Below are 72,089 nucleotides of genomic sequence, written 5' to 3' on the forward strand. Positions count from 1 at the left end.
TCTCTGCTTTAACTTTGGTGGAAACGTTTGTGATGATGTGAGAACACAACTCAACAACATGCAGAACAGAGTCCAGTTGTTTTTAGACGTTTTGAAAGGCTCAATGTAACAATCTGTAGTGATTTACATGTTTAAATCACTTAAACAACTTTCATTTGTTTAAAGCTGCTTATTGTGGATTTCTTTGTGAAGGACTCAGATTTGCCGAGCGGTCCAAAGGTTGTGACTTTATAATGTTCGTAAAATTAAGAAATGAAGTCTGAGGAAGTTAAATTAACGACAAAACAAAAGTTCCTCGGAGCCTCTTTACCTCATCACAGCTTTGATGAGCCTCGTTAGGTCTTTCCTCTACAAGGTGATGATCTGTCAGACGTGTGCAGTTTTCTGCCCTCTAGTGGCCACAAAACACCAAATGCAGCTTTAATCATTGTATCAACCCTAATTACCCGTCTGCCCTCTGCTCATCACATCACACACAAATCAGTGCATCTTCAAAATAAACCTCCTCGATCAGTTTCCAGCCCTGAACGAGCTGCAGCGGCTGCTCCTTCTTTAAGTCTGCAGAACTTTATTGGCGTTTTTACAAATGGGGCAATTACCAACACGCCCTGGGCCTCTGAGCTGTTTTTATTGGAGCGCTCACCATGTACGGCACAGGGGTGAGGACCGGGGGAGACGGGGGGAGACGGGGGAGGTGAAGCGAGGAAGCAAGGAAAAGTGAGATAAATGGGGGGAGAGCTTTTAATTTGGCGAGGTTCTGTGAAGCTGCACGTGGGGACTGAACCTTAGCAGAGATTTGCTGCCACGGCAACGGGGTAACAAGGGGGAGGAGGGGGAGGGAGGGCGAGAGAGAGGGGGGGAGAGAGAGAGGGAGAGAGAGAGAGGGGAGAGGGAGGGAGGTACAGTAGCATGTAAATATAAGAGGAGAGAGGGGAGGAGGAGGGGGAGACTCCAGTTTGAAAGGACACACACACACACACACACACACACACACACACACACACACACACACACACACACACACACACACACACACACTCTCTCTCTCTCTCTCTCTCTCTCACACACACACACACACACACACACACACACACACACTCTCTCTCTCTCTCTCTCTCTCTCTCTCTCTCTCTCTCACACACACTGCTTCAGCCAGTCGGAGCGTCACACAGAGAGCGAGGCAGCAGCAGTGTGAGGAGGAACCAGAGTCGCCTGCAGGAGCCGCCTGACAGTCCAGGCTCAGGGTTTACAGGACAGCCGGGCTCTCCGTCTGACAGCCGGGTCGTCTCCTGGTGGGAAAGTCTCACAGTTCATCTCCCCGAGCATCTTCACGGACGCAGAGCTGCTCCTCCGGCTGCCGTCGACGTCACACTTCAGACTTTCCTGAGAGTTTGCGATCGCGGCAGACGTCGGATGACTCAGATCTGAGTTACTCCTGGTGTTTGGAGACAAACTGCAGGATCACAAACAGATTTATTTATTTTTTTAACAATGAAGAAAAAGAAGTTCAGTCATCTGGACTTTGCAGACAAACTACCAGCGATCCTCTGAATGATCTCAGCAGCTGGAGCAGAGTGACAGTCTGCAGTTTGTTCTGGTGTTTCAGATTCAAGCAGCAGGAACACAAACATCTGGATTATCTAATAATCCTGAAGAGACGTGAAGTTATCTGGACACCTGCTGACTCGTCTCCAGGAGCTGCTGCAGAGTCAAAGCCTGGAGTTTTAATCCTCCTCTGAAGGACAAGAAGGTGGATTACAAACAGTTTTATGATTCATCCTGCAAAGAAAAGCAGAAGTTTAGTCGAACCAGACAACTGAACCTGACCTGCATGTGACTGGAGCACCAAGCATCTTCTGCTCTTTGCTTTAATCTTGGATGGTTCTGGTTCTCCGTCTCTGCAGCATCCCACCGGACTCACAGCTCCGTCTGCTGAATCATCTTCACAGGCTGCGAGGAGTTAACGGCAACTCTCACAGCCGCTCTTTACATCTCAGAGACGCTCGGCGGCAGCTAACGGACGCTCGTCAGGAGGATCTGTCTGCAGGAGGATCTGTCTGCAGGAGGATCTGTCTGCAGGAGGACCCGTCTGCAGGAGGATCTGTCTGCAGGAGGACCCGTCTGCAGGAGGATCTGTCTGCAGGAGGACCCGTCTGCAGGAGGATCTGTCTGCAGGAGGACCCGTCTGCAGGAGGATCTGTCTGCAGGAGGATCCGTCTGCAGGAGGACCCGTCTGCAGGAGGATCCGTCTGCAGGAGGACCCGTCTGCAGGACCTGGTTAGTGAAACAGAGCAGCAGCATTATTAATCTGCACCTGTTGCATCTGAGCGACCGTCTGCAGCTCCGGTTTGATTTGACTCTAATCCTGCTGAATGTCTGAGTCATTTCACAGCTGAAGAATAATTTGGGTTGTTTCTGCTCTTTATAAAAAAAGTAACGCAAGGCTGATTTTTGAGTCTCATCACTGATGAGCTGGGAGTGCAGGACGGGTCGGTTTGGAGGTCGCAGCTGGAAAAGAGAGCTTTTAACTCACTGTTGGTTTGTTTTTCACTGAAATATAAAGTCAAAAGAGGCTCAGTTAATGAAAAGGTTAATTGAACATTTTGTAAAGTTTATAAACCTGTAGAAGTCTCTAAATCATTTTACTGTTTCACAGTCAAACAACTATTAACTTAAGTTTAACCGACCTTAAATTTATTGTTTATGAATGACGGTTATTGTGGTAAAATCAGACAAATGACGAGTGACGAACACTCAACCGTCCGCTGCCTGATAGTGTTCAGCTGGACAAGCGCCGGGTCACTGCAGTATTTTTAGGCTTTATTACAAAATACAATATTTATCTCAATATTTTAAATCAGCTCTAAATCACTTTACAACTGCTCAGACTGGGCGACAGAGTCCAGTAGTTGGATATCGACGCAGCGACAGTACTGGAGCCTCAGAAAGGTTAAACATACATATAACATCCAATTGTTGTGACTCCAGCGTCACTAAACTTTTTATTGTTTGTGTCGCAGCTTTTGTTTTAATTTAAATAAGTTCATATTCTTCTTGAAGCGCAACAAGATGACTGACATCTGACCAAACCTCAATCTTTCACTAACTTCACCAACAATCAAAGTGTTTTTGAGCCTGTTTACACCCTCTGTTACCAGGCAGCTTATTCACATCTCACTTCACTTCTCTCCATGACAGACTCCATGTTTCTGCACAAAGACAGAAAGAAGTTCATGCAGAACATTTGCTGAATTTACAAGAAGGAACAAATCAGTCAGAATCAGTCAGAGACAGAGTTTCACACAGTTTATAAAGTTGGTTTTAACTCAACAACTCTTAAAATCACTACATTTGTTAAGGGAGTCTGGTGATGCTGTGGTTGGATCAGGTGAAACAGAAGGTTTCCTCCTCCTACTGATTACCTGCGTGTCCACACCTTCATGGAGTATCTTCCAGTCGAGCTGCTGATCAAACCTGTGAGTTCATATAAACAGCAGCTAGTAGTTGGTTTTCTCTCCTGGGAGCAGTTTGAGAGCAGCTGCTGACACACACACACACACACACACACACACACACACACACACACACACACACAGACACACACACACACACACACACACACACACACACACACACACACACACACACACACACTCTCTCCCATCAACACGAAACAAACGCTGATATTTTAAGGAGCAGACGATCGACCTCCTCCTGCCTCTCTCCCCTTCAGGATATGAAGAGTTGGGTTTTGTGAAACGATCTCTGCTGAGTCTCTTCATGTTTCCAGTGTGGAAGTTGAGTTCTGGCCCGGTTCATGGTTTGGATGCTTCTGATAGAGGAGCCACAACCGCACGGGGAAAATATAACATAGCTAAACTACAGCGGATGTTTTGGACGTCGGAGCTGCTGCAGGACAGAGAACAGACCGGATCGTCTCTCTGACTCCCTGTTTGTTTTCCTCTTGAGATATTTAAACCAAATCAAACAAGCTTGAATCCCCGTTTGAGGAAACCCTGGACTGACCCCGCAAATGGAAGAGATAATTAGCTTTTTCTTCAAGAACATCAGAGGGGAAATGAGGCAAGTTTCAGAGCTGCTCTCTTCTCCTGAACCCTTCGTGAACTTCGGTGGAAAAAGAGAAGTTTTATTAGCGTTTCTGCCGACGAGCTGTCGGAGAGAAAAGCAGTGGAGGATGATCAGATATCAGCTCTGCAGGGGAAGACTTTCAAAGTTGTAAAAATCAATATGGTTTTAAAATGTTGAAGCTTCAGATGAAAGTTTGAGGAGAAAACTTTGATCCGAGTGTTCATATCTGATCGCCTCGGTGCTGAAATGATTGATGATTGATTAGCAGGAGAGTTCTGGATTGTTTCACAGATCTGACGTCAGCTCTTTCTCTCTGTTACAGATCTCTTTGTCAAACATCAAGGACGTCTCTCTTCGCTCTTCAGACATCAGAGCCGTCAGCAGCTCTTCTCCTGACTGCAGCGCAGCGTGAGTCGATATTCTGACATCAAGGAAACTTTTCTGCATCTACTTCTCGCTCGTTAAGGAAGTCGTGCAGCGCCGCAGAGCGCCCGCTCTGATGGATATTTTAGGTTTGGGATGTTTCCATCTTTCTTTTTCCAGCGTGAAGACGTTTTGAGGTTTGTTCTCTGTAAATGATTTCATCTGAGCTCGACGGCGTGACGGCCGCAGACACTGCAGACGCCACGAGGAGGTGACGCGAGGACGCGGCGGGCGAGTGCGTTGAGTTGGATGCCTGCTGGTGTTTCCGTGCATGTGTGTGTGCAGCTGGTTGCTGTCCAGATGCCACACCGCGCCGCAGACACTCACATCACAGAGCGCGGCGGCGACTCGGCTGAGTTATTTCCTGTTGTTCAACATTTGTTGACTCGCTGCGAGTGAAATAAATCAAGCAGTCGGACATGAAAAGACAAAATCTCAGCGTGGACAAACAACATTTACAAATGTTTCTTGTGGAGACGCCGCCGAGCCGAGCTGGAGGTCGGACCGGTCCTCTGGGTCTGGAACGTGTTGCTCTGATTGGATGATTACAGACGACTCTCTTCTTCTGCTCGACTATTTCTGTTGTTTTTTTTAGTTTTTCCCGGGGACACAGCAGGCGCCCAGTCCTTTCACTGAGACCAGGAGAGCCGAGGGAGACACAGAAACACAGAAACGGGCCTCGGATCTGAGAGTTCAGCTGTGATTCCTGATTTCTGGAATATCTGGTCTGACTGCGTCTTTAACACAAATCTACGGTTTCATGTAGAAATCAGAACATTTTAATCACAGACTGAATTAATATGGGATTCTTAGATAACTGCTTTTCTTGAAGCCGAACAAAAGAACCAACCTTTAAATCTGCAGCTTCTGTTCTGAAGCCTCCGTCACCACCATGCTGCCCGGGGGCCTGGTGTCAGGTGGAGGGGGTCGCGGCGGCGGGCTCTGCCTGCTCCGGTGGCTCGGCCTCAGGCTGTGGTCCCGTCGGGGGACCCTGGTGTTCGCTCTGCTCTGGTTCGGCTCCTGGTTGTTCCTGAACGGTCTGGTTCTGGTCCACAGGAGCATCCTGTCCGACTACTGCACCGACGACAAGAGCAAGAGGATCCTGCAGAGACTGGTGAGTCAGATAATCTGATTACATGACTCTGGTTCTGGTCCAGAGTTTCTTTACACTGGCTGCACCGGCACATCATTTAAAAGCTCCCAATGATAGAGTTTAATTAAATTCCATATAAATGATCATGTAACAGGAACAAAGGAGCAGATTAAAGTTTTCCTTCATTTAAATCAAACTAAAGATTGTCACTTCTTTAAATGATCCTGCTGATAATGATTTTATTGGCTCCTTTTTAAAAAGACTGATTGAGTCAGAGCTCCAGACCAACTTTTAAACCGTCTGCACCGGTGAGCCAACGTCTCCGTTCAGGTGCACCAGCACAGTTTAATTACACCCAATAATACATTTTGATTGATTGATTGATTGATTGCTCTGGATGATCCAACAGCTGTTTCTGATCGCCGTCTGTCTCAGTTTGACATCTGTCTTTTAACATCATCTCTCTGAATTGTTGCTGTTTGAAACGGGACGATTGCAGAAAACATTCAGTTCTTTTGTCTTTTTGAAGTTTAAATAATTTCACATCCATTCGACCACATGCAGTTCATCCGTCCGCCTTCAGCCTCTGTTGACTTCACTTCTACACGATGAAAACAAAGACAACAAACTCTTTAAGGGCTTTTATTTGACACTGATCACAACTCAGTGAAGGTTAAGACGGATTTTCTTATCGAGTCTTTGGAAAGATCACTGCTAACCTTTATATTAAATCACTCTCTTCATCAGTTTTTAGATTGATTTGCTGCGTCTGTGCTGTGGATGGTTTGAAAGCTCTTCTTCTCGATGCTCGACTGCATCATCAACTGAACAAGACTTTTCTCTGTAAATCAGAAGTGTTGCGTCTGTGCAGGCCGATCCTCTGAACATGAATTAACTCCAGCGGCTGCCTCAAAGGAAGGAAATCAATCTTAAGACCAGTAATTTAGAAAACTGTCTGCAGGAATGTGAAATAATTGCAGTTTCCAGTCTGTCCTGTATCGACACCAGTGTCTTCAGCTTTCAAGCCTTTTCTTCAGAATATTTATCGTCTGAGGGACAAACGGCGGCTTTCATCGACTGTTTCTGTGAATCCCGCCGCCGTTCATCAGTCAGACGCTCACAGTAAACAGGCAGGCGGGTGGAGATAAACCACCTGAGGTCAGCGGCTCTTAATGGCCTGCTGTCTTATCCACTGCAGCATCTACTGGTGCACTGTGGGTAAACACTGATAACTCCTCTTCTTTCTTTTAGAGCTCAGCTGCTTTCTGCTCTTTAAAAACATCCTCTGAACTGTGACGACTGTCTGTCAGGAGAAAACCAGAAACATTAACCGCTTAGTGTTTCTGTGTCTCCTGGACGCAAACTCACCTGATGTTGCCTACAGGTGAGGCCAACATGTGCAGGAAGGATTTATTTATTCCAGCCAGAGAGAAACAATTGATCATTCACGTGGTTATTAAGAGCCGATATCTTCTGATTGAAGAGATTATGGTTTACACACCTCTCTCGACTCTTGAAAACTCGTTCAGAGCGGATCAGTCTCTCCTGATCGAGCTGGTTATGAGGCATTTTTCAAGTTTTTGCCTCATTTTTTTCATTTTCAGCCGACACTCGAGGACATTTATCAGACTTTATATATGTTTTCTTCTCCCCGTCAAACAGCGGTGGGCACAGTTCAGTGTCGTGATGAAATATGGCAACAAGCAAACGCTGCTGTAACTATTTAATCAACTCACAGAGATTCAGTTTTCCAAAACACAGGCTGTGATGTCACCCTCCCTCCTGATATTAATAAACCTCTCACAGATCCAAAGTGGAAACTGATGAAATCCCAAATAAACACCGAGATCCAAAGTCAACAAATAGAGCCTGTTTGCTGAACTAACGCTGCACTTTCGTTCCATCCATCACATTGTTTGAAATGTTCCCCTCGTTTGGGCTCTAAGAGGTTCAGAAAACGTCTCCGGTAACATGTTGACGGAGATCAACAAGAGGTTTCACGTTTCCAGAAGCTAATTTGGCTCCTCAGACGGCAGTAACGCAGGACAGATGCAGCTCAGCAGAATCACTTCCAAACATCCACCTCGCAAACAAACCTCACATTGTGTTCGCTGACTGACAGGTCACCAGATTACTGCGCCGGCCTGGTTCAGGCTTGTCTCAACTGCTTCAGGTGTTGTAACTTGAACAAAAGTGTCTCAATCCTCCTCTTCCTCTCCTCCTTCCTGTCGGCTCATCCCTCCGTTCTCAAACCTTTCAACCTGCCTTTGAAGCTGCGAGTGTGTGGAGACTGTTTTTCAGGACTGGAGGCTCTTTGGTTCATAAATGTGGAGGAGTCGAGGGAGAGGTTCGGCTTTTTGTTTGCTTTTACATCAAAGCAATAAATCATGTGGAAGAAGGAGGCAGACAAGAGATGAAGTGAGCGAAGAAAACTTTCTTCTCAGATCAAAAACTAAATATTATCAGAGGGAAATAACAGCAGAGTGCAGCACACAGCAGAGCAGGCTTTGAGGCCGTGACATGAAATAAATGAGCAGGTAAACCCGCCTGTGCCTCGGGTTTTATGAGAACTCGTTAAGGATAATTTGCTCATTTGGACTCTGCATGCACATCGCTGACCAGTGTCTCTAATTGGAACAACATGTTGAATGAGATGAGCTCTTTCTTCCTGTATTGGATCACAGCAGAAGCTGCTTCCTTCAGTTCAGCTCAACATTTTCTGACTGCTAACGAGAATTTCACAGAATATACTCGGGTTTTTCAGCACTGACGGATCTGCCAGACTGTCACATCTGAATCAGCGAAGATCAACAGATCGTTGGTTTTATGTCCTGAAAAACTGTCTTTTACATGTTCGAACTCTGCCTTAAAAAGTTTGGGGTATTTTACAACAACAGCTCTTATTTTTTGACAAGTTTCCATAATATTCATTAAAAATAAATATTCCAGAGTTCAACAAAAATACCAGCCTTCAGTGATTCAACAATAAACAACTAAAGATAGAAATTCAGTTTGTTACAAAGATCTGTTTTTCAAATCTAGAATCTATCGTTTCGTATGACGACAGCCTCGACAGCTTCGTGCCCCTCGTACTCAGTGCTAAATACTTCCAACGAGTTTTGCGATGGTAGAAGAAGCAGTTAGCTAGTGTTCCTAACTGTGTGTGCAGTGGTTGTCTGGTGTTAACGGGTTGTGTCTGTGTTTTTCTGGTTGGTTTGTAAAGCAAACCGCTAATGGCAGAGCTGAAACAGAGGGCTGTTAGCTGTAGTTTCCCCAGTAAACACACCAACCTCTGGCTGCTGCAGCTGAAGTGTCTCTGGAAGAGGTCGGTGTGTTTACCGGGGAAACTACAGCTCATAAGCCGCGGTATCAGAGCCGCACGAAAAACAGACAATCTGAACTACGCTATGAGTGAACAGGGTCCAGTGCAGCGAATGCAACCAATCAGAGGTGGAGGAGGGCAACCTCCTATTGCAAGAAAAAACAGTGGGATCCATAATAACTTGCTACCGCTGCCTGTGAATGATCGAAATTCAAAGCTAATTTGGATTTTGGATTTAGAAGCATTCGTATAAATCAGAGGCCTGGACTACAACGTGAGTTCAACATATGCAGGACATGTTTCCATTATCTGGCTTCAAATCACGCCAGTCGTTCACATGAACGTCTGACGTCTTTTGATTTGTTTTGATTGAGAGACCTCGACTGGCAGAAATTACATTTTGTCCTTAAAGCTGAAAATGGCAGGATGGGTTCATCACTCACTGCAGATGTTTCGAGTATGAACTGGATTTTATTATGAGAGAGGAGTGATTATGGTGCCGGTTCTGCTTCTTTAGAGTGGTGCAGTCCAAAAAGCTTTCTAACGAGTCAAGATAGAAAATTTGGTAAAAAGACGAGTGTTAGCAATATTCATACTTGGATTTTAAATATGGATTAGTCTTAATTTAACTATCTTTAAGTAACATTTCTGTTTTGTACAACACCACAGAGACTCTCAGCCTGGACTTTTATTTGTGTGTAGAGGGACGAAGATAAAAATACACTCTTGGGAAACTGGTTGCTGCTCATTCATCTGAGAGACGTTAACGCTGCTGCTCCCCATGAGATGTCAGAATGAAAACAAACCATCTCACTCTGAGCTGCAGCAGAGAATCACCTCACACATGTTGACGGAGGAGTCTCAGATTTGTGTTATCGCCTCGATTGTCTGCTTTAGAAAACTGGTGGCGAGTTCCTGCTGACAGGACATGTTGAGTGGCGTCCTCACCTTCACTTTTATCACACACACCTTCACTTCCTCCACATTCTGCTTCATCGCTGCTGCAGAATAAACAACGACGAGGTTTTCTCTGTTGGGGAACAGACATCAAAGAGCGGCAGTATGTCCTCTGTGATCCGCCTCTGCCCTCATGTCAATATTACATCACAGATATGATGTAAAATTCTCTATCATGTCCATCTGTATTCTGCATATCTCTAACTCATGTTTCATGTTTCTGAGAGACAGATATCGATGATCATAAAGTGTTTTATGAATGTTTTTTGGAGCAGCGGCTAATATTACTGATTGAGTTCAAACGTGAAGAGCAAAACCAAAGAATTACAGTTTTTCACGTTAGCTACGCGGTAAGATTTGATTTAAAAAAAAGAGCTTTGTTGACAATATATTTGAAAATATAAATAATTTATTGTCATTCATTCATGAGAGGCATATACAGATGTCAGAAGGAGTCTAGCTAGTTAGCTCGCCTAGATCGGTTAATGCTGGAGCCGCTCACCGACGGGAGCAGAGCTCAGAGTTACTGTTGAACTTGTGGATTTATCTTCACTCCTGTTTATCAGCCTGACTGCAGCAGTGATCCAGAGGTGACCTCCACTGTCGGGTGGTTCTGTTCTGTACTGTTGACTGCTGACTGGAGCTGGAGGGGAAATGGACTTTACTTCATGAAGGTAACGTTACAGAGAGGAGACAGAGAACCAGAACCAGAACCAGAGTCTCTGCTGAGTGCTGACTTCACTCAGAGCTTCACCTGATGTTCAGTAATCTGACTGATTGAAGTGAATAATACAAGGGCGGTGGTGAACATCAGTGGTGGCAATCAAGTGTCCTTGAGGTGACGGTGAGTTTCATCTGGTCGTCTGTGGCTGTAACTTCAGGAGAGTCAGAGAGAGAGGAAGGAAGTCTGAGAACGAGACCAAACAACTTTGGGGATGGATTTTTCGAACTTCTTTTGCACTTCGAAAGACGGCACACTACTTTAGCTTGAGATCAAGAGACCCAGGAAGTGTCTTCGTATTTCGTGAATGAAACATCAGACGATGCTACGTCTGTCATAGTTTTGGGTTTTAGTTTAGCCATTTCCTGTTCTTTGGTTTTGCTTTTAGTTTCACCTGTGGCTTATCAGTCTTCCCTCTGTAGTGTTTTTAAGTCTTTAAGTTGTTCTTGGCTTTTGTCGCCTGCCTTTTAATCATCTGTGTTTTGGTTCTTTGGACTTCAGTTTTTATTTTATTAAAGCCTGATTTTTGTTTTATTCAGTCTGATATTGGCTGTGGTCGTACAGCATGTACGTTTTGTAACTCACTGCCTGAGTCGTATCAGATAAATCAGAGTATTTCCTGTATCATCGGCTCTGTCACTTCCTTCACAGTCTCTGCTGCAGACCTTCACCCTGCACACATGGTTTCTGTTGAAATCTGCATGTATCTGTTGATCCTCTGACTATTTATGGTCTAATGGCTGATCTGTTGCATGGTCCAACTCCGTCCCTACATGTCTCAGGCATTCCTCTGCCCATTTATGGCCTCACGCTACAATTTTTATGGCCTACCTCTGTTTTTTAATGCAGTCTGGTTTGTTCCTTGAGAGCAGCAGAAACATTCTGCTTGTCAGGAATCTCAGCTGGTACATTTATGCAATGTGGCAACATGTTTTTTTAAAGCATAAGAAACCCAACCTGAGTCTGTAAGTGGCTTTCTTCTTGTTTCTCAGAGAGGAATTTGTCCTTCGAAGCCGAATTGCCAAAATAATTAATTCCCTTTCCAGAAATTAAAGACTCGTGAACAGCCTGAGACTTTTATCAACCTCAGAAGTGTTTATGAGTGAATTACAACCCAACCACCAGAATAAATGTTAGCTCAGTACGTTTCTGCAGAACCACAGATAGGTTTCTTTATGTTGCAACTTTACGTTGGTTTAGGTTGAATTTTCTATTTATTTTGTCACAAAGCTGTGGAAAGTCAGTCCACAGACACGTCATGACCTTCAGAACTGAGGTCGGAGGTTTGTGGAGGTGCTGACACTCAAAACAAACACGCTGACGCTTAACTGCGACGACCTGACGAGGCCGACGGCGTGATGGACACAAACACAGCGTGGAGACGCTGGAGGCTGTCGCAGCGTAACAACCTGTCTGGAGACAGTTTTGGTGTTGAAGTCAAAGTTTAACAGCGTTTCATGTTCTGACTCAGTTTTATGATCTCAGAGCTGCTGCTGAACTCTGGAGGGAGTTCACACGTCTTTACTTTCTTTTCTTTACATTTTTCTTTCTTTTGTTTTTTTTCTTCCTTTTTTTAATTTCATTTAATTCCTTTTTCTCTAAATTCTAAACTTCTCCTTTATTTCTTTTCTTTTTTAGAAATCCACTTCATCAGAAATATCACTGTCACCTGAAGTACGTTAACAGACTCAATCAACAGAAAACATTTGTTGGAAAATAATAACGTAATACAAATAAATTAATGAAAACTCAGTGATTTTAATTGATGTGTATTTATAGCCCTAAAGATGACGCAGAGTGATCACTTCGACCCTCAGTCATCCAGGTCCAGGTGTGTTTCTTCTGCTATAATTGTAGATATTTGGTAGATTCATAGTTTTAAAGCATGAACACGTAGTTTGACTCGGCTTGTGTTCTCACTGTAGTTCAGTCGTGTGTCTGACAGATTTACAGTCGAGTCTGTGCAGATGTTGAAGTAAATCAGCTCAGACTGTGAGATAAACACACAAAGCCGACAGGAGGGAGAGTCTCAGGTAAATCCTGGATCTGTTGATCTACAGGCCACAGAGCGATGAAGGATGAAGGATCCTCCGGAGAACCACATGAATGTTGTGTTTGATGATTGAGTCCGACAGCAGGACAGAATCACTCCATCGATTCAGGTGATGATGGAGAAAAAACGGACTAAGTAACAGTTTCATTTCCTGTGATTTCAACCTCACTGCTGAGCTCTGAAAACAAAGAGGTCTGGACCAGTTATCAGAGAGGAGATGAATCATGAAAGTCATCAATCCAGAGACGAGAATAGAGCAGAAAACTGATGCTGTTACAGAAGAAACGAGTTGGGAAAGAGACACGAGCTGCAGCCACGTGTTTCTTCATTCATCAGCCAAACGAACGCTAAAACATTTGTTATTCAGAAAACAATCAGTCACTTCCTCCTTCCTCCAGACTCGCACACAGTAAATTAATGATACTAAACATTATCAATGAGAACATTCGATTGACTTAATTAAATCTTATTTATTTTAATAGTCTGTTAAAGCTGCAGGGACATAAAACATGAACACGAGCACAAATTAATGGATCATTTCAGTTTTTTATCAGCTTTATTTTTCTCTGAATTCAGACTTCATGTTCATCGTGGTTTCACACCGACATCAGTCAGTGTTTTGATATTTTAACAGCGACTTTACTCCTCCGAAGAAACTCCCAAGAAGAAGTCATCAATAAAGTTGCTTTTGGAGACGATGCGTAACTTTTCCTCTCAGCCTGCCAATAAATACTTTGTGGCCTGGTGACTTGATTTTCATAGCGTACTAAAATGAATGGAAACAAACAGTCTCATGGACGTGTTTCCACCTTTTATATTAACTGTGTACAGAAAGGATCACGTGAAACGTTTGAGTTCTTACTTTAAAGTCAGAATTCTGAGTTCTCACTTTGTCTGGACACCGTGTCAGAACTGAATGTGAGCGTCCGACATGAAGATGTTAAAGACGGGTCAGTCTAAAGCAGCTTCTCTTCCTACATTTGGACTTTTTTAAAGAAAACACGTTTTATACGTCGATATTTAGATGTTTCTCGACTGGAAATGACATTCAATCGATATATCCAACAGGAAGTAGAGATGGTGTTTCTCTCTCTGGCGATCCTCCCTCCAGCCGGCCCACACCTCTCTTAGGTTGTAGTAGTTAAACGAGACGGTACTTCAGACGTTTGTCGTGCAAATCGTGCTTTCAGAGAGAAAAAACAAACAGGATGTTGAGGTCAAAATGTCGAGTCACGACACTCGCTGCCAGTAATCGAGCCGCTTCAGTCGCCATCACGCCGTGATGTTAGTTTTCAACCGTGGCTCTTCTTACTCTTCTCCTGAAAAGGATCAGGGCCACAGTAAAAAACACTTCTCGTCAGATTTCTGACTTTAAACTCACAATTCTGGGTTTTTATTCAGAATTCGGGGAAAATAAAGTCAGAACTAACATTTTAATTTTTTAATTTTTTTACAGTGGTCCTAATCCTTTTCCGTACTCGTATTTAATACACATGATATATTACAAATGGATTAAGCACCATTGTGAGTACACGCTTTATAAACAATATACACACCAGTTAGAATAAAGGACGCACACACACACACACACTACGTCAGAAGACTTATACGGTGTCCAGACTGATTCATCACGGCTACATTTCATAGATTTAATTAGCGCAGCATCGATCACTGTCCTCTCTTGTAATTAGTGCTTCAGTGTTTCTGAGGCTCCATCAGTCCGACGTGATGTGTGATAATTAAAGTGGCAGCTGGTGTAAAGGCTTTCTGTGTGTGTGTGTGTGTGTGTGTGTGTGAACGCAGAGCAGAACAGAAAATGAGTGTTTAACCTTCAGTTAACTTCGCTGCAGCTCAGTCTGAAGGTTTTTAATCAGCTCTGCTCTCAGCTCAGCCTCAGGTGGATCCAACAGCAGTCTGAGTTCATCCTCACGACGACTCCAGCTGTGATCTCATCCTCTCATCATATTAAAATATATTCCTAACCAGTCAGGGCCCTGATACACCAAGCTGACCGTTAGCCGGAAGTCAGCCGTCTTTCGGCCATCACTGAACGTCTGAGACTGAACACCACCTGTAGTGTTTCAGCCGCTCTCGCTGGCTTTAAGTGGCAGCTGTTCAGCCTCGTTACTCACTGATTTCACACCTTTAGTGCCGCTTCTCTTCATTTCTACATCCTCCATCTTCTTCCACAAGCAAAAGACCACAGAGAGACAAAACCAGAGCCAAAGAAAACTCTGCAGAGCCAGTAAAACACACTCTTATTTACTCTCAGCACTCTCATAGACTCGTTTCCAGAGACAAGGCTGTAAAAGCCGCTGTACACTACCTGCTGACCCTCATCGTGTCTGTCAGCCGTCAGACTCTGAGCTCTCCAGCTGCTCAAATTTCTCCCAATAACAGCTGAACACTAAAAAAATGGGCAATCGTCTCCTGACTGCTACTGCTGTCAAACTGCTGCTGTTGCCAAGCAATAACAGAGAGCCAGATTGTTAAAGTTAAAATGTTTTAAATTTAGCAGCTGAGCTGAAAACACTTCAGATTTTCAGCTCAGTTTGAAGAAACGTCAGCAGACACAGATGGACCTACTGAGTCGCAAGGTATAAGAAGTAATTATCATGTAAATAGTCTTACAGAAGAAATGTGAGAAAAATAATTTGGCATTTTTCCCAGAAACACTTTTATTTCATGGTGCTTCTCGCCATTGGACATTGTTTATAGACACGATGCATTTAGCCAAAGTGGTGGTGTGTTTACCGGGACAACTACAGCTCACAGTCCACTGCAACAGCAGTGTCTCTGGCCTTGTAAGGTAGAGTGGACAGGCCGGGTGGTAGAGCAGCAGCAGTGTCTCTGGCCTCGTAAGGTAGAGTGGACAGGCCGGGTGGTAGAGCAGCAGCAGTGTCTCTGGCCTCGTAAGGTAGAGTGGACAGGCCGGGTGGTAGAGCAGCAGCAGGACAACCTGTAAGGAGTCCACTTGTCTCCTCTTCCCAACGAGCCCAGAGACACTGTTACAAAACTGCCATGAATTTTTGGCGTAAACTCACAAACACTCCTCAAATTCACTTCAAAGCATTGCTTCCAGAAACACTGAGGTAATGTTAGCTTACCGTGAAACGTTACCAAGTAGTTAGATGCTGTTTTGCTTAGCGAACATTAGCGAACCTAAGATGTGACTTCATACAACGTGAGGTCTCCGTGAAGATGGTGCGACTTCACGTCGTGATGTTACCGAACTCTGTCTCTGTTTTGGGGTCAGAATAAACAAAATGTCTGCCACACAGTCAGGGTGTCGAGGTACTGGTCCCCCAGCAACAACCAGCGCTTAGCACATACAAGTTTAACAGGAACTGGGAAAGCTGACCGAGGTTCAAACCCAAACTAAGCTTGCTCAACTGTTACTGGAGCACAGAGTGAAGATGGGCGGGACTAATGGACTTAATAATACTTGATTACCTGTACTTTGATCAGTTTCCTCCTGTTCTGCCTGCAGCCGTTATCAGCAGAAAGAGTCTTAATACCTCCACGGTTTGTTCATCTGTATTCAGCCACATCTGCTGCATGGCCAGAAAAAGAAAGGGAGGGAGGACAGAAGGTCAGAGAGGACAGATAAGAAGAGAGACACTTAAAAGAGAGAGCGGCGGTGTTTGAGACGAGAGCTGCATACCAACGAGGAGGCCTGCAGGGTCAGAGCCGCCTCAACGTCAACAAGGCGTCTCTGCTATTCTCTCTGAAGACACCACTGACCCCAAAAGCGTCTCTAATGACGGCGGCTCTGAGCTGAACGACGTGTCACACTCAGATCACGTCGGAAAATATCCACCATAACAAGCGTTTTAATCTTTAGTCCCTCATTAAAGCAGCGCTGTGAAGATTTTCAGAGTAAGAGAAGTTTTGGGGACGCTCATTAATCTCATTGTTCTAAATTTGACCCAGAACATAAAGCAGCTTTATTTGCAGCAGATCCAGACTCTCATCATCTGAAGTTTGTCATGAATATTTAACTATTTTGTGAAAAAAATTCAAAATTAAATATTCTCTATTTTGTCCTGCAAAAGTTGAATATGTTCTACTTTCCACTTATTTCTTGATTTGGAGGAGCTAACATCAGTTAGCCTTTTCTGGATGTAAAAATACAGAATTGTTTCAACTTATACAGGAAATGCTGTGAAACACCTGACTTCCTCTGGCTAATATAACTTTCCCTGTCTTATTATTGTCTTTCATGAAGATAAGTCACATTCTGGAGCACTTAAAGATATCAGAAGTAAGAATCCAGCATTAAAATGTCTGCATCTTTGTTATATATCGGTGAGTTGTGTACTTACATCATTTAAATGTTTCCAACATCATAAACGTGACGATAAATACAGAAAGGAATAGAGACATCTTTACAAACGAGAAATTTAAGGTAACCAGATGTTAGAGAGGGAAAGAGCTCTGTCACTGGAGCTACAATGCTTGTGTTGCATTTGTGTGTGTGTTTCTTTATTTTTGCATCATGAATGTGAGTGAGAACCAGCCTGTGGTCGTAACGACTGAATGTCACCATCAGTGGAAACTTGAGCTTTATGTAAACCACAGAGCAGATAGATGTGTTTCAATGCTCCCGTCAGAATCAGCCTTTTGTTGGAGTCACTGTAGGTGTGTGTGTGTGTACGTGTGTGTGTGTGTGTGGTCTCTGTGTGTGTGTCTATATTTGCATGCTTCCTCACGCTCTCTTTAAGCTGAAAAGCAGCAGTGTCTTTGTGAGGATGAATGTGAGTTTTGACAGGCTTTAGAGCCTGCAGCCAAAACACGACTCAGCACAAAGCATCTTCAGCTCTCTGACTGTATCAAACTATTATACGGCTCGTGAAATATTCACGCTCGCTGTAGGGCCCTAACACAACAAACTGCAGCCGACTGAATGAGCGTGATGATGAGCGGCTCTGTGGGAGGTGTGGGAGTGCCGACTGTTTTCATAAGGAACATCTTCCACTTTGGATAACTTTACTGTTTTCTCAGAGAGAGAGGAAGGAAGTCTGAAAACGAGACCAAACAGAACCAGAAGAAAACTTTAACACATCAGAGAGTTGAGCTGAAGCTCTGAGTGAAGTCAGCACTCAGCAGAGACTCTGGTTCTGGTTCTGGTTCTCTGTCTCCTCTCTGTAACGTTACGTTCATGAAGTAAAGTCCATTTCCAATCCACAAGTTCAACAGTAACTCTGAGCTCTGCTCCCGTCAGTGAACCGCTCCGGATCAGAACCTGATGAGACTCCAGGTGTTTATTCTTCCAGCAGGTCTGGATCTGATCCAGACTCTCTTGGATGCGAATTATCTGTAATTTTTAGCTAACGTCACAAAATGTTCACAGCAGTTAAATGTGAGTAACAAGGCTGATCACTGTGTTATCGTAGTTTGGTAGTTTCTTAAAGGTCCAATTTGTAAGAAAAGTTGATTTTTGAGTCTCATTCCCAGCTGGGAGGGTAGGTCGGGACGGACGTCCACCCCTCACAAATCCACTTTTCTTTCAAATAGGACCTTTAATACCGTCAACATCTCATTGGCATTTTATCTTTTAAGTATCATTGTACTCGAATGTTTCTTTTTGGGGGAATAACATCTGAAACAACACGTAACACTACACACACTTATTCTGAGGATATAAATACACCAACATTTTGTTCCAGTAGCCTTCAGACATGTTTCTTTAATCACTATTATTATGTTTTTTCTTGGTTCAAAGACGAGGTGACGCCTGCAGGGAGGACATGGCAGCTGATGAGTACTTCAGAAAATTGATGTGATTTATTATCTGTGTGTGTTGTACTGCTCGAATCGTTCACATGCAGGCTTGTTGGCAGCAGACAGTTTGGTTTTATTAGATTTACTTGACATTTTTAACAGTGAGGCGCGCTGCCACTGTGAGGACTGTGGAAGTTTGTGCCTTCAGGATCATGATAAGCACGTTCAGCGTCTGAGTGCGTTTCAACATGCTGTCTGACGGCATTTCAGTTCCACCACTGAGACCGAGACTGAGAGAGACTGGACTTCTGATCCTCTCGGTGATGTGTCAGTGCCCAGCGTCACGCTTTAACAGATGGCTGACTCATCTGTCAGAGGAGGCAGCAGCATTAATTTCAACATGTGAAGTCTGATTACAGTACATGCAGCAGTTGGACCCCACAGACGAGACAGCTGAAGGAAGGTTTGCTTTACAAAAACAACAGAAAATAAAGTAACAATCAAACATAATCACCTGAAGAAATTGCGATCGACTGCTGTAAGCATTGATGTTGACAGACATGATTTTTGGATAACTTTTATAACCACTCAAACATTAAAAGCTCTTAGGTTTTTAATATGTGGAACAGCAGCACAGAGTGAATTTAATTGCCAAAAAATGAATTGGACCCTGCAGAGGAGACAGCAGTAACGAGGCAAAATTCAATAGATAGTCGGTGACTTTTTTATAATAAATTAAATATTTGAGTCAGTTTTCAAACATTCTGTTTCTCAGTTATGAGGATTTGCTGCTTTTCTCTGTTGTATGTGATAGCAGACTGAATATCTGCAGCTTCAGACTGTTGGTCAGACAGAAGAAGCACCATGAAGACGCTACCTTCTGCTTTAGGAAATTGTGTTGGACATTTTGCTTTTTTTTTTACCATGAAGCGGCTGAAAAAAGACTTTGATTACGATCCACATGAAATTGTACTCACTCATAGATACAAGCCACCCAAATACACCGGATTTTTTTTTCATCAACATCCATGCACTATTCCCAGAGAAATTAAGAAACATTTGGGGGGAAAATCCACTATTTTGCAATGTTAAGGAGTGAGAAAAAAATCCTGGATCCATCACTTTATCTGGATCGACACCAAAAGTTAGTGGGTCCTATTCTGGGCCAAGAAACCATCCTCCATCCAAGTTGCGTGGAAATATGTTCTGTAGGTTTTGTGTGATCCTGCTGAAAAACAACCAATCAACCAACCAACCAACCGACCGACTGACTGACAAACCAACCGACCAACCAACCAACAAACCATCCGACAAGCCCATAATGAAATCATAACCTTTTCAAAAATAAAACTACTACTACTTTCTGGTAACAGGGTTGCAGGTGCATCACCTCCACACATCAGGCACGTTGTAAAAGACGGTGAGCTGTGATTGGTTGCAGCTCAACAACCTGTCACAGATGTCAGAGAGTCTAAAAGACCTCCAGGAACCTGTGCACCTAAAATGACCTGAAACTGCATGAACAAGCCTCCTCAGCTGCCGTTTCTCTCCTGTCTTTACTTCTCCACCACCTTCATGTTCCAACACAGTTAAATCTGTGTGCGAGCTGCTGTTTATCTGCTGACAGATGAGTGTGGTCGCCCACTAACTGGCAACGTGTGTTTACTGCTTCATTAAGTCAGCAGCAGTAAAGAACAGTCACCTGCTCGTTAGCTCGCTATGGAGGCTAACTGCTGCCAAAACCCTCGGTGCAAGGTTTATGTGTGTGTTTGAGAGGACAAGGTGTGTACTTAAGTGTGTACGAGTGTGTTGTGGGTGTTCATTAGCAGGGAAACAGGGATGCAGGCTGCGCTGTGGCCTGCGACTGTGGACCCACCAGCTGTGAGATCAGCCCACACTTCCAGTGAACTGACCTCAGGGTCAACCGGTCCACCCACGCCGTGTGTGTGTGTGTGTGTGTGTGTGTGTGTGTGTGTGTGTCTATATGCAGATACTCATGGTGCACATGCAGTGGTGAATACGAGCCTTTCAGCCCACACACTATTGAAAGAAATCACACTATTGTTCTCGTAGCTTTCAGCCTGCTCAGCACCACAAGAACACTTATGGAGTGTTGATTTACACTGCAGGCTCATGGGAATACTGTACATTACTGCACTTGACCTCTGACCTCCTGTCACCAGTGATAAATTACCCCCCTCGCTGTTTAAGCTCTGAGGGTGACGGTGATGTTTTACTTTTGTTTGTGGTTGTGTTCTCACATCATCACAAACGTTTCCACCAAAGTTAAAGCAGAGAAATCCTCCAGTGTCCTCGAGGTGACGCTGAGTTTCATCTGGTCGTCTGTGGCTGTAACTTCAGGAGAGAGTCAGAGAGAGAGGAAGGAAGTCTGAGAACGAGACCGAACACAACCAGAAGAAAACTTTGAATCTTTACCTCGTCTGACTCGCAAAGAGAGATGCGAGTCAGACGAGGTAAAGATTCAAAGTGCGGTCGAGCTCGTACGTTCACTTCTGACAGGCTGCATGCTAACGTTTTCAGTTTAGCAGCTACAGTGAAGATTTCACTTTAAAAAAAGGGTTTAAATATCATCTGCTCGGATCAGGTTGTGATCTCTGTGATCACAGCAGACGAGCTGCATGGAGACATCTGATGTTTAAATCATCTCCAGCTGCTTCAGTTGTTCAGCAGAACGCTGCAACTCTGTTTCACTGTGAAGCTCCAGAGATGTTCTGTGGACTACGAGACTTCACCTGACTTTGCATCGGCATGGAGGGAGGAGATGATGAGTGGACTTATTTATGGGTGAACTGTTCCTTTAAGCTTGAGAAACTTCTGCCTCAGCATCGGTTGTTTTTAATTCAAAGAGAATCATCTCTCAGATGCAGTTAAACGCCTCGGCGCTCTCTCAGAGAATGACTTTAATTTGTTCCAATAGTTTCCAGGAAAATGCTTCAGGCTCCTGCTTCCTGAAAAACATTTAAAACGTCGGCGAGTTCAGACAGAAACCTTTCAGTAGATTTCTATACAGACTGCTCCACCACAGCCGTCTCTCTCTCTCTCTGCTGCCACGGTGCTCGCTCGGCCACCAGAGGCCTTTGGGCTCGACACACACAGGAATGTCATTAAGGCGTTTAAATGTTCCTTGTGTGTTCGGGCTTTACCATTATGGAATGTAATGGTGAGAGCAGAGCGACAAAGAGCGCCTTTCACTGCGAATGAGGCGTCTCAGCTTTCTGCTGCCGCTCGCTGAGGAAGGACTTCACATCAGCCACTGAAGTTAAAGTATTAATACATCAAACACATGACATGTTAAAGTACCGCAGTCATATTATACTGAAGTACAAGTGAAGAGGGGTTAGCAGTAAATGTACTTTAAAGTGTTTTAGTTGGACGAGGAAATAAAGAAGGAAGGACAAACATAAAGAGAGGAAAGAAAGGAAGGAAAGAGGTGAATGAAAGGAAGGAAGAATGCAGGAAAGGAGGAAAGACAGTATGAGGAATAAAAGAAAAAGAAAAAAGGAAAGAAGAAAAAACAAAGAAGAAGAAAACGAAGAAGGAAACAAAGAAGAAGAAAAAGAAGAAGAAGAAGGAGAAGAAGAAGAAGAACAACAACAACAACAACAACAACAAACTAAAGGAAGAAAAGGAGAAATAATTTAGAAGAAAAAGACCAAAAGAAAGAAACAAGAACAAGAAATAAAGTCAGGAAGGAACGAGTTGAAGAGAAGGAAAGTTTGAGGATCATTAAAAGACAGGTGGAAAGAAGAAACAAGAGAAACAAAAAGACAAAGGAGAAAATGTTCAGGAGCTGATCGTTTAACTTCAGCTGTAGAAGAGAGAGAAAATGTTTTCTGGATGTGGAGCGGAGGAAAAGTAAAAATGTCTTTATAAGAAAAAAACAGCATTGATATTTCAGAGCGTATTCGTTCCCTCTGCGGCCACGTTGCAGTTTGGCAGACAGAACCAAAGTTCATTAGCAGATCTTAATGTTTCAGTCTGGAGCTCGTTTGCTTCCTGGAGCCATTTGTTTCTGTCGCAAGCTCGAGGAGACTCGGCCAAATAAACACTCTGCTGTTTGCTGGCATGAATCGCGGCGAGATTCAGATGACAGAGACTGACAGACGCTTAATTGAACCCACGCTGCTCATCAGGACTCTTCATCAGATCCACACCGGCAGACTGAGTGTTTACTCTCAGCACTGGAGGCTTCTGTAACAGCCACCGGGTGAACGTGAACGCCTGCTGCGTCACATCAGGAGCTGAAATCCACGTCTGGATGGACGACGGGCCGGCGACCCGTCCCAGAAACCAGGCGGTCCACTGATATTTAGGCCGCATCCAAACCTCCACCCTCTGGACCTGTGGACTTCGGCCGTAGGTGCCGCGATGTGTTCACTGTCATCACGTCAAGTCTGCGAGTGCACGAGACATACTTCTACATGTTTCTGTATCATGATGTGGTCACATTTCATTTCTGGCCTACACGATTCAAGTAACGTTTCAAGATAATTAAGACAACGAAGTCCGCTGAAGTCTGCAGAAAGTCCTCCTGTGGGTTTGGACAGCCCTCAAGACTCCCGGACTTTCCTCGAATGCGCTCGCCAAGTCTGCGAGTCTGCAAAATTTGAGAGATGCAGCCCCATTTAAACTCAACAATCAGAGAGGAATGAATATGAACTGGACTCCTCTGGGATCTAACTCAACGTTCAAGATTTGTTGTACAAGTTCAGCAGGACAAAGACACAAAGACACTGGACGAAGGGCGTAGACATCATGCAGACATCAGATGTCTCCATACAGCTCGTCTGCTGTAATCCAAGTCTCCAGAAGAGCTGAGATCACAAACTGATCTGATGTTATTTACACCCTTTATAAGCTGAAATCTTCACTGTAGCTGCTGAGCTAAAAAACATCACAGGTGAAGGAAAACATCTCGAACATCTGACGAATCACAATCAGACGAGATAATGAACAAAGTTGGAGACAACTGATGTAAAACACAATGCTGCTTGCTTCAGTCGCACTCAGAACAACGTGTTGTTAGCTTTGAGCTAATCTGTTATCGCTGTTATTATTATTTTTATTATTATTATTATTTGAACAGTTCCAAATCCAAGGTTTCTTGCATCTCATAAAAACTACTGAAGTCTGTAAAATTTGAAATATTGATGTCATCTCAGTCAAACAGCCACACAAAGACTGCTACAAATTAAAGTCCATGTGTAGCGTTATTTTAGCGTATACACACACATATAAATGCATGTGTTAATCCTCCGTACACACATTTCCCTCCGACACACACACACACACACACACAGCGCGGTGGGAAAGTTTACCAGCTGCAGAGTTCGAGGAAGGAGGAAGCAGCTGGAGAGGGTGATGTGATGCAAGGCGGAGGAAATCCAGGGAATTAGAGCGGATATGTAAAGGCTGCAGAGCTCACAGCGCCTGAATCAAGACCAGAGTGTGCAGATGTCCCCGTCTACAGGGAGAATCAGTCCAGAGATCCTCGTCCTCCTCTTTAAAAAGGAGGCGGTGCGGTCTGTTCCCGATGGACGAGACGCCTAGAGATGAAAATGTCTCAAGTTGAGACGTTTCAAGCAGGTTTTCAAGGAACCACAATCATCAGTGTGAACCCTGAAAAGATTCTGTTTACAGCTGTGGGTTGAAGACATAAGTGGGCTCTGGGGACAAAGTCCAAACTATTTCTGTGACCCTTTGAGTTGAAGTGCTGCTCGAAAAACTGCTAATCAAAAGGTGTCCTTGTGTGTCCACTGTGTGTGTTTGTGTTTGTGAGGCTGAACCATGGATGAACCCATGTGAACCGCTGTGGCACAAATGAAAAGAAAATCCTGCTGGACTATTTCTGCACTCCGTGTCTGTTCACTGTTGTGGGTACAGAGTCCAGAGTGGCTTCAGAGGGGAAATGTCATCTTTGGAGGAACGACATAAAAATTTTCTCAAGAGCAAATCCTGAGGGGAAAACAGTAACTGTAACTCTGCTAATGACTCTGTCACCCTGCCAGAGAGGGAAGCTGCAGCGCTACATCTGCTGCAAAACACTGAGATTATAATGTTCACTCTGACTTTATATAAGAGAGGCGGCTTTCAGTCAAATCCATGCAGCCAGTCGTGTCACTGCAGCAAATATCTCGGCACATTCAAGCAGCAAAACTAAAAGCAGTAGTTATAAACTTGACAGGACAGAGGAAACAGAATTAACTCTCTAAAAGCTTTTAAAATAAATATTCTGAGACAGCTCTGATGGAGCTCAGGATTTATCAGGAGGACAGCTGCTTTACTCCAAACTATTTTACTTTTTACTGTGTAGAAACTCAACACCTATTTAAGCAGCAAAACTAAAAGCTGTAGTCTTAAGCTTGACAGGACAGAGGAAACTCTCCAGAGGAAACAGGATTCAACTGTTAGCTTCAGAAAATAATCTTTTTGGACAGTTGTGATGTGAATTTCTGTCTGCCACAGTAACTACATGCTAACATGTACCACACAAACAGGGATGATGCAGTTTGATAGCTGTAATACAGAAAACGCTGCTGACGTGCTGCACAGACAGTTTGTAGCTATTACTACTTTTCAACTCTTGTCCCTAGTTGGGCTTTTACATTATTAAAAATATACAGCTTTCAATGGTCAGTATCATAAAACCACCATACACAATAGATGTGGAAATACAATTAAATACACAAACCACAACCAACATACCACTCTGCATCCACACAGGCATCACATACAGCAACACAAACACAATCTATATCAACATACGACGAGCTAAAAGCTAAAAGATAGATTATACCAAAGATTTACGTTTGTGTTGATTAAAAAAACGTGAAAATTAGAAACAGTCTCAATTCTGTTAAAGCATCTAACACACACACACACACACACACACACACACACACACACACTGTGATGAGAGACAGCAGGAACTATTAGGAACTCAAATGGGAGGAGGGGGGAGGATAATTGCAGCGTCTCCTTTGACTCTCAACACTTCTCCTCCCACTCCTGTTGAGTCCATCAACACACACACACACACACACACACACACACACACACACACACACACACAAGATAAGGATAAACACTTCCAGTTTTTATCTAAGGGGAGGAAAAACGATCTAACGAGAGACTAGAAACCAGGCAGAGAGAGCAGAAGGAGGACAGGTGAGAGGGAGGACAGGTGAGCAGGAGGACAGGTGAGCAGGAGGACAGGTGAGCAGGTATGCAGGGGGTTAATGAATCAGACTCCAGCTGCAGTGTCTCAGAGAGCTCGTCTCCACCATCATAATCAATAAAGCGTTTGTTTCGTGACTCGTTGAAAACCAGAACGACTGACGTGTCGCAGGACGGATGTCTGGGGTATAAAATGGCGTCTGGAGCGCAGCTGCTCGTTTGTTTCCCACAGTTCATGTGAAGCAGCTGATCCTCGTGAACAGAGACGATCCAGCTGTGTCACTTTGAGATATGCAGCACTTTGAATTATTAACATCCAGATTAATAGTGCGTCTGCAGATGTTTACGAGTCAGGAGACAGATGAAGGGATAAATGTCCACATTATCTAAACTCTCCTCTTCGACATGTTAACTGTCTGATGTTGAAAAGATGGAGGATCGTCCGTCACCAGTCGGCTGTCGTCAGGTTTTATCTCAAGTTAATAACAGAGTCTCTCTTTCTCAGGCTATCTAACCGCCTCTCTTATCTGCCTCCTCGTCTTCGTCTTTTCTTTCTCAGCGTTCGCTCGCCTGTCTTCCTGTCTGTCACACTTCCTGCCTCTTTGACCAGGACTCGTATTACCTCGTCCACTGACCTGGAAAATAACAGTGGAGATTGATGATTTAAAATCCTGGTGTTTCCCTAATTTATCCAATACGATGGACCTTCTTGGTCCTCAGGCCTTGTGGTTTGATTTAGAGCAGCTAAAGAGATAAAAGATGCATTATATAAACCCACGGTGATGGTCCAGCAGGTGTTTGTGAAGCTGGAGGTGTCTCATGTCTGAGTTTGTTCTCTGAGCTTCTTACTGACTGATGTTTGTGTTGGAATGTGGGCAGAGCGAGGATTAGCCGAGTAATCCCCGACCAGGACAACCGCTAATCCTCAACCTCATCCCTCACACCTCTGGACACGGAGCTATTCAGACGCTGCGCAGCACATTTCAGAGTGTTTCTCAGGTTCATGCTGTCCTCCTTCAGGTTTCACAGATACAGAGAGTGAAACGCAGACGTGTCGAGGAAGACAGCAGTTTAAGCACTTACAAACTTGAGTTTCAGTGTTAGCTTCTCAAACAGACGAACATCAGCTGCCCTCTGATGTTTCTCGTTATTGGATGGATTACCATGAAATGCTGTTCAGACTTTCATAACTCTGATGATCCTTTGTTTAATGACTAAATACCTGCAAAATGAAGGACAACTATTTGTGGTCTCATTAAGATTTAAAGTGTTGGCCTTCCAGTGACCTGACACCTCGGCTCTGTGTGTCCCTCCTGCTCTGCCGTACAGTGTCTGGAGTTCGGCGAGGGCTCGGTGACGGGAGACATGTGTGAGGATCTGTGTGTGCTCGGCCTGGTCGAGTACAAGCGCTGCCTCTACTACGAGAACGGGAAGAAGGTGATCGAGGCGCGCTGGAGAGGAAACCCCGTCATCCTCAAGTCCAAACTGGAGAATTTCTCCTCCTACGAACCACTGGGGATACTGGACTACCAGGTGATTTATCATGAGCTTCATTTCCTGTCTTTAAAGTTACATGAATGATCCAGTGAAGCTCACCTGACATCTACATCAAAGTGAATTTAAAATAATGTACAGTAATTAATCTCTCTGACAGGACACAGCAGAGGAGCTCTCGCCTCTTGATGTGGTTTTCTACGCCACTATGGAAGTAAGTCATGTGTGCTAATAAATAAAATAAAAATAATGCTAATTATATAATTAATCCATTAACGTTGTCTTACATCAGTGTTAATGTCTCCGACAGGCTAACGTCAGTGTTAGCTTCTCCAACAGGCTAGCATCAGGAAGACAGGGTCTAAAACATCCTAACTTCATATTCCCAACTAAATCACAATGTCTGGTCTCAGGTGAGAAACTCTCTGGGGCTGGCTGAGGAGGACGAGGATGAAGACGGAGGAGGAGGAGGAAGTAACAGCTCTCTGGCCAGACTTTGGGGGAAGAAGCTAAAAAACAGAGACAAGAGTTACTCCAGAGCAGAGCTGGCCTCACTCTGGTCGCTGCTGCAGCAGGAGGAGTACACCTTTCTCAGGTGAGAGTCCCACAGGGAATAAATCCACCAGTCAAACACCCTGACTGGATTTACACCCATCCGTCGTGACTGAATCTCACTCTGCCTTCCGTCTCATTTCCATAACATTTTATTGTGACAGAAAAGTGCGACAAACAAACGCTGAACGTAGGTTTCGGCTGGCATTAGCTCGGGAGCTAGCTTTATGCTACGCTAACAGAGCGTTGCCTTAGCAGCTAACAAGAAGCTAACAATGTGTAGGACGATAAAAACACAACACTCATCAGTAACATTCGGTGTTGGGACAATCTGCTCCCACAGACAGACTGTCCTGTCTCTGTCCTGATGTTTCTAAAGTTTTCTAACTCACAACCTCACGCTCAGTGTGCTAACGTTAGCCTGTAGCAGAGAGGCCTCCCTGCTCCTCAGCCCGGAGCGTATCGCTCTGTAAGCTTAAGTACTGCTTAGAAAGAAAGCTATCGCTTTAAAGTGTACTGGTAATGTGTGGGTGACCTCTAGTGGACAGAACGTGTAACAACCACATGCTATAGTGGCATCGAGAAAGCTCGAAGTGCAGAGCAGAGTTACATAATAAATATTCATAACAGCCTAAATTTAAGCTGTAAATGTTTGAAAATAATCAGAAAATCCAGAAATAATAAGAACGGAGCACTGCTGTACTGTAGCATACCATTACTGTCCATAGCAGCAGCTGGTGCTGACCGCCAACATCTGGGCTAACCAGGAGACGTGTGATCCGACAGGAGGAGTAACTGATGACAACTGAGACTAAATGTAGCTGGAAATGGACCATGTACTTAGAAAGGAAATAAAAATAACCCCAAATTCAATATGGCCATAAAAATATACAACATAAACACTGACGAGTAGTTAGAAGTACTTGGTTTGTATTTATGTTGGACTAACTTGTTGATCTACATGATCTATGAAGTCTGTTTGGTCGATTAAGTCGACTCTGGTTCATCAACACGAGCTTCAATATCAGTTTCTTGAATTACATTCATCAAAAATAATAATAACTCAACAAACAGCTCAACCTTTATCAACCAGCAACAACAGGACACAATGAATGTCCTTCCACTCGTTCACCAGCACGAGGACTCGACTTCAGCGCCAGAGTCGAGGTGAGGAAGAGGAAAGTGTGTTGGAGATGAAGAAGCTGAGAGACGGCTGCAGGGTCAGTGTCCTACCGGCCGGACGGGACGAGGACGAGGAGTTCAGCTGTCGCTTCTCTCAGACGAGTCTCTCGTCCGTTAAGGTGGGACGATCAGAGTTGTCCCAGTAAAACCCCGTCCTGTATGAGCCGAACAGACAACTGCTGTTAAATCAATCAGTATAATCAATATTTTCAGTTGACTCAAATTCACAAACTGCCCCTTTAATGTGAAGAGATGACATCTTCAGTTACATGAACCTCACTTAATAATGAAGTTGGGATATTATCAAAAACACTTGATTTCTTTAATATTTTAAAACAAAACAGGTTGTTGAGCCGTTACTGCGTCAATGTGTCCGAACTTGTTATTTAATGAACACGTCACGCGTCACAGTTCAAACGTAAACAGCTTGTAACGACTAGCTGCAGTGTGCTAATCGCTGTAGCACGATGCTAACGGCTACAGGTTTCCTCACGCTAACACGGTTTCAGACGGTTATAATGAGCGTCAGCTGTCCCCACCTGCTGCCGCTCCTCCCTCCGCCCACCTGTGGGACTGACAGCTGCTGCTTGCCGTAGATTTATCCAGGTAAACGCCTCATCGACCGCCGGACCGTGCGTCGACGTCGCCGCCATGTTGGTCCGGGCAGGGCTCTGGATAAAAAGCGCTATGACGTCACATTTATCACCTGATTTCAATGAGTCGTTTTTATATTGAAGGTTTATAAAGAAGCTCGTGGAGTTCAGGACGTTTTGTCTCCAGTCGCCTTGAATCTGGACCGTCCATAATTATTAATTCATTATATCATTATTTTACATTAGACGTGCAGAGCGTTGTTTACATTATGAAAATGTTTCCACCATCATCTGAGCTTTCTGTGCTTCAGGTCACACACTGCTCCAAATTAGTGATACGAGCGCATATATGTACATGGATATGCAGTACAAGTCTAATTAAATGTGTATTTTTAGGGACCGAGATTATTTGCTTAATACAAAATAAAAATTAATATATGTCACAGAATAAACAATCAAGTGAAACACTAAAATATCCCAAACTCATTTTGAGGAGTGTAACAGTTCATTCATAATGTAACATTTACCTGTAAGTAACAACCCATCACTGAGAAAAAATAAAGTAAAAACAAATACTGGCAACAAGTCTGCTTTCTTTATTTTACAGCAGTGAGGATACAGATAAACTCAAGGACAGATAATTAATATAAGATGCACCTCTATTGATCCCCAGTGGGGAAATTCAGGTATATACCGACTGTACAATAGTACTAAATAATAACAATAATAATAACAGTGTCACACTGTATTGTGTTTTGTTGGACTACGAGGACCTGCCGTATTCCACTTCATACTGAATGAGCCTCCACTTACACTCCAAGCATTTCATTAAACTTCCCGGACATCTCATGTACATAAAGTTTTATTCAATACAGATTTCTCCACAACAAAGTCAAGTTGTTGCCTGACAAACATGAGTTTTTACAGTTCCTTGTTTCAGTGACTCAGTTTCCACCACAACCATGTTTCTGCCACCTTTTTCCCACAAATAAAGAAGTGAAGTGTGTAGTTATATGGTGATATAGTATTTGGTTCCCAAATGAGTTCATCTCAGTCTCGAGAATGTGAGAATTTCTGTGGGCAGAGCTGGAGGACGGAAACAGAACGGCACCAGCCTGTTTTCAGATGCTCAGACGACCCAACAGGCCCGAAGCCAAAACTCCACCGAGTCCAAAAATAAAACCGGCGAGGCGAGGTGACCTGTGCTGCTGCTTATCTGGAGGCCTGCAGACAGAGCTGCAGAGACAAATGGAGAGTGTGTGTGTGTGTGTGTGTGTGTGTGTGTGTGTGTGTGTGTGTGTGTGTGCGTGTGTGTGTGTGCATGGTACTTGCTGTTGGATGGATATAGAAACAAAAACAACAGAGAAGCAGGGAATAACAAGCTGCTGTGGCTCGGTGTGACCTGTATATACGCTCGTACATCTCTCTGAAATGGCCGTTCACCATCACAGAGCAGAACAAAGCAGCGAGGTGTCGGTTAGCTCTGCAGACAGCGAAGGTCCATTTTACTTTCCAACAAAATTCTGGTGTAATTCTGCTCTGATCCGGAGCTGTTGACCGACGGGAGGAGCTCAGAGACCGGTCGGTTTTAGAGACACCTTTGAATTCAGGCCATTTCTTACAAATTCCACCTTCAACCTAAACGATGTAGGTTTTTTGTTCTGACATGATGAGCTCATAAAACTCAGCAACAGAATCTGAAGTTTCAGTCTGACGTCCGTCCAGTTGAGGTGAAGAGATGATCAGGACCGTAAAGACCTGTGTCCTCCTCTGCTCTCCAGAGTCCTGCAGGACCTCAGCACCCACGTAGCGAAGGTGTTGGGCTCCTGTGGTCACTTCTACGCCGTGGAGTACCTGTCCGCCGGACACGCCTGGGACCAGAACATCTTCTCCCTGGAGGAGGTGGCTGGTTCTGGGGCACGAGGGAGGTGGACCACCAGGGAGATGGTGCACCGCATCGCGCTGAGTTTTCTGGACATGGTGTGGCACTTTGACAACGACTTCACCCACAAGCTGCACCTGTGTGACATCAAACCGGAGAACTTCGCCATCAGGAAGGACCTGACGGTGAGTTTTATCGACCTTTGGTGACCTTCTCCACCAGAACAGTGAAAACATCAGGCAAGTCTGAGTGTCCTGAATGTTTCCTGAACGTAATGAACATAAACAGGAAGAACGTGAAGCAGGCAGCTGAGATAAAAGTGTAGTTTATAAAAACGCTATTAGAGACAGCAGAGATGGAAATCAGACAGCGGATGTCGGATTACGTGAGTTTTTTGTTGAAAAGATGCCTGAAGCAGCACACACACACACACACACACACACACACACACACACACACACACACACACACACACACACACACACATCTTTTGAAATAATTGAGGTACTGTACTCCTCTGTTGAGTTAGAAAAGCTCATAAATCTCTTCATTATTGATGCACTAACCCGACTTAGTTTCCCTGATAGAGGCCTGATAATTTATAGACTGGATGATTTTCTACTCAAAGACAGAAAGAAGTTCATGCAGAACATTTGCTGAATTCACAAGAAGGAACAAATCAGTCAGAATCAGTCAGAGACAGAGTTTCACACAGTTTATAAAGTGTCTCCAACTCAACAACTCACTAAACTGACACATTTGTTAAGGGAGTCTGGGGACAAAGAAGTCGCCTATACTGGTTACTGTTTAGTGTGTTTGTAAAATGTGACATGTTTAGATCAATAAGATGTTTCTTCTTTCATAAATTGAGTGTAAATGGTGAAATCAGTGTAAACAGTGTGTTCAAACAGCTGCTAAATATTGGCAGGTGAGACTTTAGCACTTCAGACACAGAAGCAGACAGGCTGGTCTGCTGTCGTGGCTTCTTCTTCTTCTTCTTCTTCTTCTTCTTCTTCTTCTTCTTCTTGTTTCACAGAGGATGTCAGTTGAGTAGGCGGTCCTTCAATGTGGTCCAGACCTCCTCTGAATGTGTTCTGAGTAAAGATCTGCGTAACTTGAGCGGATTATATGAGTGACTCTGTGGTTATAACTGAGGGTGACTCAGATGAGTGGATCGTTATTTCTCTCATCTGGTTTTTAGCAGCTGGACAGTTTCATGAGCTGTTGATGATTTGGTATTTTCTTATTGTTCAGCTTTTTAGTCAAAAATTCCTCAACTAAAGAAAACTTCAGTGATCTTTTAACAAATGGACGCTTTCGTTTGATCTCATTTGAAAAACATCAAGTTTCCTCTGAGGAGCAGCCGAACATCATCTCAAAGTCACGATTACTCACTTTGTAATCAAGCTGCTCAAACTGACGCACTCATCCTTTTATATTCAGCTGGAATATTAAATTGAAAAGCTGAAGCTTCTTTCAGCTGTAAAAATAAAGCAGAGCAGTCTGAGGCAGAGACCTGGACGTCTGTGTTTCCCTCCAGTCGCAAATCAACAGACTTTAAATTCATCACGAGTGTTTGGACAGAGACAAACAAATGTCTGCAGTTGTTTTCTCAGCGTTATCAGATGGTTTTACGGTTTGTGCAGCCGACTGAGCCAGACTGTGATTAATCCAGCGCCGTGTCAGGTCTGCGCTGGGCTCCGGCCAACCATCACAACTCAGTCTAAACTGTTCGCTGATCTCTCACACGGCAGCTCCATGATGACTGGAAAATGAGCGGTTAAAGAGAAAAAACACTAAACCCAACAAATGTCAAGTCAAACAGCGGCTCGTTACTGTTCTCGTGGTATTAGCAGGATTACGGTTTCTCCTGTAAAAGAGTGAGAAACAGATGTAACAGTCACTTTATAATGCCAACGCTGTAAAACAAGCTGTAATGTTCCCCGCTGCTTCGGTCCAAACACATGCTGTTCAAGTAAAAACCATCAGAAACATTAATAATACTTGTATATGAGTCTATAATGTTTCTAAAATATTCATAAGTAAATAAAAATAAAAGTTATAACTGTAATCTCACATTAAATCGATCGTGTTGAACTCAGCTGAGGTTTCCGTCTCTTCGCCGTCTCTCAGGTGGTGGCGATCGACGTGGACATGGCGTTCTTCGAGCCAAAGATGAGGGACATCCTGGACCAGAACTGCAGCAGCGACGACGACTGTAACTTCTTCGACTGCTCGTCCAGGTGCAACCTGAACAAGCGCAGGTGCAGCCCCCGCCGCCGCAACAGCAACCTGCAGGTGAGCCTGACAGCAGAACCGGCTCCGAGAGTCTGACTGCTGCAACATTTAAAACCTCATGTAGAGCGAGTTTCTCTGGTGTTCAGTGGTGTCACACACGTCTCGTCTGGGCATTCAGGGCCTCCGTAGTGAACCTTATTACATGGTCACATTCTGCAGCATCGACTCATCGAGTTTCTTCCTCTGGTTGTAGCCGAGCTGCGATTGTTGGTCATGTTCCTCTGAAACAAAGTCACTCTGACACTTTGGAGGATTATTTTAAGTGTCACAAATTCAGTTGATGTTTTTATAAAAGAGGAAAACTGATCTTCAACTCAGAGAGTGAACTTTAACCTTTTAACTGATCTGTTTCAATAAGTCATTTGTTGTTCAAATGATATTTTATCCAAATTTAAAACGATTAAAGAACATTAATCCACCTTTTCTAAAGAAATAAAGTGCGACATGAACAAAAAGCTGCAGGCTTCAGATTTAAATGTATTAATTTTAGTGTTCTTCATATTCATTTATTCTCCCGTGCTTCACTTTTACGTCAAAACATTTCTCGGCGTTTCCTCGGCCGTCTGTGAACTCTTCCTGTCGTCGCTCACCTGTGAAGCAGCTTCTGTTGCTCAGGTAGAAGATGTGAACCCGCGCCGCCGTCCGCCCACCTCGCTCCTTAACGAGCTGATTAATTATAGAGTCCGCTCCTGAAGAATTCTGGTAATCCATCTTTCACAACATTTAATTACACGTGTGCAGCAACGACGTGTGTGGAATGATAATTACTGATCTGAGGACAGGAGGCCTGAAGCTGCCGACGAGTGGAGGGTTCAGATCCAACGAGGAGAAATGTGGATGAACACGTCTTCATTTAGTTTCTCAGGGACTTGAAAAGTTTCATTTTCTTATTTCAACACGTGTTTATCTCGAGGCTTGATGTCCAGAGGAAAGCTTATCCGTTTTTGTTTTTTCAGAACATTTCTATAAAACACTGTGGAGATAATCATTTACCAGTAAATTATGAAAACATATTGTATAAAATAAATAAGCGTCATTAGTTCAGATTTAATGTACTTGAATTTCATTCATTCAGATCCTCCTTTCACTCATTAACTAGTTTAACTGAGTTAATTGGAAGCTTCTGTACTGAAAGTCACTTTAATTCTTTAAACAAATCATAAAAAGTCAAAGTCATTTTCACACTGTCGACTCTGAATTTAACTTTTTATTTGTCGTTTGCATTTTCATCACTTTAGATCTAAAACTTGTGAAAAACAAAAGAAAATTTTGTAGATTTACATTTTTCATCCAATAAGTCGAAGGTTGAAATTAAAAGCATGAACTTGATTCTTTTTTTAAATGTACGTTTGTGTCACATTTCTCTGTTCATATATTTAACTTTATATTTTGCCACTTAAGAAAATACTTGTTTCAATTATCTCACAAATCTAAAATTTGTTTAAAAAAACATGACTGTTCATCCGATGAGTCTAATATTAAAATTAAAAGAAGCATTAATTTTATCATCTTGAGTTGTGTTTAATGTTTGTCACGTTTTTCTTGTCATTTATCAAAATGTTTAATTACCAAGAGAAACATATTTGAAATTCAATATATTTTAAAACTTTTTCTACACGCTGTTCTGATTATTCTTCATGTTTTAGTCTCATTTCACAATAATTAATTTGCACTTTGTGTTTTCTGTTTTGTGAAACAGTCTGAAACTGTTTACATGAGCTGCGTCACTAAAGTTACAAATGATGTAGAAACATTTAGCATTTAATAACATTGAATTTCATTTACTTTAAAGCACAAGTTCAAATCTAGCATTCACTAGTATATTATTATTATTATTATTATTATTATTATTATTATTATTGCTGTAACATCACATTTTATACACTTAGTTATAAAATGTATACTTTACAGGATAAAAATATTTTTAATAATGATAATTTCTTTCTTTGAGCAGATTTCATATCACCATTAGTAGAAGAGATATTATTTATATTAATTATATTGTTAACTATATTGTATTTTTTGATAATTGACTATATTTTAATCAGTGCAATCCTGATAAAAACGTGCCTCATCATCAGATTGTGAAATTACTTTAAAAATGATCACAGACATTATTGTGACTTTAAATTGATGAGAACGATGAAATTAAAATAATAATAAAAAATAATAAAATAGTCATAAAAATAATTTTAAATAATCACTCAAAATGCTTCTCATGCTTCTTAATAAGGGAATTACTAATAAACCAACATATAAGAGTTTAGATAATAATAATAATAATAATAATAATAATAATAATAATAATAACAATAGCAGCCTACGTTTGGCCTCCTTCAATGAGACTCTGAGTGGATCATCATCAGTAACTTGAGGACATTTTGAAGCGTCGTCCCATCAGACTCGGAGGAAACGTCCGGTACATCACCGTCACCGCGGTCATCCCCATGACAACGGGCGGACAGACTCTCATCACCCTGCCGGCTCCCGTATCACATGTCATATGATACGAGATACCCGCATTCATGAGAGGAGGATGAATATGAGACGGAGGGAAGATGTTTTTGTGCAGGTGACGACGTGACGTGACGCACAAACACGAAAGACGTTAAAGAAAAAAATGGGTCTGTAACAGGAGGTGATTGGATTATAAATTGTCGGAGGATGAAATAAAAATAGGAGAATAGGGGAGGAATAAGGGGGTTGGAAAATGGACAGAAAACTAATGACAGAAGAAAATATAGAATTGATGAGGATGAGGAGGTGACGAAAATGGAAAACAGATAAAATGCAGATGAAATGAGGAAAAGATGAGCAAACTCGAGAGGTAAGTTAAAAGAAAAAGAAAACTGAAAAGGGGAAAATATGAAAATATTAAATTAAATTAACAGACAAAACTTGAAAAGAGAATAGAGGAGAGAAGAATTAACCGGGAAAGATAATGTAGCGATAAAACAGAGATTAAAAAAATGAAGTTAAACTCAGAAATAATCACAATAATGACAGAAAAAATACAGGTGAAGAGTAAAACGCAGAACGGGATTAGTTGAAAAGAAAAAGGAAATGAGGAAAATAAGGGGAAAGGAGAAGAAAGACAAAGTGAAAAAAATGAAGCAAAACATAGAAAAAAAAAAATCAAATTAGTCAAGAGAATAAATACAGATGAAGAGGAAAGAAGACGAGAAAAACAGAAAAAACAAAGATTATAAAATGTATAGTTGATGAGAACGGAGAAAATGAAAGAAGAGACGATGAAGGGTTGAATTATGAACAAAGGGAAGAGAAGAACAAAGAGCAAGAGAAGAAGAAAAGATGAGTGAAGGATACAAGGTGCTGATGACACGTCGATGACACGCTGCCGTCCTATTGGTCCACCAGAGGCTCTGACCTCTGATGACCCTCCACCTGTCCATCATGTCCTCGGAGAAAGGAGGCATTGTGTCTGTGTGTGTGTGTGTGTGTGTGTGTGTGTGTGTGTGTGTACTGACTGATGTGTTTGATAATGAAAGTGAGGCGTCGTCTGCATAGTGACGGAGAAAAAAGACTCCTGTTCAGCCTCGCTCATCTTTTGTCTTCTCCTTTTTCTTCTTCTCTCCTCTCCTGCCCTCTCTCTTCATGCTCCCTCTCACCTCTTATTCCCACTCGTCTGCTCTCCGTCTCCGTCCTCACCTTTCCCTTCACTTTCAGTCATTTTCCTTTCTCCCTTTCTTTTCACCTTCTTTTATTTTCTTGTTTCTGTCCTTCAAGTCTTTTCATCTCTCCTCTTCTCTTCTCACCTCTTGTCCACTTCTCTTTTCTTTTCTCTTCACACATCTCCTCTCCTCTTTCTGAAGTTTTCTCATCCCCTTTCCTTTCATCCCTTTTCTTTTTCCTGTCTTTTGATATCCTCTTTCAACTTCTATCTTCTTTCACGTTGTTTACTCTCATCTTTCATCCTTTTATCCTTCTTTTTATTTCATCCCATAATCCATCTTCATCTTCTTCTTCTTCTGTCCTCTTCCCCTCCTCTCTGCTTCTTCTCTTCCTCTTCTTTTTGTCTCTGTCATCTCCTCAGGTGATTTGTGAGAAGATCTTCAGGCCGTGGTTTTCTCCCACGCTGCTCGGGGCCAAAGCAGGACTCCCGCTGCAGGTTCGATTGTTTTTATTATACTTTTATTTAATGTATTTCATTTAAATGATTCTTCAGTTTTATCTTTATTAATTTATCTAAATCTCTTATGTTTTATTATTTATTAGAATACTTTAGTTTAATTGTCTAAATCAGGGTTGGCCAAGGTTCAAATTTGCCACATGAGATGTAGCGGAAAAAAATAGAATAATGTTGATGCTGTTTGTTGTTTTTGTGAGGTAAACTGCTCTTGAATTATTAATAATTATATCTAATTATTTACTACTTTTCATTATCTGATCCCCTTCTTAGGATCCTAGTACGATTTTACATCTTAATAACAACACAATAATTATAGGAGTTTGCTTTTGGTCTGTGGTCCACTGCTAAGTTTTAGTAAAGTGAAAATGTGTGTGAGCGCCTGTGGTCTGCGTCATCATCTGATTTATATTTCACAAGAAAAAGACATTTAAAAAATGCGTCACAAACCTAAAACTTTCTGTATTTATTTAAACGCTTTCTACAAAACAAATGAGCAGGTAAGTTTTTCATTCTGTCATTTCATCAGGCTTCTTTGTCAAATCTCACTTTAAACACACATTATGTAATTTCTGCTGCTCTCAATGAAAACAAACAAAAAGAGGGTTTCTTGTTGTGGGGAGGCCTGGAGATCCAGACCAGAACAAACACCTGGAGTCACATCAGATTGTGCTCTGATCCAGAAGGCGGTGGACTCTCACGATCCCACGCTTGTTCACGACGTCATCAAACTACGTCTTTTGTTCTTGTTTTGATTGAGAGACCTCCACTGGCAGAAACGACATCCTGTGAGTTAAAGAAACCGTATTTCCTTCTTTGAGTCTGAAAAGGAAAAGCTGTGGTTTGTTGCACAGGTGGAGCTGCAGCGAGCGGTGCAGGAGTGCTCAGAGACAGAAGGAGGTGTGGAGGAGAGGGAGGAGGATGAAGGTGGCGGAGGAGGAGGAGGAAGAGGAGGAGGAGGAGAGAAGGCGCAGGGCGGGGGCGTCCATCAGCGTCTCCTCAACATCCTGACCCGCCTAATCCAGGAGGGAGGGGCTTCAGGGGAAGGGGGCGGGGCCTGGGAGGGGAAAGGCCACGTCCACACTGCTCTGAACTTCTGAGGAGACGATCAGAGACTTCAGGACATTTGAAACTTTAATACATCTAAAGATTCTTCCTTGGAAAGGTGACCTCTGTTCAAATCCTGGAATTCAAGGACCCTCATGGAGAATTCAGACTTTTGTTTACATGTTAGCTGATGTGAAAGAATTAGTCACTGCAGTTTGAGCCACCAGGATGAAAACCAGATATGGCAGGATTAAGACTCCTCACGAATATGTACCACTTCTGAGACGTATATCTGGTCAAACATGAACTATTAATATATACTACATACCTCTCTATGTGTACTGTTGGTCTGTTTCTCCTCGTTTGGCCTCTTAGCGGCTGTTCACACCTGGTATTAACAAGCCACTCTCCCTTCCTGCTCTAAAGAAAACATCATGAGACAAACAGACTCCATGTTTCTACTCAAAGACAGAAAGAAGTTCATGTAGAACATTTGCTGAATTCACAAGAAGGAACAAATAAGTCAGAATCAGTCAGAGACAGAGTTTCACACAGTTTATAAAGTGTCTCCAACTCAACAGCTCACTAAACTGACACATTTGTTAAGGGAGTCTGGTGATGTTGTGGTTACTGGATCAATGCATCAATGTAATCCATTCTGCCTGTTGTTGTTGCTTCCTCTTCTTTGTTGGTGTCCTGTCACTACAACAACCATCACTCTCTGACTTGATTACATCTTTGTCTGGGACACAATAATGTTTAATCTACAAACTCCATGCGGTCACATGTGTCCCAGACGCCTGGGCGAGTGGTTTGAGTGATGGGATCGCACTGTGTCTTGTGTTCGGAGCTGTGTACTTGTGTTAATCCCAGGTGTAAACAGACTGTTTGTTCCACATGAAGGGAAATCTTAATGCTGCAGCAAACAAAGACATTTTAGACAACAGTGTTGTTTCAGCTTTGTGTCAACAGTTTGTCTCAGTGTGCACAGAGCAGCTCTGTACAGAAACAGCTTGTTGTGGAGGAACTGGACTGCGGACTTGGACTTTTTTCCCACAACTCCCGCTGTTTGTCATCTGGGGTGTTTCCAGATTTCATGTCAACGTGTTTCCAGATTTTTTTCTGGATCTACATTCTGAAAATGTCATTGCAAAACATCTGGAAACATCCGGATCAGGACCGGAGAGCTGAGCGAGGGAGCTCAGCGATGCCTTAAACGTCTCCTCATCAGAGGAGTTCATTACAGATCCAGTGCACGTGGATCCGCTCTGCTTTCATCCACTTACAGTAGTCTCAGTGAGATTTGTTTGAAAATATTAAATATTAAAGCTACAGAAGCTGCAGACGAGATGTTGTAATGTAGTTTCATCATGATGATATCAGTCGACAGGTTAATGGATGATGGTTGGCTCTCTGTCACCTTCTCGGTTCAGTTTGGGTTTTAAACAGATGAACTTTTAATCAAAGCTGCTGTGACATCGCTGAGTCAGCTTCATTGTAACGTACAGTAGATGTGTAACGACGAAGTTCAGTTGAATAAATAAATGTGTAATGACGTCCTGCTGTGTGTTTGTCACGAATACACAACTACACTTCAAATATCAGACCCACAACACATCACTGCAGTTACGACCCGGCACCACAGGGGGCGACAGTTCATGAAAAGATATTAATTTCAGCTTTAATGATGATTTCTGTTTCTTGTTTCTGTTGTGTGGATCCATACGAGAGGCGAGTTTGGCCTGCAGCCATCCACAGTCCAGTTATTCTGTGAGAAATTTACAGTATGTGATCGTCCGTTTGATTTACACGTATAATAAAATCCCTCACATATAAACACAGCAGGATAAAGTTTCAAATCTCCTCCAGCTGCTTCTCTAAACTCAGCAGCTGGTAGTTCCTGCTGGTGACTGAGCAGCCTCCAACCAAACACATCATTACTGAGTCTAGATAAATCTAACGCCCCTCATCTGTCTGCTCACAGCTGGGCGGAGGTGTAATAAACTATTTTACTACATTATCGAGCCAGGAAGAAGGAAAAGACATACATTTATAAAAAAATCCCCAAACCTCAGCTCTGTGGTTTTCTTCCTCCGCCGGCCTCTGGGCAGATCGAGTTTCAGCGTTCTGCAGAAACCTGAGAGGAAACAGCGAGCAGAGAAGCAGCAGCAGGAGGGTGGAGGTAGACACAACATGTCAGACACAACCTCCGTCCACCTGGACCGAGGCGTCACAACATACACCGAAACTCTTATTTACGAAATACTGACACGTGTGGATCACAGAGGGCCTCACGACAAACAGCCTCGTCTGATGTCCGTGTTAAAAATGTACCAATAATCTGTGATTAAAGGAGGCTTTTAACTTTCTAACAGACTTTGGTATTTTTGAAGTAATCAGTGATAACAGAGCTGCAGCGCAGGAGGAAGCAGGATGACGATGATGTTCATGAAACACGTGACTTCAGACCATCAGATGTGAGTCGAGCAAAGAGGAGAAAATCATCAGTCACCATCTTCTTCTTCCTCATCATCATCTCGATTTAAACATCAGATGTCTCCGTACAGCTCGTCTGCTGTGATCACAGTCTGCAGGAGAGAAGAGATTAAACCTGATCTGAGGAGACGTTACTTCCACCTCGATGTGCTCATACGTGCACTGACATAGTTACTGGCTGTGATAAGCTCAGTTCTTGAGTGGATACCAATGCCAGTGGTAACAAAATCCACTCATGATGTTTGGTGTCCAGCTGAGGAGCTGAACAAACAGAGCAGAAGGTTGAATTCATCATAACAAAAGAATGCAAATGTGTAAATTTGTGTGACTGAGCCTGTTGAGGTTTTAAATTACCGGAGCAGAAACGAGGTCCTGATGTGCAGCAGTTTCAGAAAGAAACTGAGACAAAACAACCGTCAGCCGCTGTCACTTTCCTCACTGTTACAGAGGTGATTTATGTGGAAAACATCCACAGCTCTGTTGGCACTGTGTCCAACCCAGACTGGCATCTTTCCACTGTTTTTATTTCCATAACGACGCACACTGCAAGAAAAAGATCTCAGATTCAGATTGAAAACAGAAAGAAGCTTCACGTCTGCTTCAAACAGAGACTTGTGTTTCTTACAGTAACTAACATCAGGTGTCTCCACTTTCCTCTGATGTAAAACACTGCAGACCCTCCAGGACGGTAATCACGAGCCTTCAGATCGCAGCTCTGTATCTGAGTCTAACAGCTCAGCGTGACCTCGTGCTGCTGCCGACGTGCAGAGGAGCTTCATCAGACACTAAAACGCTGCACAGCTGTTTGAATTCAACCAATCGAGGATGATGAAGCTCATCTATCTGTTGTGAGCTGCGTGTCGATGCTGGACAGCCTTAAAGGAACAGTTCAGCCCAAAATGGAAATTCAGTCATTAGTCCATAATCCACAGAACATTTCTGGAGCTTCACAGTAAAACAGAGTTGAAGCAGCTGGAGATGATTTAAACATCAGATGTCTTCATGCAGCTCGTCTGCTGCTCAGTACCTCCAGCTCTGGAGGAGAGTCGGTGCAGATCCAGACCTGCTGGAGTCTCATCAGGTTCTGATCCGGAGCCGTTCACCGACGGGAGCAGAGCTCAGAGTTACTGTTGAACTTGTGGATTTATCTTCACTCCTGTTTATCAGCCTGACTGCAGCAGTGATCCGGAGGTGACCTCCACTGTCGGGTGGTTCTGTTCTGTACTGTTGACTGCTGACTGGAGCTGGAGGGGAAATGGACTTTACTTCATGAAGGTAACGTTACAGAGAGGAGACAGAGAACCAGAACCAGTCAGAAGTCAGTGAGCAGAGGACTAAAGAAAGACTTCAGGTTGGACGTTTCCTTCAGTGCAAACAGCTCGGAGCACCTTTATGAGCTGTCACAGATCATCAGCTGTTTGAAACTCTGATCCCCGGATACAAACACAGACGCAGTTAAAGTGTCGCTCAGCATTGTGGCAGAATCTGCTTTGTGCCGTCTGTGTTCCAGTTCGTTCTCAACATTATGTGACCAAACGAGCAGCATGTAAACTCGAACGTTTACTGTGTCGGGCTGCGAGGTTTCTTTCCAGTCTGAACTCGTAGGCCGTCATGCAGGAGGAGACACGTTCAGTCGCTGCTGCTGGAATCCTTCATGTTTGCCAAAAGGAGGTCATTAGATAACACGTTAACTCGCTCGTCCTCAGGATCAGATCAATCAGGATTTATGACGCTCGTTTGATGTTTGATAATCAGGTTTTCTTTCAGCCAGAAAATCGGATTCATCAAAGATGCGTTGAGATAAGTGGGGATGAAATATGCAGCTGTGTTGGTGACTGAAGGATCTGTTCAGCCATTTTAATCTGAGCCCTCAGGCTTTTTATTCACTCGCTGTGTTTGTCTGCAGTCACGCTTCAAACCAACGACAACACACAAAATGTGTTTTTGCTCTTTTATTTTTTATTTCTGTGTCGAATCTTGTTCTCTCAGATCAAATCCTGTAATTGCCTGTGGTGGAGGAAGTTTTCACATCCTTCACTTAGTTGAACTGACCACAGACGACTTTTCTGCTCAAAGTCATTCTGCAGTAAATCCTGATGTCACAGTGTGACGTCGGGAAACAACCGAAGCAGCTGGAGACTTGATTTAAAACATCAGACGTCTCCGTACAGCTCGCCTGCTGTACGGGGTTATTTACGCCCTCTCAGATAGGAGCGTCTATGCCCGCCCCAGAGCCTGCAAGAGCCAATGAGTGATTGTTTTAAAACGTAAAAATCAACCAAAACAAACAGAAAGCGACTGAAGCTCGTCCGTGGTGATCAAACTCTCCAGAAGCCCTGAGATCTTAAATTGATTTGAAAAGCACCTACTTCAGACGGGTTGTGCGCTAATGCTTTTAGCTTAGCTTCAGTGAGGGTGTCGGCTTAAACATAATTGTAAATAACGTATTTTTGGGTTGTTTTCACATTTTAAAACCGTCGCTCAGTGGCTGTTGTAGGCTCTGGGGCGGGCAAACAAGCTGCTTTTTCAAAAACTGTAGTCTGAAGAGTAACCAGAGCTGTCAGACAGGTGCAGTGGAGTAGATATTTCAGATCTGAAACAAAATGGGAAGTTTTCCTGGAGCTGAGAAAAGCTGATCTTTATTAACTCTGGGAGGAGGAGTCGAGCCACACCTCTCTGAAATAAACATTAAATCACTTCAGTTTCGACTCTGACAGCAGAGGACGAGACGCTGCAGCAGCACAGAGAAACATGCTGGATATTATGGTCCCGAACCAAAACTTACTGCGTGGACAGAAACCACGAGAGGTTTTGTCTTTTGGGTTAAGTGACCCACATCTGTAAAAAGCCCTGTGTCCTATTTAACACTGAAAACTGTTTATTTACTACAGCTCAGAGCTGAAAAAGTAAAATACCAGTAAATTAAACATAATACCCAGCAGACAGTCAGGGCTGGCCGATGTATGAGGCCAGTACAAGTCAGCTTAGTAGCAATTTAGTTTTAATTGAGTTGTGACTCAGACGTGCTCGGTCAAAACATTTTGTGTCAAAAACAGCAGCCTACGTTGTAAAGGTGAGTCTGACGTGGTGACCTCTCCTCAGTGTGGATCACAGTAAGTTCGAGGCTGCTGTTGAACCATGTGGACTACAGACATTGATACGGGCTCTTTTGAAACGTTATAAGATGATTATTGTCCTTCTTCTTCTGCCTGACTTTCACCAGCATGGAGGGAGGAGATGAAGGCTGGACGGTTGAAGACGTCTCTGGATTTCTGCCTCCAGGAGAGCATAGTGTCGTTTGTCTTTCACAGCATTAAAGAGGACTAAATAATTCAGCAGACGTCCTGACTGTCTGTGTGGGTCTGTTTGTCTTTGGCAGATGTTGGTTCCAGTGAAAGTCTCAGCGTAACGTGTTCACTGAGCTCTGACTGATCTGCAGTATGAAAGTCTGAGTAAATTGATCACAGAGTCCAGTTCGCTCACAGTTTGAGCCCCGCTGCTCTGCTCCAGTTCAATTAAAGAACTCGAGATAAAAGGTAATAAAACGGCACGTTGGTTCTGTTCTTTAGAAACTAATTTCACACTGTGTTAAGTCTGAACTGGGAGCAATAAACTCTGTGAGCTGTGATGAAGAGGAGAGGGAGAGACGGAGCAGAGACACATTAAAGCCAGCGAGGTTATAACTCCGTCCACATCTCAAACCATCAGGAGGACGTTTTCTGCAGATTTCAGTTGTTTGTCACAAGTTCTCTTCCGTGTAAAAAATATAAAGATATGATCATCCTGAGCGAAGAACTGAAAGGTTTTTCAGATGTGGGAGCATTTTGAACTGTTTCAGTTGTGGCACCAAGTCTCAACCACCATTTAAAGTCCTGTCCACAAATCCACCTGGTTATAAGAGCCTGAGCACCAACCTGTGCATTAAATGTGAGCAGCAGCAAGCTACAGTCAGGCTAACAAACTAGCATGTGCAAAGTTTTACCATCTCACCAGTGAAGTGTTTCAGTCGAGCATCAAACTCCAACAAACTGTCTCTGATGCTCAGATGTCCTCTGGATCCGTTCAGTCACATCCGGTCCAGAACACAGAATTCATCATTAAATGGAGACAAAATGAAAAACTGGACTACACCTGAGATCCTGAGATGGCCGCCGTTTGATTGACAGCTCATTTTAGCAGACAGGAGCTTCTGTGCCGCCCTAGAGCCCACAACAGCCAATGAGTGATGGTGTAGACCAGTGACCACTCTCTCTTCTTCCTCCTCTCTGCTGAGCCAATCACACACCAGCCTCCAGATGACTGATGCATCCTGTAGCCAATGAGAGTTCAGATCCAGTAATATATAGTTTCTATCAGTTTTAAAGCCCTGAACTTGATGTAGTTTCTGTGTTGTGCTCTTTGAATAGTCTGTTTCTGCAGCTCAGCTCTTGTTTCTGACTCTTTTATCTGCACACAGTTAGTGTGAAGAAGGAAATAAAGAGCTATAATGAGTTTAATGCTGCTGTTACTCTCAGGCAGGCGACTCTGAGCTCACAACAGGACACATTTTTACCAGGCGCCTGAATATTTCCTCATGAAAACACGTGCTGAGTGTCATTTTCACTGATGTTGTTATTGTTTTTTATTTAAAAAAAAAAATCAAAACAGCTCAGAACCATGTTTGTACTGCAAACGGTTCAACGAGAGCTTTGAACAGACTCTGAGCTCGACTGGGAGACGTCTGGATCATTTTACAGGTTAAAACACAGCAACAATCTGACCAGGTCGACATCATCGTCTTAACATAGTCTGGTTTCCTCGTCCACTGAAACACAAAACCACACACACAGACACACACACTAACATATGATCAGCTTCCTGCCATCTGGCTGCAGTTGTTGCTGCTTCTCTGATCACAGAGCGCCGACTTCAAAGGTGTGTGTGTGTGTGTGTGTGTGTGTGTGTGTGTGTGTGTGCGCAGACAAGAATTTACAAATGGCTTCTGCAGAAGTAAATGTACACACACTGTATATACGAACAAAACACATCTGTGTGTGTCAGGCAGGATCATCTTTAAACATACAGGACGGTGAGTGTGATGCTAATAAATCATATAAACAGACACTAAACAAAATAAATATTTTCCACAGTTACACTAAATATTTTGTAAAAATACGCGTCTATAAAAAAGCTAAAAATAGACTGTAAATATTATATGAATATATAGTAATTACAGTGCCAGTATACACCACAGATACACTGTAAAGACATCACATTAGTACTATACACATAAATACTTTAGTAAATATATGATAATTACACTAAATACTTTCAAACATAAACTGTAACTATATTGTACAGATGCACCAAAAATACACAGTGGACGTACTCTGAATATTTAGCTGAAATAAAACAATCTTAATTATCGTGTAAATGTTAATGATGTTCACTGTGTTACAGTATGACTGGGTGTCTATGAATGTTTGTTTTATTTATTTAATAGCTCAGACGCCCTAATGGAGGACTAGGAATAAGGGGCTAGGACCCTTCAATCAAGTGCTCGGACCCCTCTAATGTTTTTTAATGTCTTTGTTTATATTGACATGACAATTAAAAAACAACAAACAATGTTATCATCATCCAGAACATGTTTCTGGATGTGTGCTCTGCAGCACCAGTAACAATAAATGCATTATCAGAGCTCCTATCTACATATGATACAAACACAACCCTGTGTGGAGTCGACTCACAGGATCCACCTCAGACAAACATGTACAAACTACAACCGTCGTCAGAACCGTCAGAACCACAACATCTGCTCTGAACCTCGTGGTTTCTGTCGTCCTGCTGCTGGTTTTGCTTTCTGGAAGTCATCACAGGGGAGAAAGAGAAAGTGTGTGTGTGGTTTGATGTAACCTGGAGTTATTATCGGGCCCTCGACACGACACGAGGCCCCTGCACCGACGTGTGTGTGTGTGTGTGTGTGTGTGTGTGTGTGTGTGTGCGTGCGTGTGTGTGTGTGTGTGTGTGTGCTGTCAGTAAACAGTTTCACATGTTCAGACCTGAACTGATTCACCACAAAACTACATTATGTCTGTTTTTCGGGCGGTAATGAATAAAATCGGGTTTCAGTTTCTGGTTGAGATGCGTGACCTCAGACTCACGCTCCATCCTGATGTCTGTAAACAGCCGTGCTGCCAAAGTGCCTTTAAGCAACACTGTGAAGCTCTGAGAGCTGCTATTAGCATGAAGCCAAGAGACCAGACTTCACATACAAGAGAACCGATCAGGTCAAGTGAGAGGAGCGTTTCCAGGACAATACGATGGTTTCTGTCATGAAAGATACGACAGCGTTCAGCTGATGCAGGCTGCAGAAGATTAGGACCACATGTGAAAATGTATGTGAGCTCTGAGTTAATCTCAAATTTCAGACTTTATTCCCAGAAGAAAATAAACTACATATTTTTGTGGCCCTAATCCTCTCTGAAGGATGTCGCCTAAATAATGACGCAACAATCTCAATCCAGTCGGCAGAAAGACGTCTGCTCATCGTCCTCGCCGACACTGAACAGACGTCCAGTGGAGACAGAATGAAGTCACAGTGAGCTGCTCCTCAGCTTTACAACACAACATGTTTCGTCATCCAGCCTTCAGCAGGTGGACTGATGTTCCCGGGTTGGATGAATGAAGCTGGTCAGTAGCTCTCCTCATCAGGTCTGAATCCTCTGTAGTTTCTGCTGCATGAAATAAAATTTGGCCGTCAGAAAAACTTTAATTAAGAACCACATGAAGCTCTTCAGACATCCGTGACTGAAGTTAAAAAGACGTCTAACATTACAGTGTAAAGACTTACATTTCAAATGACCAATAATATAATGGTCAGACAGGTGGAAGTACGAGGTGTTTCTCTTTATCAACAGCAGATACTGCAGGTAAGACTCAGTGGCTTGTTAGGGACAAAACTGACTGAACCATCTCGACTCGCCCAAGAAAGAAATGACTCAGACTGAAGTCAGACGTCTGTTCATACACATTTAAGTCTCTAAACATGATGTAAACACTAATCAGCTGTCTGATTGTCTCCTCGTCTCTGCTCGTCCATGATGCCTCCAGATGTTTCTGCTCTGCTGAACCTCTGGACTCGGATGATTAACAGACGTCACATGATGCTAATAAAGACGTCCTACTGAATCAACTCAGTCCTCCGCTGATGGTTTGTGACGCCGTTACACGTGTTTGCAGTTTGCAGCTGTGAAGACGGGTTTTCTCAACAGTTAGCAGAGACGTTTACATCAGCAGCACCTCGTTTCAGCTTTTCTTATAGATTTTATATTACGAGCTCTTTATATTAATTACTGACAATCACCTCACAACAGCCTGCTGCCTCTTTACAGTTCCCACCGTCCTCCAGAGGAGTGCAGTGAGACGATTACCAGCAGTCCTGACCTGCAGGTCAGAGGTCGGACTGACTGTTGGTGTAACATTACAGTCGCCTCGGGCGCCACGTTACCTCTGTGACACGCGCTGAGGCCTCGATGCACCTGACAGAGTCGGATTTCACAACGCTGGAGAACAGCAGTTCTTCATTATGACTTAAAAATCAGTTTTTCTTGAATTTAGATGACGATGAGTTCATGTCGGTTTTCTTTGACACGTCTTTCTGAAAACAAACTGAAACTAAACCAAAGTTAAACTCTTTATGCTCGATCCTCCGGCCTACAGAAAGTGTTTCATAGTCACAGATCGATTGATGCTTTGGCAGAAGCTCAAGTGGAGATGGAAACACTCCCTGACCTCGGCGCTGAAGAGTTTTACTTATAAGAGACAATGTGATTTAACATTTAGCAGGAAATCTGACCTCTGCAGGTCTAAAAAATGTACAAACTTCTCGAGTCTTTGTGACTCATTTGAGGCCACATCCCGAGTGACTCAACGGCTGTTTTATTTGTTCCAGTCAGGAAATCAAACTCCAATCAGCCTCAGCTGTTCTGACTGCAGTTATTTCCAGCTGTTTCTGTGTCTGACGACAATTACAGTTTTTTGTGGAGACCAAACCTGGTTATTTTTCACAGTGGGTCATCCTGGTGACCGAAACAGGTCATTTAAGTCAAACCATAATGTTTTTTTCAAACACTAACCAACTGGTTTTTGTGCCTAAACCTAATCAGAGCCTCAACACAGCGCTGTGACGAGAGAGAAATAGAAAATTCAACCTAAACAAACGTAAAGTTGCAACATCCAGCATGTGCAAACTGAGGTTAACCTCAAGTTCGATATTTGAAGAAGTTTCCTGCTGGACGTGGCAGTAAACAGTTCCCTGTTTGGTTTGAAGGGTTAAACTGAGAGCAGCTCTGTGATCCACAGTGAGTTTTATCAGAAGCCTCCGGCTGCGACTTTCATCTGCTGCTCTTCTTAATTAATCACACTTCCAGCAGCAGAGTTCAGCTTCCTCCAGGCTTTTTAATTAATCACCTTCGCTAGGAAACATTCATTACATCCACCTGACAGATGAGAAACGTGGAGGACATTTGTCACCCAGCAGAACCTGAGACAGCCTGCACATTTTTTACATTAATTATCTCCATTTATAAGTTACAAACGAGAGACGTCCCCTTCAGCGTTTTCTGGACGTAAACTGTCACGAGTGAAAACTTCCATATCTGAAATTTACATTTTCACAGGTGAACTACATACGTTTAGTGTGACTGACGGTTTTAACACGTGGAAACAGAACGTGGCTCATGAAATAGTAGAAATTAGCTTCTTCACATGTGAACAAAAATTTTACCATTAAAATAAAGTCGCATGTGGCTGAAGATGAATATTTATTATCTTTTAGTTTCGTGGTAACGCCCTCTAGCTTAGCATCAGTTAGCATAGCATAATACTATCGGGGACAGGTGGAGACTAAATGTGACTCCAGTTGGACTTTCAGAGACTTTTCCCAGCATTGTCCTTCTTATCTCCTGATCTGTGCTGTCGCTTGTTGGACAGAATGGACAGAAAATGAGTTTTTCATTTGTTTCTGCTCGGCACGAGTTGACCTGAACGTCAGAGTTCTGTGTAATAAAGACGGTTCAGTCCGGTTTGGGTTGAAAAACAACAACAAAGAAAATCCCCAAAACAGAAAAAGTTGAGCTGAAATATGCAGACACAGACTCTGTGTGTGTGTGTGTGTGTGTGTGTGTGTGTGTGTGTGTCTGATGCTCTTATTGGCCGGCAGCCGTCTTCACATTCCTGACTGATGGAGGCAGGAAGTGGAGTGACGTCGCCCATCAGATAAAACCACCTGCAGACACACGACGCTCGCTGCACGCGCTCAGTCTGGACCGACCGATATCCTGATGTGCTTCATGTGTCTTTTAACCTTTAGTCCACTGACACCGGTCCGGCTCACAAAGTGCTGTTTTATCTGGAAAACCTTCAGTAAACATAAAGAGTCAAAGAAAGCAGAACCTCCCTGTTTACGTTAGTCGTTAAAACTCAAAACAGACAGGAAGTCACATTCCTGGAAACATTTCTGCTGCAGGAGGCTGTTTTTGGAAAGACTACAGGAAAACTTCCACATTTGCCACAGGAAGATTAAATGTTTCAGTTGATCACATTCATGTCTGTTAAAGGAACAGTTCACCACAAAACTGTAAACTCAGTCGTCATCTCCTCCTGATGATATAAAGTCAGGCTCAGTCATCGTCTCCTCCTGATGATATAAACTCAGGTGAAGTCTCGTAGTCCACAGAACATTTCTGGAGCTTCACAGTAAAACAGAGTTGCAGCGTTCTGCTGAACACCTGAAGCAGCTGGAGATGATTTAAACATCAGATGTCTCCATGCAGCTCGTCTGCTGTGATCACAGAGATCACTACCTGATCTGAGGAGACCAGATTTACATCCCTGACATGCAGTCGAGCTTGTGTATGCTAACACTTTTAGCTCTGCAGCTACTTTGAAGATTTTAGCATTAAAAAAAAGGGATGTAAATAACATCTTGGATTACACCGGACAAGAAATTATTGAGAAAATGTAAAACTACATGAAAGGGAAAGTCAGTTCTTCTCGGTTGTCATCCATCACAACCGAGAAGAAACGGTCCAGTTTTTCGTATCGATTAAACAAACACATTAAGCGTGAGCTTTAAAGTGCTGGTGTGTGGACTGTAACAGAGCCAGACGGACTCAGTGAACAGTAATAACGGTGGGATCAATCTTTTCATCTAACTCTTGATCAGAAAGCGAATGAATGTGTCTCCCAAAAGGTCGAACTTCAGCTTTGAAGACACAAAGAAATATAAAGACTTTCAAAGAGGATGACTTTTATTGAATGCTACATGAATACTGGCTCTGACTGACTCTCCTTAGTAACAACATGTGTTGTTGTGTCAGTGTCGATATCAGAACTGAAGTCTGAACTGAACTGAACTGAAGAACTCACTCTGCAGTTACAGATAAAATCTTTTTGGAAAGCTTCACACGGGCGTGAAATTTCTGTGTTTGCACTGACCTTACACGGTCCTGATCATTAGCGCTCCTCAGCACATAAACCTCCTGAAATCAGCTCGTGTAATATGAAGCAGACACAGAGCGTGAACAGAGGAGAAAACATTTGATGGAGTGAATCTGGTTTCATCAGTGGACTCTGAATCTGTAACATCCAGATTTTTCTCCTCCTGTCGTCTTTTTGTTTAAAGACAATCCGCCGCAGACTGCAGAGAAGTGCAGCGATTATTTCATCACTTAACACGAAGAATGAAATGGATTGTTTTTGCTCGAAGCCTCGTCTGCTGATAAATGATGATAAGCGGTGAATGCTTCGGCTGTGAGGCAGGCTGAAAGAGTTCATGGGAAATATTCCAATTATTTTTGCACCCAGACATGATGGATTATTATGTTGGGGCAAATTAATCAGCGCACAGATAAAATGTCTTCTCTGTGAGCGAGGCAGAGAACGAGGCTGCTGTCTGAGTCCTCCATTTGTTCTGACAATTCCTCTTTTTTAAAACGCTTGCTGATGACACAAGATGTGACGGGGAGATGATTTAGTGTTCACGTCTAGCATGTTCCAAGACTCACAAACGGATTTAAACAAAACCAAAGCAGCAGAGACATCTTGAATATCAGTCTCTGGTGTGAGTCAAGCTCCAAAAACAAAGACCTTATAAGAGTGCGGACAAAACATTTAAAGCTATTTGAATAGAAAAGTCTGCATCGACAGAGATGGCAGATGGATGACAAATACCCCAAAGAGCTGATCATCTGCTTCACAGCCGGACTGTCAAACATATCAGCCAATGTTGTTGCACTAACACGAGTACACAGTTGAGATTGACAACAGTGTCAATCGATGGTTGCAGAGTGGCAAGACTTGCCTTAAAGGACTTTGCAGCCATCTTCCTCATTCGCTCAGGGCGCTCACTGAACCCCCTTGAGGCTTTAACGAAAAATGCAGACAGGGACTTAAATATTATCTTATTTTTCTTACAATAAAACATAACTTAAATCCACTGTAATACTTTGCTCTGTAACAATGAAGGTAAGTGATTGTGAGGAAACAGAATTAAACTTATCTCATGAAATAAATATTTTTAGACATTTCTGATGGAGCTCAGGATTCATCAGGAGGACAGCTGCTTTACTCCAAACTATTGTACTGTATAAATCTGAATGGTTCGTGACCTTTTGATGTGTAGAAGAACACAGAAGCGTTTTGAGTCTGAGTCATGATTTACTTTAATAATTAGAGAGGCCTCTTTCAGTCATGTTTAACGTTTCCATGTGTGCAGTAATGTCATTGTAGCAAATATCTTGGCATATTTAAGCATCAAAGCTAAAAGTTGTAGATATAAACTTGACAGGACAGAGGAAACTCGCCAAAGGAAACAGAATTAAACTTTCAGCTCTGAAATAAATCATTTCAGACAGCTCTGATGGAGCTCAGGATTACTCAGGAGTACGGCTGCTTTACTCCAAAAAACAATTTTCACTCTACAAATCTAAACTTTTTGTTTTGGATGTGTAGCGTGCGAGTGGTTTTATATTTTCAGACAGCTCTGATGAAGCTTTATCTGCTGCAGAAAGAATGCAGAAGTTAGAAGAGGACTAATCAGGGCTCTTCCTGTGCAGGCTGTTTTCTGAGGGCGCGAGATAAAGAAGTGTGATGAAAAGAAACATCTTAAAAATCAGAAGATCAGACGAGGAGGCTGAGAGGAGATTAAACAGCCGATCAGAGGAGGAAGGAAGAGAGCCACAGGAGGCAATAAAACTATTTCTGCCACACAGTAAAACACAGTCACAGTCTGTACATATCAATCATATCATCTCAGACCACAGCACAAACATCTCTCTCTGCTGTGGTCACTTGAACTACTCTTTGCAGAAGAATCACAGATTAATTTGTTTTGTATTGTCTAAATGATAAAGTGGAATACATTTTATTTCCAATGTGATGTTTAAACTTGTGCAGTTGCAGCTCAGCCCCGCTGAGTGTAGAACAAACGCAGCAGAAGGAAAAAGACGAGTCAGGACGGGGATGGTTAAATCAAAGAGCCGTAGATGAATGTGATGAAAGCACAGCAGACTCTCTGTGGCTTCATGCTGAGTGAAATAAATCTTACATACTATTTAATTAAGATGTCATCATTTCACACCAAAAGCTACAAAGGTTTGATTCAGAACTGGAATCAGATTTAAAATAAACTTGAGTCCTATTTGTGCCATCTGGCACGTTGACCGTTTCAAAATCTAATTAATTAACTAATCCGTCAAAGTAACGTTGTCACTTAAATCTGCTTGAGAAACAAACAGAATATGGAGGACAGAGTAAAAAATACAGACGGATGAAGAGCAAGTGACGGAAAATAAGGATCTGACAGCAGCGAAATCTTTGAGGTTTCTTCTCCAGTAAAACTCTTAGAAAACCAACAGAGAATCTCTTTGATATAATGAAACTTCAAACAGTCTGAGGCCCAGAGAGAAGCTTTGATGTTTGGTTATAAAATCTGAAATCTGTTTTAGTGACTTCATAAAAGTCACTGAGAGTGACTTTAAATTCAACCTGCTTTAATAAGAGGAGCTGGAGAAAATCTGGCGTATTAATGTACGCTCTGCTCCTGTTGTTCTGTCGCTTTAAGAGATGTATGGAGGCCCCATGAGGACAAAACAAATGCAAGAAGCACAAACACTGACGAAAACTCAACCAAAATATGAAGTGCAAATGCTAAAACACTCAATCTCTGGTCAAGTTCGTGCAGCTGCTTCAGATGAGGAGCTGAAAAACACCTCAGCTGAGCAGCAACAGAGAGGACTTCAGCAAAGAAGGTGTAAATAATAATGTTGAGTTCAGGGCTTTAAAAACTGATATAAACTATATATTACTGGATCTGAAATCTCATTGGCTACATGATGTATCAATCATCTGGAGGCTGGTGTGTGATTGGCTCAGGGGAGAGGAAGAAGAAGAGAGAGTGGGTCACTGGTCTACACCATCACTCATTGGCTGTTGCAGGCTCTAGGGCGGGCATCCCGGGCTCCTGCAGACTGTGATCACAGCAGACGAGCTGCATGGAGACATCTGATGTTTAAATCATCTCCAGCTGCTTCAGGTGTTCAGCAGAACGCTGCAACTCTGTTTTACTGTGAAGCTCCAGAAATGTTCTGTGGACTACGAGACTTCACCTGACTTTATATCATCAGGAGGAGACGATGGCTGAGCCTGACTTTATATCATCAGGAGGAGACGATGGCTGAGCCTGACTTTATATCATCAGGAGATGATGGCTGAGTTTAATTTTGGGGTGAACTGTTCCTCTAAGACTAAAATGACTCCCTCACATCTTGACAACTGTGTAAATAATAAAACTGGAGCAGCAGTTTTGAGTCTTCTGCATTAAACATTAAATGTATTAAGTATTCAAGGAAAGGAAGATTTGGTCAAATCTACAGTCTGAGAACAGTTTTGTGTGAGAAGAAAACAAGAAAAACCTCAAGCAGCTCTGATTTTTCTAGCAGCTTTAGTCTTCGAAGAACAAAATAAGGCCAACGACCACTGAGACGAAATCAATGCAAGTGATCGAATGAATAATAAAGAGCTTGATGAACGCAGCTAATAACTCAGTAAAACAACAAACGTGCTTCAATCAAAATGTGTTTTAATCCGTCTTCACGGTTTCTGCTTTAATTCCTGGACCAGCAGCAGCGACAGTCACTGTGAACATGATGTAAGTTAAACACATCATATTTAAGATTTCTGCATTAAAATGTCTAAAAACGACTCGACCTTTGTTCAACATGTTGTTGAGTTGTGTTCTTACATTTTCCCAAATGTTTCCAACAATGTTCAAACCAGAGAAATCCTCCAGTGTACTGAAGGTAACGGCTAATAATTCTCCGAGCTTATATTTTAATAGAAGAATTAAGCTTTAAAGTCAAACATACAATATATGTGTATTCAGGAAACGACGCCCACGTTGGTGAAGAGTCTGAAGTTTGATGGAAACTTCCAGAAAGGTCAGGACATCACCGGGCTCAGTTTCATAGGAAGGTGGAGTCCAAGGACACACACAGCGAGTGTGAAAGGAGCAGTTTTATAAGCAACACACTGAGATTTCTCTCTTTGTTCTCGGCTGTCAGAAAATCTTTTGTCCTCTTGTTTGCCTTTTATTCGTCTGCATAAACAGAAGGGAAAAGGACAGAGAGGAATGAAAGAGGAGGATGAATCCATTTCAGACCCGAGGGGACGGCTCGATTGTCTCGGCGAAAAGAAAAACTGCTGTGTGGATAAAAGAAGCAGCGAAGTCATCGCCCGGAGGAAGGACTGAGACGTCTGTGAGTGAAATGTCAGCGCACAAAAGCAGCAGATTGGCACAGCGAGAAAACCTGGAAGCAGACAGGACGTCCTGTACGGCTGCCAGGACCTGAAGAGACCTCCTCAGTCCTGTTTCTGGGTCAGGACAGCAGAGGACGGAGATGATACTCGCTGTGGACTCGTAATGTTTTTAGTGCAGCTCTCATTGATTATAGATATATTACTGGAAACCAGCACTTTAAAAAGTGTTTATATTCCTCTCTGGTCTGTCTTTATACATTTACATCGAGTCCATCCATCTCCTGGAAATTATGTTTGTACATTACTGACTGTTTCCATATTTATGTTGTGCTGAACAACAGAATCACTGCCTGGATTTTGTTCACGGATGTCACGAGGGCCCTGATAAACTTAACTGAGACAAACAGACTCCATGTTTCTCCTCAAAGACAGAAAGAAGTTCATGTAGAACATTTGCTGAATTTACAAGAAGGAACAAATCAGTCAGAATCAGTCAGAGACAGAGTTTCACACAGTTTGTTAAGTTTCTCCTCATGAAACAACTCTTAAAATCAGCTGATTTGTTAAGGGAGTCTGGTGATGTTGTGGTTACTAGTTCAGTGGTTGGATCAGTTGAAACAGACAGTGTGTTAACAAACATCTGCTGCTGACACTTCTACTGTCCTGACATCTTCTTATAAAAACCTGGTTGTCACCAGAAACCCAGCTGGAAATCGTCCTGCCGTCCAATCAGAATTATCCGGTACTGTTGCCACGAACGCGGCTTGAAAATGTTTCGACTTCTTCTTTAAAATATCCAGCGGTTTCACACTTACACATCTTGAGCAGTGGTCTCTGGCTTGGCAGCCGTCTCCATCCCGTCCTCCTCCTGTATCTTACATATACATGTAATCTGAACACGATAGGACACCCGTTGTAGAAATGTTGATATAAAAGGTATAAAATGTACAAATCTGACATATTTCTGACATTTAATTCTGGCTGAAAGGAAACAGTTAAATCTCCAAACCTCCATCCGTCACTTTCACCTGGAATATATGAACTTTTACTGCACTGAAGCACTAAACGAACATTTTATGTGAATTGCTCAGGCAGTCTAATTGCATGTGAACGTAAAGGTTAGTAGACTCTGTTTGGATTATGTTCCACCAAGGTTTTCTTCAGACCTGAAGGTGTGAACATCTTTCCTTTCGTTAATTGTCTGGTGATTTGCAGCTCTCTCTTCCATCAGAGAAACTTTTAACGAGCAGAGCTTCACCTCCACAGAACACATCGACTCCTCACCATTAACCTTTACAGATATTTATGCTTTAAAGTCTTCAACCTTCTGGGTACGGGACGATCTCTGACCGCTAACTCTCAGTAGAAAGCGATAAAAACCTCCACACACACACACACACACACACACACACACACACACACACACACACTATAAAACACACAGTTAGCGTGTGCATATCCATCACTCTGACTTTCTCCTGGTTTGTGTCCTGCTGAAACAAAAGGGCCTTTGTGTTGGACCTGGACCTGCGCTCTCTCCTCTGCAGCCTCGCCAACTTCTCCACACGAGGATTTAGGAATTAGGCAATAAAGAAGGAGGCAGTCGAGGTAAATCCCACAGCTTATAAAACAACCTCCTCACCACCGCCCCGCAAGACAAACCACTGCAGAACACAAGCTGGAGACGTGCGAGTCTGTTTTGTGGGTCTGTAGAGTTTAAATGAAGCTCAGAGAAAACACAACCTGCACACGAGTTCAGGGTTTATGACTACGCTACCATGAGAGCAAAAACACTGATCACTATCGATGAAAGTAAGATATAAAATGTAGAAGTTCTGAATTAAAATGTCTAAAAATGACTCGACATTTGTTCAGTTGAGTTCTCACGTCATCATAAATGTTTCCAACGATGTTCAAACCAGAGAAATCCACAAGTTTCCTCAAGGTAACGATGCGTTTAAGTCCGAGAACAAGACTAAAATTAACATGAATAAAACATCACAACATCTGTAACGTTACGCTCATGAAGTAAAGTCCATTTCCCCTCCAGCTCCAGTCAGCAGTCAACAGTACAGAACAGAACCACCCGACAGTGGAGGTCACCTCCGGATCACTGCTGCAGTCAGGCTGATAAACAGGAGTGAAGATAAATCCACAAGTTCAACAGTAACTCTGAGCTCTGCTCCCGTCGGATCGGAGCAGTGTGATGCTGCGCCACACAACACGCAGCAAACATCTTCTGTTGGTGTTCTATGTCAGGAGGAGACGATGGCTGAGCCTGACTTTATATCATCAGGAGGAGACGATGGCTGAGCCTGACTTTATATCATCAGGAGGAGACGATGGCTGAGCCTGACTTTATATCATCAGGAGGAGACGATGACTGAGCCTGACTTTATATCATCAGGAGGAGACGATGGCTGAGCCTGACTTTATATCATCAGGAGGAGACGATGACTGAGCCTGACTGTCTATCATCAGGAGGAGACGATGGCTGAGCCTGACTTTATATCATCAGGAGGAGACGATGGCTGAGCCTGACTTTATATCATCAGGAGGAGACGATGGCTGAGCCTGACTTTATATCATCAGGAGGAGACGATGACTGAGCCTGACTGTCTATCATCAGGAGGAGACGATGGCTGAGCCTGACTTTATATCATCAGGAGGAGACGATGGCTGAGCCTGACTTTATATCATCAGGAGGAGACGATGGCTGAGCCTGACTTTATATCATCAGGAGGAGACGATGGCTGAGCCTGACTTTATATCATCAGGAGGAGACGATGACTGAGCCTGACTTTATATCATCAGGAGGAGACGATGACTGAGCCTGACTTTATATCATCAGGAGGAGACGATGACTGAGCCTGACTTTATATCATCAGGAGGAGACGATGGCTGAGTTTTACTTTTTGGGTGAACTGTTCCTTTAACACTTCCAGTAAAACATTGTGAGTTAAAGTTGAAAACAAGCAGAAATCTGTTGAATGTTGCAGTTTCCTGCTCGTTCAGCTCTGAAGGGAAATAAATGGAGCGCTGCAGACGTCACGTGACGCTGCACAGCTGTAAAAACTGAACAACGTGCAGTGAAGACTCAGTTTGATCGTCATCCTGTGATTCCTTCAATGAATCCCTGTAGAAACCTTTAGGGTCAGACTTGATGTATCGCTCGTGGGCATGAAGCTCAGTAAACTGACTCAAGGATGTTGTTATTCTTCACAATAGAGCACCTGTCTTCTTTATCTGAAATAGTTTTAAACCTTGAAGTTTTCCAGCTCGCTCTGATAAAAGTGAGTCATCGCTCTTCTCAAGAGAAAATTAAACAAAAGACAACGAACTCTCCAAAAGCTGAAACTGTGTTAACACATGAAGGACAGAGCTCTGAATAAACACCGTTCACAGGGAACAAGAAGAGAAAAGCAATTTACCGGTTAAAAAGTTCTGGTTGGAACAAATCGAGAGCTCAGTTCCTCCTCTCTGTTTTTATTTCACGGGACTGAAGAGAAAAGTGATTTTATCACTGAAGGACATTTTTTAAACTCACGAGCAGAGTTTCAAAACCAGACATTTAAAGTAAACTCCTCGTTATTACAGATTTAAAGTGTGTGTGTGTGAGTGTGTGAGTGTGTGTGAGTGTGAGTGTGTGTGTGTGTGAGTGTGAGTGTGTGTGTGTGTGTGTGTGTGTGTGTGTCCAAGCTCAGTGTAGTTTCTCCACCATAAGAGCCTCTTTACACAGGAGAGGTTTCTGTCACACACCGCTCCAAACTGTCAGCTGATACATACACAGAAGAGACAGAGTGTGTGTGTGTGTGTGTGTGTGTGCACGTGTGTGTGTGTGTGAGGTGAGACGTGAGTCATGGGATCGAGCCAGATGCTGCACAGTGTTGATATCCAGAGAGTGAAATGATGAAACGGCTGACAGCTAACAGTGACTTCACCTGCAGGGAATCTGATTGGACACACACACACACACACACACACACACGCATGCAGACGCCCACACACACACGCATGCAGACGCCCACACACACACACACACACACACACACACACACACACACACACACACACACACACAGAGCGTGTCTAACATAATGGAAACCCTCAAACCTCCTGTAGCTCAGGATTGTGTTTCCTGATGGGGGAAGCTGTCAAAATGCATTGTGGGAAACCTGAGGCTCCACACAGTGTTGGGGGGGGGGGGGGGCTCAGCTGGACAGGACACGATGTGCTGATGTCACGTTTTAAGGCGTAACACCCCCACGAGAAACACAAAGAGGCCAAACCATCAACAGGCGGCTGCTGACGAGTGGATTCAATACGCTCGTCTGACGGACCGGAGACGTCCTCCAACAATATACTTCCACTCGTTACTTTACAGATTACATGCTGCATCAGAGCCAGTGATTCTGACCAGTCAACTCATAGTACACAGAATAAACAAACATAAGTATGTATGAACAAAGTGTCCTGCAGTCCAGCTGATCCGACGACTCCCCCAGACTGACATGTTTTGTGAAAATCCTCCTTCTGCTCCACACTTGGAGAGCGACATCCGAACACAAACACACTTAAACCTCCCTCCAGCCGGCCGAGCGCTGATGTCAGCGCGTGTTATTATTACAGTTATATTTAGAGTCATCAGGAGTCTCATTAAGTGCAGAACTAAGATGTTTATACTGAGCTAATATCTTCTCCACGAATGATCTGAGCTCTGTATATTTTCATACAGAGATTAGTTGGTTTTTTTAACCTCGTTCCCAGGAAGAGACGACACACACACACACACACACACACACACACACACACACACACACACACACACACACACACAGCCTGTCCTCATTTTTTAGGGCTCATGATTTTGTTCTGAAGTCGACCTCAGCACGTTATTTTCATATAAAAGCTTAAAAGTCAGAAGTGGGGGACAAAAATAGGATTTCCCCCGAATCCAGAGCTGATATCAAACCCTTGGTATCAAACAAAGAAGAAAGAACATGTTAAAGAACCAGTTCACCCAAAAAGTAAAACCCAGTCATCATCTCCTCCCTCCATGCTGGTGAAAGTCAGGTGAAGTCTCGTAGTCCACCAAACATCTCTGGAGCTTCACAGTAAAACAGAGTTGCAGCGTTCTGCTGAACAGCTGAAGCAGCTGGAGATGATTCAAACGTAAAAACAACCCCCCTGGATAAATATATTCATTAACACAGTTAATACTTCGCAGATGTAGCTGTCAGCACTTCCGGTTTGCAGTGTAGCTGCAGATGTACAGAAAACGATCACCAGATCACTCTGACACTGAAGAAAAGTTAAAAATGTGATTTTCTCAGGCAGGTTCTGCACAGATAGGGATGTTCTCTTAGAGGTTCGAGGTTTGAGTCATCGTCTCCTCCTGCTGCTCCAAGTTTAAACTTCCATTTCAACGTCAAGAAAATGAGTCATTAGAAACATCCTGAACAGCTGACACCTGCTTCACAACACACACACACACACACACACACACACGCACACACAGACTCAGCGCTCGCCTGATGGAATGACACCCTGTAGATACAGAGCACATAAACACCTGCCATATATAAACTTATACATGGATGACTGGACACATCTGTGTGCGTGCGTGCGTGTGTGTGTGTGTGTGTGTGTGTGTGTGTGTGTGTGTGTGTGTGTGTGTGTGTGTGTGTGTGTGTGTGTGTGTGTGCGCGCGTGTGTGTGTCAAACAGCTGCCAGAACAGACACACAGGAATAACAGGCGGAGTGGTGAGGACAAGCAGAATGAAAGAAAAACTTTTGGTGAATAGAAAACATGAAATGCAGCTGCTTAAATCGATGTTTTATCCTCTGAGCTTCTGTAAATACAACTGTACACTCTTCAACAAGAAACAAGCAGCTACTGTATAAATACTGTATACATACTGTGTAAATACTGTATACATACTCTATACATACTGTGTAAATAAGCAAACATTGGTTGCAGAATACAGAATATACATTATGAACAACAACAATCTGAAACAAAGGATTTGGTCCTGACAAACGTCACACCTTTAAATGTGGTTTGATTTAACGCCACTTCTTCTGAAAGGAAGATAACTTGTGTGTTTTTTCAAATGTTTGAGTTTTTAAAAGCGATAAAGGAAGAAATATAACATGAAAGTGAACGTACAGCAGAACAGCAGCAGAGTTCGATGGATAAATGACCATCAAAGCTGCAAAACGTTAACTGAACATCACGACCCAGAACTCATGTAAGGTCATAAAAACCGCTCACCAACCAACAAAAGATGAGAGCGAACAGCTTCCCACAGTTTGGATTTCACTTTGTAGTTTCAATTTGTCACTTCTGCAACTTTATCTGACACCAGAAATACATTTTGGCAAATCTTCAGCATCTCAATTAGCGAGGATGAGATGCTCTCAGCTAACACAGAACGATAAGACGGCCAGATTTCACATCAAATCTTTATATGAGGAGCAGCGTTAATACTCCAGAGTGAGGCGATGAAGTAGGTAAGGTGTGTGTGTGTGTGTGTGTGTGTGTGTGTGTGTCTGTCTGTGTGTGTGTGTGTGTCTGTGTGTGTGTCTCAGGCCTCAGCCAGACAGCCCATGACCTTCAGCATCAGCTCCTCCTTCCTGTGTTTGGCAGTGACGAGCGCTCCTCTTCCTTTTAACCAGACCAACAGAGTCGCAGAGTTCAGCTGGGACAACTGGACAGAGACAGAGAGAGACAGAGAGAGACAGAGTGAGACAGAGAGAGAGAGAGAGAGACAGAGAGAGACAGAGAGAGAGAGACAGACAGAGAGAGAGACAGAGACAGAGACAGAGAGAGAGAGACAGAGACAGAGAGAGAGAGAGACAGACAGAGAGAGAGAGAGACAGACAGAGAGAGAGACAGAGAGAGAGAGAGAGACTATTGAATAGAGTGCTGCAGGGATGAGTCCAAAAACCAAGCATTGCGTTAGTGTTTCAGGACTTCTGGTTCCTTCGTCTCAAAATTAATGTTTTTTTGAATGGGCTTTGGTTACAGCGTAAGATATTTTCAAGTTTTGTTCCACAACGTAAAATACATCAGTAAATACCCCACGTTTGAATTCATAAGCATTAATGTGTCTCTGGTCGGTTTGTTTGTCTGTTGGTTGGTTTGTTGACTGGTTTGTTTCGTTTTGAGTCACAGAGTCTGGTGTGGAGGTTTTATATCCTGTACCAGAACATTTTTAATAGATTAGCAGGAATTATCATTTCATCATCACGAGTTTTATTTTCACTGAACAAAACAAACTATTCACGTGCTGATGTTGTGACATTTGTTGGGGTCTGAACCAAACAAACGTGTTTTCTTCCACCTGGAGCGTCTCTGCAGCTCCACAGCACTTCATGCTGTTTGTCACACGGTTTACTTTCATCAAAACGTGGCAGCTTCTGTGATCTGCATGTTGCACTTGGCCGTATTGAGCTTTCAATAATATTTCTCTCACACTAAACTTGGCTTGCAGAGGTTTGATACTGTCTGTTTAGTGCTGCTGGGACACTGCGTCAGACTCTGAGTTGGTCTAAGTCTGTGTCAGACTGTTAAATCTCATGTGTAACAAATCCTCAGCTCAGCCTCAGGTCGGGTTCAGGTCTTAAATTCAGCAGAACCAACAGGTTCAGCCAGACGTGAAGGGCACCGGTCCGTGTTCGTGTTCAGGTCTCAGGTTCGGACTCATGCAGACAACTATATTGCTCCTACAGCCTGGAATAAACAGTGACACTCTTCATTTTCCAATATTTTTGCAAATCATATCAGTGTCACTGGAGATGTTGTACGTGTCAGATGATAAATCTGTCTGTGGGAGGAAAATGCAACCTCCTCTCCTCAAATTAACACTGCAGCACCTCCTGCCCACACAAACTAACTACAGCAGCCACATCAGAGGAAACATACAGCATGCAAACCCGGCAGCCATGACAGCAACAGCTAATTAATGAGCTGGGGAGAAATGTGAAAACATGAGAGAGGACAGGAAATCAATTAAAGTGGTGGAGTGAGAAAACATTAAAGAGGAGATAAAAACACAGATTTACAGTTTATAAAGTCCTGGACTGGAGACTGACGACGAGTCCGTGATGAGCAGGAGAAGGAGCGACATCTAAAATACAGATTATTTCATCCTTTATTTATTTATTCATTGTTATCGAAAGTAAAGTCAGAAAAAAAACATTCCAACCAAAAGTCCAAACAAAAACTAAAACTCTGAAACTAAAACTCTTTTAACTGCCACACATTTAATTTACGCTTCAAACATCACAGAGTGGAGTTCATCTGTGGAGATGATCTGATGAACAGAACCTGGACGGATCAGAACCTTCACATCATTTTCTGCTGTAATCCAGTTGAATAATCTCGTAGGCTTTGTGGAGGGAACCAGGGTGACGCTGACTTCCAGCTTAGCCAACAAACATACATGATTCCTGCTGAAGTCTTTTGGGATTTGTCCTTTTTCCTTTTTCCAGTTTTTATATAAAAAGCTAAAACTACATCATGACATGAGAGAAAAGCACAGTTCAACGTCACATCCTGGCTTTTTATCCTCTTCTTTCTTTGCTAGTATGTTTAAAACTGGGCCTGGCACTGTAACATTTGTATTTAATGAGACAAAATCAAGTGAATGTTCAGGATATTTCACAGCCAGCAGCACGCCTGTAAAAAAGACTGAGGAGAAAAGACTTCAGGAGACTTTAAACACTCTGTTTATGGTCTGTGTTTCCCTTCAGTCAGCTCCCAGATAAAAACATTTAACGGTGTTTGTAAAAATACTAAAGAACAATGTGTCCGCTGGTGTAGCTGTGTAAATAAAGTAAAAGAGAAAATGTATGTGATGTATTGTTCTTGAAAACTTGCAGGTCGGAGCTGTAAAACTGATGAATGTTGTTATTAATGTGCTCGGCTCCCTGTGGGCTCCCACCTCCTCCTGAACATTCATCACTTTAACGGCTCTTACCCTCCTCTGGAAGGATGTTTGTGAGGAAACTGAGGCTAGTGAGAACGTTGTGTACGCTATTCATCACGCTAACACACTTTAATACATCACATTAATGTATGGAGTCTATGAGGAGGCTACAGCGGCACATACAGGACGAGTGGATACACCAGAGATCCATCACTCATAAAGCCTCTTCTCACCACGTCCTCAACCTCTTTACACTTCAATATTTCAGACAAGACCGACTCTATAGGCTCTGCAGCGCCCCCATCAGGCTGCAAGCTTCACTGCACGCCAGGAAAAATAGATTTCTCTACTCTAAAGGTCGAGACATCCTTCAAAACAAACATGAACACAGACAAAAAGGTAAACGAAAGTCACTGTCATCAAGTAAAAGTAAAGATATGGTGTTAAAATATTACTTTGTGAAAGTGAAAGTCACCCATATGAAAAGTACTTGAGTAAAAGTCTTAAAGTAACTGATATTAAATGCTGTGGAGTGGAAGTATAAAGTAGCAGAAGATGGGAGAAGGTGTGTGTGAGTGTGTGTGTGTGTGTGTGTGTGTGTGTCTCCTGACCTGGTTGCTTCGGGCCATTTTCTCCACATCCACGTCTCGTACTGCAGATCTGGATTTCTTTGGCTTCGACTGGAACACAACTCCCTGAAACACAATAAAAAACCAGCCGGTCAGTTTCTGCAGCTCGGTGTCGGTGCAGCAGCCCTCACAGATTAACACTGTATTTTACTGCTTTGTGTGTTTTTGTCATCGCTGAGTCTTAAAATCAAAACAACAGAATCAAAGACTCAGTGAGTTCTGACTTAAAGAAACTGGACTTTATTCCTCCAGCAGCTGTGAAGAAGACACGATAATAATCTGAAGTTTAAACCTTGAAAATGTCTTAAAGAGCTGAACAGCAGAATAAATCACTGAACTGTTGGGAGGTTCGATCACGATGAGTCATGACCTCCTAAAAATCTCAACGAGGGACGTCAGTCTGTGAATATTGCTTTCGATAAGCCGACACCCACTAAGTCAGGGTGTCAGGCTCAGACGATCTCGGGCTGCTGCTGGTATCTCATCTTTTTATTTCCATTATTAAAGGAGCAGTCTGCAGTTTGTCTGACAGGTACCGGATGGAGAGGCTCCGAGTGTGCTCTCGTCTTATTTCCACATTTGGTTACAGGTGGTTGTCAGAGCTAACGTTAGCTTTACTTTGAGCTCATTATTCTTCTACTCAAAGTGCTTTTCCATGTGTTTAGTGACAGCGGCTCTCGATGTCACAAACTAACTCTTTGAATCCACACCGATCGGCAGCATCTCCTCCTGCATGCAAAATGACCTGTGGGCCGACGTGCAACCGGTCAAAAGTATTCTCGGCGGTTAAACGTTGACGTCCCTCCTCTGAACGCTGCAGCAGTGAGGTGCTGCTCTGTTTCAGGAAAAGGCTCCATGTTTGTTCGTTTGTTTGGAAATGAGCAGAAAAGAAATGACAGTATTCAAACGTTCAGTCATCACATCCAAAGACTCTTACAATAAGAAAGTCAATCTAATCTAATACTTTAAACAACTTAGAAATGGTGGAACAAATATAAAATAAGACCCACGTTGTAATAACCCAGGATTAACCTTTAGACTCACCGCTGTGCCACTGGTGGAGGAGTCGCTGTTGGAGTTATCGGCAGATGTCAGAGGTGGAGCAGCTTGTTTTCTTCTTCTCTCCTTCACTTCACTGCTGGAGTTGGCAACAGTTTTGCTCTCAGAGCTGAACTTGACTTTGGTTTTGTGGCTGGACTTGGACTTAATCTTTGGAGTGGGGATGAGCTCGGGCTTAGACCTCGGTGAAGGACTGAGGCTGGAGATGTGCCTGAGCTGGGGGAGGCCTGTGGATGGAGGAGCGGCGCCGCAGGGAGGTTTGGAGGGACGGTTGAAGCGAGGAATGATTCGTGGAGGTGGGAATGGGAGGGGCGCCGCTGACAGAGAAGACACAGGAGAAGAAGAAGAAGAGGAAAAAGTGGCGGGAGTCTTCATCTTTAAGGCAGGTAACGTCACCCTCCCCCTCTCATCGCCTCCTCCGCCCAGCTGCTCCTTCTGCTTCTGGAGCCGCAGCAGGGCGACGTTAACGTGGCGTGACGGACACTTGTTCTTAAAGATGGGAACCAGTGTGGGAGCAGGGAGCACTGGGGCCTGACCGGGGGGAGGAGGAGGAGGAGAGAGGAAGGAGAAGGAGGAGGAGGTGAGGGAGGAAGCTGGCTGGAAGAGAGGGAGAGAAGAGGAAGAGGAGGAGGAGGAGGAGGAGGTGAGGGAGGAAGCTGGCTGGAAGAGAGGGAGAGAAGAGGAAGAGGAGGAGGAGTTGAGGGAGGAAGCTGGCTGGAAGAGAGGGAGAGAAGAGGAAGAGGAGGAGGAGGTGAGGGAGGAAGCTGGCTGGAAGAGAGGGAGAGAAGAGGAAGAGGAGGAGGAGTTGAGGGAGGAAGCTGGCTGGAAGAGAGGGAGAGAAGAGGAAGAGGAGGAGGAGTTGAGGGAGGAAGCTGGCTGGAAGAGAGGGAGAGAAGAGGAAGAGGAGGAGGAGGTGAAGGAGGAAGCTGGCTGGAAGAGAGGGAGAGAAGAGGAAGAGGAGGAGGAGTTGAGGGAGGAAGCTGGCTGGAAGAGAGGGAGAGAAGAGGAAGAGGAGGAGGTGAAGGAAGAAGCTGGCTGGGAGAGAGGGAGAGAAGAGGAAGAGGAGGAGGTGAAGGAGGAAGCTGGCTGGGAGAGAGGGGGAGAAGAGGAGGAGGAGGAGGTGAGGGAGGAAGCTGGCTGGTATCCCGAGGAATAAGAGAAGGAAAAAGAAAGACGTGAGCAGAAGGAGGAGGAGGAGGAGGAGGAGGAGGAGGAGGAGGAGGAAGGCCTGTCTCTGTCTCCTCTACACCCTTGACTTTGTGTCAGACTGCTCCTGAATCCACATCCATTACCCAGAAGCCCCTGGGCTCCGTCCTGCTGGGACACAGGGGCTGAGGCTGGAGGCTGCGACCAGGAGAGGGGCCTCACAGGTCGGGGAGGAGGAGGAGGAGGGAGCTGGGTGAGGACGGGCCTGATGGAGCAGGAGGTGGTCAGGTTGAGCTGCTCACCACTCAACACCTGAGGAAGAAGAGGAGACTTCATTAGAGGAGAGTGAAGTAGAAGTACTGCAGTAATACTTCATGGGAACTTTAAAAGGAGAGTTTAGGCCCCATCGATTACACCTGAAGACACCACATGAAACATTTACACTTTCTAAATATCTGTTCAGTGAGAGATGCAGATCATTACAACACAAACATCAACTGCAGCTCTGTGAAGAGCGTTCCCGTTAACAGTTTCACAAAACCTTCAGCTTTACCTTTTTATTCAGGAACTTTAAATTGAGCTGAAGATAAAGAGAGTTCTTCAGCTTTCACCACAACACAGTTCATCACTTCTCCTCCAGCTCTTCTTCATGGAAATGAACGCTGCTCAACACTATAAATATTTTAGTTTCACTCTGCGAGCACTGAATTGATCTCTGTGGATGTTTCTCCGTGCAGAGTTTCTCTGAGTTGATAAAATACAGTTAAGCTGCACCTCGAGAAGATGAAAAGGCAGAATGAGGACGAGAAATAACTTCTCAGAGTCAGAGCGGACGCTTTATAGTTTAACCTAAACTTTCCCTCAAGATTCATTAAAATTACACATAAACTGATTTTAGTTTAAACTGCACTAACTCTTGTTTCTTCTGAGACTTCGCAGTCCTTCACGAGGCCTCCTGACACGATGATGAATAACACTCAACCTGCTTCATAAAACAAGACCTTGACAGGATGAGAAATATTTCTACACATCCTCCCTGAAGTCTGTTTTCTCCAGTGGACGATCAGAAACACATCCCCTTCACCTTCCTCCTGACATCTGCATCATGAAAATGAATCGACACGATGCTGAGAGGAAACCGTCTCTCCACCTCCTCCTCCTCCTCCTCAGCGTCGCACCTTTATGGTCGTAAAACTGTCTGTGAAGGTTTTACAGGGTGGGAAACGCTCCGATAATCTTTCCCATGTCAACCTGCACACACTCATTAAATAACCTGCATGTCAGTGTGTTTGTGTCTGAATAATAAGCTCACAGCCAAACGCTGGAGACAGAAGTTTGAGGCATGTATGAGATGTTTAAAAGTTATTCAGACTTGTTTTAGGGTGGTCGTTCACAGACCCTGTAGCTTACAGCCGACCGTCACACGGACAGTTCTGCAGAGCTCAAATGAAAGAAGAGATTTTCATAGTAAACAACGGCTGCTGCTGGTTTTGACACACAACATCGATGACACGATCCATCAATCCGATTGACATATCGATTCACTGACGATCAACAAACCAGTGTCATCGATGTCAAGTGAAAATCATCATATTTCAGATACGCATGAATGAAATGAAATATATGAGAATCTTTTCTTTTCTAAAAGAAGAAGAGATTTAAAAGCAAAGACAGATTTAGAAAAATCTTCAGTCTTGCAAAAACCCAATCACGCTTTAAGCCGTTTCACACCAAGCACAGATGAGTTGTCATTAACCTGTGAAGCCCGGCGGAGCCTGATTGGGTACCTGAGAAACTTTTAAAGGGCACAGATGGTGCCAAAATGTCCTGAGTGCTCTGCACTAAAACCTCTAATTCTGCTCTCATTCACTTTATGTTGGCAGAGGTAATGTTCGGATGTTTTGTTATTGTTGGAAAGAGATTTGGAGCTGCAGCTGCATCATTCGTCAGATATTCATTCGAAAATTGTCATTTTTTTAGGCAGAAACTTCCTTTACTCAGACCCAGTGACACATACTTACACAGCTGGACACATATTTCCCTTTGTTATGATACCTTGATTATTCAAATAGACATTGTAGTTGCAGAGATACCTTCTGTTGATTATGGGCATGCAATTTTCAAGCAGACACCACTAGAGGTCAGTTCTTAACAGGTTAATGTATTCATGCCGGGAAAAACCATTCAGACCGACCTCGATGTCAGCAGATTTTCACCTGCGGAAATACACGTTTGACCGATGAAATCCTTTGTTTCAGCTGATGTTCAGGTCAAAATGGGAGGAAACTTCATCAGTTTGGTCTCACAGCGTCCAACACTGTGTGACAAACACCACAACGACTACCTCAGCAACCAGGTCCAGAACAATACAGCAGACCTATCCAACCTAATGTGGCCCTTAACAACCTCATTCAGGCCCTCTGTCTGCTTCTAAGTGGGAAATACTCATGTTTTATTAAAAAGTTTAAGCAGTCACCAATCTGATTTATATATGTGTATATATATATATATATATATATATATATATATATATATATATATCCCAGCTGCTGGGAGATCTCAAACCATATGGTTTGAGATCTCCCAGCAGCTGGGATACAATGACGATGGTGATGGAGCTGATGTTTACTTGATTATGTTACGTGTTGGTCACAGAAAGAGGAGGAGACCTTCATGAGCCTCATTCACAAACACAAACGACCAAATCTGATCGTGAAGTGTGAAGATGGAACACGGCACGGCAGATAATTCACACGACATTTTCACATCATACTGGTGAGAAACAGCTTTAAACACCAGTTGTGCTCTGAACGACCAGAAAGCCGCCGTCAGCTGATCGAAGAGGACAAGCAGGCTCATTTCAAAAAGCTGACTGGCTGATCCAACATCCTGTCAGTGAGTTTCCTCTGCTTTTTACTCAGAGGTTTGTGTGTAAACTTCAGCTAGTATTTGTGTGTGTGTGTGTGTGTGTGTGTACCTGCACTGTTGCAGCAGTGTTCAGACTGACTGTGTGGTAACAGGGTTTGCTGGTCAGACGTGCAGGGAAGCCACACACACTCTGCAGCCGGTCCCTGACGTCAGACAGGAAACAGCCCAGCGCCCCCTGCAGGTCGACCCGAGGGCAGCGCTGCACCGGCTGCAGGCGGATGCAGCTCAGAGGGTAGCTGCTCAGGAGGAAGGTTAAAGGAGCATTCTGCAGTCAGTACTTGCACTTTTACCAGAGTTTGTTTTTACACAAGTACCTGGACTTCTCCAGACAGACTGTGAGGACTTTTAACACCTATGACAGTTTAAGGATACGTGAAGAGTCGGTCTCCCACCAGTCTGAAGTAGACGCTGCAGTACACCACCTCCTCCTCTGCGAGCTCAGGGAGCCTGTAACCATACTGGAAAACACAAGATTAAGACCAGACTTTTTATAGACACTTTTGGAAAAATCAACGCAATTTAAATGTGTCGTGGTCGATACAAAAACAAAAAATCTTGGAACAGAACGACTGAACGTTCAGGTTCAGTTCTGGCACAAATAGCTAACTTACACTGAAATACTGTTTTAAATTAACAAAACTCTGTCTAGAAGCACTGACTGCAGACTTTTAGCTCATAAAAGTTTTTGAGTCTTGTTGCCACAGTGTTAAATTACTGATATCGACCCAACTGATGATCGAGGAGGACGGAGAGAAAAGTCGCTGGTTTCTGTTTTTATTCCTAATTACTCGACAGTTAGTTTCCACATGAAGACTCCGACTGTAACTCTCAAAATCATCTGCGAGTGAACGCAGCTCATGAGATCTATTTAGCAGTTTTTTGCTCTCATGTTTAACTCAAACTTTTAAAACTTCTCAGTGTGACAGTGTGTGTTTTGTGTGTGTGGCTACTTTTGGAGACAAATTTCAGACTAAATTGGGGACGGCGTGTCCAGCTGGGGACAAAAACGCTGTCCCCAGCTGGGAAATGCTGATTTATGGGTCAGTGGTTCAGGCCAGGGTTAAAGTAAGACTCCAGGAAATTAATGTCCGTCTATGTGTGTGTGTGTGTGTGTGTGTGTGTGTGTGTGTACCAGACAGTTCCAGTGGTTCTGCAGGTCTCTGTAGGTCTTAAATGGTCCGTCTCTGGGCAACTTACGGCTGATGGTGATGATCTGACCTTTCTTCATGCTTAACACGCAGACACACACACACACACACACACACACACACACACACACACACACACACACACACACACACACACACACACACACACACACATTC

The 72,089-nt window shown here is 43.3% G+C and overlaps 2 protein-coding genes and 1 long non-coding RNA gene across 7 annotated transcripts in view; 1 reads left to right on the forward strand and 2 right to left on the reverse strand.

The window, feature by feature from the left end:
- The first annotated feature begins 2,151 nt into the window (after window positions 1–2,151).
- dipk1c (divergent protein kinase domain 1C) lies at window positions 2,152–40,333 on the forward strand. Of its 2 annotated transcripts, none has more exons than XM_084340069.1 (9): window positions 2,152–2,277; window positions 4,412–5,626; window positions 26,909–27,112; window positions 27,234–27,287; window positions 27,487–27,668; window positions 31,182–31,467; window positions 33,416–33,580; window positions 37,635–37,709; window positions 38,582–40,333. In XM_084340069.1, the coding sequence occupies exons 2-9, from the start codon at window positions 5,405–5,407 to the stop codon at window positions 38,825–38,827; spliced, it is 1,434 nt and encodes a 477-aa protein (XP_084196195.1). In that variant the 5' UTR covers window positions 2,152–2,277; window positions 4,412–5,404; the 3' UTR covers window positions 38,828–40,333. The 2 variants fall into 2 exon arrangements, with proteins under 2 accessions (XP_084196195.1, XP_084196196.1); XM_084340070.1 differs by lacking the exon at window positions 2,152–2,277 and adding an exon at window positions 3,443–3,476.
- Window positions 40,334–41,224: 891 nt separating this feature from the next.
- On the reverse strand, window positions 41,225–45,400 carry LOC311249239. 2 transcript variants are annotated; one of them, XR_014621142.1, is made up of 3 exons: window positions 45,261–45,400; window positions 41,625–41,813; window positions 41,225–41,362 (listed from the first exon to the last, which is right to left on the reverse strand). It is a non-coding gene; the product is annotated as an uncharacterized lncRNA (long non-coding RNA). The 2 variants fall into 2 exon arrangements; XR_014621143.1 differs by lacking the exon at window positions 41,225–41,362 and adding an exon at window positions 41,453–41,531.
- Window positions 45,401–61,890: 16,490 nt separating this feature from the next.
- Window positions 61,891–72,089, reverse strand: part of cUnh18orf63 (chromosome Un C18orf63 homolog) — a 17,845-nt gene continuing 7,646 nt past the window's right edge. For 2 of the 3 annotated variants that reach the window (XM_084340049.1, XM_084340048.1), the window contains exons 9-14: window positions 71,897–71,993; window positions 71,137–71,222; window positions 70,814–71,000; window positions 66,676–68,148; window positions 65,614–65,697; window positions 61,891–62,779 (exon numbers count right to left, since the gene is read on the reverse strand). In XM_084340049.1, coding sequence (XP_084196175.1) covers window positions 62,657–62,779; window positions 65,614–65,697; window positions 66,676–68,148; window positions 70,814–71,000; window positions 71,137–71,222; window positions 71,897–71,993 — 2,050 coding nt within the window. In that variant the 3' untranslated portion in view covers window positions 61,891–62,656. The remainder of the gene's footprint in view (window positions 62,780–65,613; window positions 65,698–66,675; window positions 68,149–70,813; window positions 71,001–71,136; window positions 71,223–71,896; window positions 71,994–72,089) is intronic. The other variant, XM_084340050.1, reaches the window with a different exon arrangement.

This window comes from Pagrus pagrus (assembly GCF_965226575.1).
Source record: "Pagrus pagrus genome assembly, chromosome: 20".
Classification (NCBI taxonomy): domain Eukaryota; kingdom Metazoa; phylum Chordata; class Actinopteri; order Spariformes; family Sparidae; genus Pagrus; species Pagrus pagrus.

What these genes read in the sequence shown, in the direction of transcription:
- dipk1c (XM_084340069.1), top strand. Translation starts at nt 5,405, where the DNA reads ATGCTGCCCGGGGGCCTGGTGTCAGGTGGAGGGGGTCGCGGCGGCGGG. An exon ending in TGGGGATACTGGACTACCAG is followed by an intron (nt 27,113 to 27,233) that starts GTGATTTATCAT and finishes TCTCTCTGACAG; the next exon opens with GACACAGCAGAGGAGCTCTC. An exon ending in TTTTCTACGCCACTATGGAA is followed by an intron (nt 27,288 to 27,486) that starts GTAAGTCATGTG and finishes GTCTGGTCTCAG; the next exon opens with GTGAGAAACTCTCTGGGGCT.